This window comes from Hypanus sabinus, chromosome 2 (assembly GCF_030144855.1).
Source record: "Hypanus sabinus isolate sHypSab1 chromosome 2, sHypSab1.hap1, whole genome shotgun sequence".
In the NCBI taxonomy this organism is placed as follows: Eukaryota; Metazoa; Chordata; class Chondrichthyes; order Myliobatiformes; family Dasyatidae; genus Hypanus; species Hypanus sabinus.
In genome coordinates this window covers 46,841,558-46,913,394 of record NC_082707.1, presented here as the reverse complement: position 1 = coordinate 46,913,394, position 71,837 = coordinate 46,841,558, and the positions used below count along the sequence as shown (strand labels likewise).

Sequence of the window (71,837 nt, the reverse complement as noted above, 5' to 3'; positions counted from 1 at the left end):
AGAGAATATCACATATTCACTATTCTCTGGAAAAAAGTAGCTTCTCCTCATCTCCATCTGAAATTTACTCTCCCCAGATCTCAAGGCGGTGTCCCCTAATTCCAGTCTTGCTTACAACTTTCTATTTCTGTCTTATCTATCCCTTTCATAATTTTATGTTTTATAGGATCCCCTCTCATTCTTCTGAATTCCAGTGAATATAGTCCCAGGTGACTCAATTTCTTCTCACAACTTAACCCCCTCATTTCCAGCATCAACGTCGTGAATCTCCTTTGCACAATGTGATAGATTATGAAACTACAGAATCAATATTAAGGTTTACAATGCCTGGGCTAGTCTTGTGTACATATAAATTGATGTTATTTCAAATTGACAAAATTACCCAGATACTCAGTTACCATCACTAAACTTGCTTAAATTTACATCTCTTTGTTTCATTGACTACTTATTGTACATAGATTGGCATTTCCAAATATTATCAAGTTTACACGGGTCTTTTTTAACATGGTCTCCGTGCTACAGAAGGCTTGCTGGGTTTCAGAGGAGGATGCCCAGCCCAACCTCAGCCAGCCAGCTGTGTGCCAAAGCTCTGAGGCATGAATGTGTACATTACAGCAACAACACCAATGAATGTGCTGTACCAGGCAGACGAGCAAGTCCACTGGTGGAATGACATGGCTAGCTACCTGAGATTGTACTCAACGGAGTAGCTTCAATTACTGCTGAACAGTGTATTCAGGAGTTCAAATAATCCACAGAAAATTAGATTTATGGAATACTGTTTCAGGAAGTATTCTGGAGTTATGTGAATACAGCAGATATTAACTCAAACAAGAATCAGGCTTCAGTTCTTGTTGTAAATGTAAGTAAGTTTTTGAGGACATTACCAGGAAAATTGATGAAGGCAAGGCAGTGGATGTTGTCTACGTGGACTTTAGCAAGGCCTTTTCAAGGTCCGGCATGGGAAGCTGGTTGCTTGACATTCAAGATGAGCTAGTGAATTGGATTAGACATTGGTTTTGCAGAAGAAGCCAGGGAGTGGTTGTGGATGGTTACCTCTCTGACTGGAGGCCTGTCAGTGGTGTGCTGCAGGGGTCACGCTGGGTCTGTTTTTATTTGTCCTCTACATCTCAATCTGGGTGATAATGTGGTAAACTAGATCAGCAAATTTGCGAATGATACCAAGGTGTAGTGGACAGTTAGGAAGACAATCAAAGGTTGCAGTGGGATCTGAACCAGTTGGTGAAATGGACTGAAAAATGGCAGATGGAATTTAATGGATGCAAGTGCACTTTGGGATTAGCAATCAGGGTAGGTCTTACACATTGAGCAGTAGGGCACTGGTGATTGTTGTAGAACAGAGGGATCTGGCAAAACAGATCCGTAATTCCTTGGAAGTGGTGTCAGAGATAGATAGGGTCATAAAGAAAGTTTTTGACACATTGACCTTCATAAGTCAAAGAATTGAGTACAGAGTTGGAATAATATGCTGAAATTGTATAAGACACTGGTGAGACTTAATTTGAAGTGTTGTGTCCAGTTTTGGTTACCTGCCTACAGGAAAGATGTAAATAAGATTGAAAGGGTGTAGAGAAAAGTTACAAGTTTCTTGCAGAGACATGACAACCTGATTTATAGGGAAATGTTAAATAGGTTAGGGCTTTATTCCCTAGAACATAGAAAATTGAAGGGAGCTTGATAGAGATGTACAAAATTATGAGGGGTATAGATTGGGTAGATGCATGCAGGCTTTTTCCACTGAGGTTCGGTGAGACTAGAACTAAAGGTTAAGGGTTAAGGATGAAAGGTGAAAGGTTTAAAGGAAACATGAGGGAAACTTCTTCACTCAGAAGGGGGGTGGGAGTGGGGAATGAACTGCCTGTGCAAGAGGAGGATGCAGGGAGAAATTTGGGTGGGTACATGGATGGGAAGGGTATGGAAGGTGCAGGTCAGTAGGACTAGGTAGATTAATGGTTCAGCATGGTCTAGATGGGCTGAATGGCCTGTTTGTGAGCTGTAGTTTTCCGTGACTCTGTGACTTAAAGTTCAGGAATCCTCATTGTTTGGGGACACCCAAAAATCCAGAGGAAACGGCACTCGTTCAACCTTCTCTCAAGAAGCTTCTCTCTGCTCTTATTGTCTCACCTCCTGTACTGGTAATGTAAACTACCACCTCAGTGATGGGAAGGGTAGATCAGTTATTGACACTGAAGACCCCTTGTGCACTAGGGGTCGCATTGCCAGTCCCTATAAAACTTCTTGTATGCATCGATGGATGATGACTGCTGATAATGAACAATGTCAGACCTGGATGCTGTCTTCACCAACTCTATGATCTGGTCAGCAGTCAAGTCAGACAGAGAGGGAGTTGCTATCATTTCTGCCTGTTTTGGAAAGTGACTGTCACACCATCCTCCCTTTGTAGGACTTTGCCTCCAAACATGGCCTGAGAGGCGACAGCTGTAACAAATCATCTCCTTTCTATGTCTATTTGGACAATTACTTGCTAGATGCCCTGGTTACCGGCACACAAAGCAGGTCCTCTGTGTCTTCACTGCAGCAACATCAAGTTCAAGTTCAACTTTGTTGTCATCTGATTGTATATATACAACCAAACAACTACAGACACTTTCCCCTCCTCTGGTCTATTTCTCCAGCCCATGACAATATCACAGGGTCGGTCAATGCCACTGCTATCCCCAAAGCTAAAACATCCTGCTGGGCTGAGCTCAGGCTTTTCTTTAGCATTCTCAGGAAGACTGGATCTTCCCTCCATGGATTGTCCAATCCTGAACCCTCAATATTTATATCCTGCATAATCCATGGCAGGCTCATCAGCTCTCTGAACTACTGACAACCATTCTCCAGTTACTGTCACCACAGTTGCCACCTCACGTCTCCCTTAAAGCAGCAAAATTTCTCTTCATTACTGGCGATCCCAGTAGTTTGCCTGTGTTCCATCCCACACTTCCTGGGCCAAATTATCCTCAGGCATTTCACTTTTACCAACATGTTTATATCTTTCAGGCGCATTTGATGAATTCCAATAAGCTCTTCAAGCTTGCAGCAGAATTCTGAATTCCTATGACTTTAAGTGAGGGCAGCTCAGCCAAAATGCTCTGCTTTTCCCCAAGGGTGAAAGGTAGTAATCAGGTTCAAGGGTTGGCTCGGGATGTTGGGATTCTTGACCTGGCATTGTCTGAGCTTGATACATGCCATTCCAACAGATATATCTGGGAATAATCTATCCCTCAAATATTTCCATACTAATTCCCACACTAAGAAAAATATAAAGGTTGGATAAAAATTAAACAGTACATAAAACCACAGAGTATTTACTCAGCGGTTTTTCACTCCTGTGCCCCTGAACTCATGATGTCAGTTGCATTCCTTTGCATTTAGAACTCTTTTTTTTAACCAAGGTTTCAAACTTATTTTAAAGCACACAAACACACTTGCAAACAAGTACTGTATGCAAGTATACAATTCTCCCAAAGGAGTGTACATGCAACGAGGGTACTGTCCTGCAGACAGAGACTCTAAGTAGATAGGCCCTATCATAGATTCAGGAAATGAAGAAATAATATGGACAAGACTGGGAGAGCAAACAGAGCAGACGACATGACCTACAGGGAGACAGCAGTCCCAAGCAGCGACAGGAGTGATGCACCATCAATAACTCACACTGAGACGTAAGGCGAGATATCGGCTTTTATTGACTGGAAGAAGGAACCAGGAGTGAGTGTCTATCATACAATGTCCTGGAGACTGAGGCCGAGCGTCAGGCCTCAGATCGCCTTTATACAGGGGCCTGTGGGAGGAGCCACAGGAGCAGTCAGCAGGGGCGTGTCCTGACAGGCACATAGTTCACCACAAGGAGACAGGGCAACGTGTAGGAATCATGAAAGGAGTTTGTATGGATTGATGCACCATCAATAACTCACACTGAGAAGTAAGGCGAGATATCAGCTTTTATTGACTGGAAGAAGGAACCAGGAGTGAGTGTCCATCATACTATGACCTGGAGACTGAGGCCGAGCGTCAGGCCTCAATCGCCTTTATACAGGGGCCTGTGGGAGGAGCCACAGGAGCAGTCAGCAGGGGGCGTGTCCAGACAGGCACATAGTTCACCACATGGATAAAGACCCAACATAGACAAATCCTGCTAGAAGCTGAGGTTGCAGCAATTAAGGCATGGCTCGCCAGAAGGGGGAGAGTAAGGAGCAGAAAGGAAATAAGTGTGTAGATCATGCGGCAAAGAGAGCACCAGGAAAACGTAAGGGAACGGACATTGCAAGTGTGGAGTTAGAGACTACTGGAGCCCATTTGGTCAGGTTATATGGGAGTGTGGACCATTGTAACCAGGTGGAGGCACTGAGAGACAGAGCAAAACAACTGCAACACATTGCCAATCAGAGACACCCTGAGGGAGAGAAGATAGTCCTCCCACAGTCAGGTCATGGTAAGGGAACTGCCTGAAAAGGCAGGATTCACTCCCAGGTGGCTAGGAGTCTAACAAGACCCGGCAAGGCAGCCAGTGGAAACACTGGACTCAGGTTAACCAGATGACTCACCTTCTTGTTGCCCTCACAGACAAAACTAGGGATGAAGTCCACCCATTAACAGCGTCACTACAGAGAACCTAAGTGATGAACACCAGCCTGCTGTGCCACATCTGACCACTCTTGATGGAAGTAGACCCCTGGGGTAATGGTTTTAGCTATCAGAAATTGAAGGGGTGAAGAGGATGTGATCAAATTTCTAGAACTCTTATTGCCATTTCTGCTCAGCCTTGTAGATAGCCAATTAGGAACGTTAGATAGTGTAGATACAGGTATACATAGGGACATAATGGATTAGTAGTTGGGGAAGGGATCCGAAGTGAAGGGCATTTCTACTGCCATGCTTAATCAGGTCCTCCTTAATGTTTGACCTTCCTGGGACAGAGTTCTATCCAGGGGCCAGGAGGAGGGTATCTTAGGGAGTATTCTGGTGTTACATCAACATAGCAGATATTAATTCAAGCAAAAACCAGGCATCAGTTCTTATTGTAAATGTGAGTAAGTTCAGGAAGCTTGCAATTAGTCTTCAGGTTGTTTTGTAATTGCAAGCAGTAAATGGAAGTTAAAAGCACAGGCTGCTCCCCAGATAAAGAGATTGCATATTCAAGAGCCGAACATTAAAAATGGGATTGGTGTTAATTGGCTTGCGTCAAACTAGGCAAAACGACAGCATTATTTGCACTGTTGTGATTTGGGTGCAAACTGGCAGACCAGATGGAAGCTGTCACTTAGCATATCAAGCATGGGCACAGGTATAGGCAATTACTGTAATATCATAGAAATCCTTTGAACACCGATAGTCACAGCCAGCACAAAATAAAGGCAGACTTGCACATAAATGCAATTTGACCTTCTGTTGCAGTACTGAGAAGACGTGACTTCTGATTGTCCACAACAGAAGCTCAGCCATCATCCAAGGAAAACCGCATGCTGAATAGATCCAAATAATATGCTCATAGTTTGTGAGAGGTCATTGAACTTCTTGCAGGAAGGTGCTCAGGACCTAGGGAACTGAGTCTAGTGCAATAATCAGAGTAGCCTCCTTTCACTGTCTTCTGGGTGTGTTGATGTCTCTTCTTCACCATTCGCACAAAAGCATTCAGTTCAATGCCAACTGCCATAGAGCAGCTGGTTTTAGGGTGCCAGTAAATTGCCCTTGCCCCTTCTCCTGTCAGTAGAAACCATTCTGCCAGGCTTAGTAGGTAAGCCTCATGTGAAGGCCAGAAGCTAGGCTTGGTGGTCAGAGGCTATTTGTGGATTTGTTAATAATGCTCAGTTTGACCAGTTAATTTTACTAACTCCAAAATGAGTCACTAAAAAGGTAAAATCCTGATTTAGTTAGCTGCCCAGCAGCACCAAAAGCTGATCTGACAGGACTTGCTTCAAATTCCACAGCAAAATCCACAGGCCTGATAATGTCACCGGGCCCCCAAGCTATTTTTTCTCAGAGGTCTGTGGTCCTGTTAGGCCCACCTAAGTGACAGAGTAATTGAAAGAAACAGCATGGAAACAGATTCTTCACTAAGCCTGCGTTCACTGTCAACCTCCCATTTATAGAAATCCTACAGTCCCATTTTTTTTATTCTTCCCCATTTTCTCATTAATTCCCCTCAGATTCTACCATTCTTCCGCACAGCAGAGGCAAATTACAGTGGTCAATTAAGCTACTAGCCCACATAGTTTTGAAATATAGAGGAAATCTATGCAGGCCCGGAGAACATGTACCACATTTCAGACTGCCCCCAGCATATCCTTGGGTGTGTTGGTTGTGAATGCAAATGAGACATTTCACTGTACGTTTTGATGTACACATGCTAAATAAATCTGAATCTCCATGTGAATTGGAATCAGAGCAACTACGGCACTCATACAGCTCCTCACCATTGGTCGGGATCAACTATGGATATCATATCCCAGCTGTCCACATGATACACAAACTAGGGCTGGACAATATGGAGAGCAAGCTGTTAACCATGTGGCAAGCTCCCCACCTCCATACAGCTGATGAATCTAAAGGACAGCAGAGACCATTTTGGTACCAGTGGGGTCGCAGGAGTTGCCAGTCACTGATAAACACAACAAAGGACGACCTTAGGGACTCCATCTTTCCCTGGGGTTTACTCCCAAAGCTTTTTCCCATGAGTGGGTATAGCTCCAAAGCAGCAGAGGTTTGACATTCCTTCTCCTAGATGAGCTGCCAATCATGGCTGACAAACCTCATCTGCCCAAAGTGACTGGTTTTAAGGTCCAGTAACCCACCTTTGCCCCTTCTCGTCATTAGAAACAGTTCTGTCAGGTTTGGTAAGTAAGCCACACATGAAAGCTATTTGAAACTCACGCTATTGGGAGCATTTAATAGGTAGCGGGAGCTTGTCCCTAAAACAGTAACCTTAAAAAACATTATGGAACTTTACACGAATCCACCTGTTGCTTTTGCCAGTTACTGCTCCACCCTTTCCTCTCACATTATACTGGCCACCTCCCTTCTACCCTTCAGTCTAAATCAGGGGTTTCCAATCTTTTGTATGACATGGACCCCCATCATTAACTGAGGGCTCCAGGCTGGGAAACCCCTGATCTAGATGAAGGGTCTCAACCTGAAACATTGACTGCCCATTTCCCTCCACAGATGCTGCCTGACTCACTGAGTTTCTTCAGCGGTTTGCTTGTTTTTTTTTTGGTTCCATGTTTCTGTGATTGTAGGAGGGATTACAGTGACTGACTGTAGCCGCTCCCCCCCCCCCCCCCCCACCAAGGTTCAACAGACTTACGCTGCTACCACAAATGCATATGGAAACCTAACTGGCCATTATTTAGTGTGGTTTGTCAGAAGTGTCCAACAGAAGGAATATTGAGAGCAGTAGCTTGAAGATCACATTGGAGAGATTAATGGTCAGTATTGACTGATTGATGATACCCACCTGCTCTGTGAAGTTTTCTTCACTTTTGCCTGAAAAACAAATCTGCTTCATCTTGGTCTGTGCACATACATTGAATATCAATTCCTTTGAACAATTGCCTGCTCTTCTCTCCACTGTACTAATACCAGGATATTGTTCCTTCACGTGGTCAGCAACAGATCCACTCCACTGGTTACCCACTGTCCAGAGGCTAAAGATCATTACTTGTTTTATTCTGGTACAAAAAGAAACAGCAAAACTCGGGGTTAATGAACACATTTTCATACCCCAAAATCTTTAGTTAATGGTTCACCAATAGCAATTTCTGGGCATTAGTGTTCAGCATTTTCTCACGGTTCAGCCAAGCATCCAACATTGCTAGTGATTAATAGATCACTCAGTAATGCAGCTGGCATGCAAAGAAAGACAGCTCTGTACAACAAATAATCAGACTATCTCAGTCACATTTTTGCTTCATATCCTTGTAAACATCATAAAAGTACATCCAATAAATTTGGTAATATTAGAATTTTACAGTTCTTAAGGCTAAGAAGCAAAAGTACATGCTTGGGTTTGATTTAATGTTATGACTTTGTTTGATGTTACATGTCAGTTTTATTTGAAGCTGTTAAAATGTAATAAAAAATACCACCAACAATGTATTCTGCCTGTAACTATTGTATTTGTGCCTTCCCTTATCCAGATTAAAGGCAGGCAAATTCCATTGTAAGATTGAGTTTCAGAGTTGAAGCTCTTAATGGAAATATCAAAGGTCCACAGAAGGAAGAGAGAAATACTTAGAAGATATTTAACAGCCGTCACATCATGAATTACATGTTTAAAGCCCTAGTGGACACTGCTGTCTGGGATTTATTTTTCAGATGATCAGATAGAAATACCATTAAAAAAGCATCAAGGTTTGCCCCTTTCTTCAACATAAACTGAATTGCAATCCACTTACATTAGGAGATTACATTCAGATCAAACCACATGGGACATTTAATTACACCCCTGCACATTTTGCATTCTATATATAAATTCAATATAAAATTCTAAGAACTGCATTGTGTTCACTGCTTCAGTATGGATAATTATAAATGAGAAATGCTCTGCTCTAATGAAAACCAAACAGCAAGCTTTTGGAGTTCATGGAAATAAACTGAAATACTATTTTTAAGACATGATTTATGTCAAATACTTTTATTCTTTTTTCCACAGAAGTAATGCAACTACATAAAAGTAGTTCCATAAAATATTGAATTTTTGCCCCAAGCTCTCTTGCTCTTAGTTATATTTGAATATTAAACCTCAGTGAGAAATGAAAAGAATTCAGAAGTATGGAGGTTATTCATTTGAAAAATGGCATTATGTACAAATGTGTGCTTGAACTATGACCTCCAATACAGGCAGCATAAAGAGATACAGGCACCCACTGAAACTCTGAAGGAATAAGACACCCATTTATTTACAGAGTAATGAACTGGGGAACTCTGAACTTAGGAACACTCAAATAATATTAGTGAACACTGAAGACATCATTTAGAAGAATGGACATGCTTAAAGTAGTTTAGAAGGTTCTACTTAAAGATACATCATTGAGGGTTCAGTACAACGACAGACTATAGTCAGCAAGAAATATCAAAAGCTTTCTTTGAAGAAGAAAGAGTGACTGGCAGAATGAATCATATTACTTGTGGGGCTTAAAGAAGATGAGGAACAGCAATTCTCTTCAAAAAATTATGGAAAATAGTCTTTAAATTTATAATGCAAATTGTTGTCCTTCTGTCACAAATATGAAGTCCAGGATGTAAGTATAGAATACGTGAGGATTTCATACATTTTAATTTAATTCATGCTAAGATAAATATTTGAAAAGAGGAAAGTAGTTCTTTGTCAAGAAGGCTATTTTTGGATCTGAGAAAATAAAGAGTGAAGAAAAGAACTGTAAGTTATAAGATTACTTATAATTTTCTTTAAAATTATGGTTAAAATAACTCTTCTAATTTTACATCCTGCTATTCATTTCCAGCATTTTTGATTCAATTACTCAATGTGACATGATTTTCTTTAAGATTCTAAGTTGTTGATTTCTTTTGAAAAATTTCGGATGTCTTCTATTTTTAATAAATTTCCAAAATGGCATTCCTCAATAATTTTCAATCACATTGAAAATGAACAAGACAGTGATGATTATTCACGTGACAGAGCAGTAAATACCAATGAATGGCTCTGTAATAAAGGGACGCAGTGAAACTTGGCAGCCAAAGGGGAGCCTTATGTCTTATGAGGATAGGGTGAGTGAACTCAGCCTTTTCTCCTTGGAGTGGCGGAGGATGAGAGGTGACCTGATAGAGGTGTATAAGATGATGAGAGGCGTTGATCGTGTAGATAGTCAGAGGTTTTTTCCCAGGGCTGAAATGGTAGCCACAAGAGGGCACAGGTTTAAGGTGCTGGGGAGTAGGTACAGAAGAGATGTCAGGGATAAGATTTTTACTCAGAAAGTGGTGAGTGTGTGGAATGGGCTGCTGGCAATGGTGGGGGAGGCAGATACAATAGGGTCTTTTAAGAGACTTTTGGATAGGTACATGGAGCTTAGAAAAATAGAGGGCTATAGGTAAGCCTAGTAATTTCTAGGGTAGGGACATGTTCGGCACAACCTTGTGGACAGAAGGGCCTGTATTGTGTTGTAGGTTTTCTATGTTTCAATGCTTCTAAAATAAAGCAAAAGAGAGGGCATATAATAGAGCCAAATTATTAGGAAGTTAAAGGATTGGGAAACTTTTAAAACCAACAAAAAACAACTCAAAAGCCATTTCAAGGGGAAAGATGAAATGTGAAGATAAGGTAGCCAATAATATCAAAAAGAGTACCTAAAGTTTTTTTTCGGATATATAAAGAGTAAAAGAGAGGAGAAAGTGGATATGGGTCACAAGGAAATAGCAGACAGACCAAATAGGTATCTTGCATCAGTCTTCATGGTGGACGACAATGGTGGTATGACAGAAGTTCGAGTGTTTCAAAGGGCAGAAGTGATTGCTGCTTGAGAAGATGCTCGGGAAGCTGAAAGGTCTGAAGATAGATAAGTCACCAAGACCAGATAGACTACAGCACAGGTTTCTCAAAAACATAGTTGAAGAGCTTGTGGAAGCACTAATAATGATCTTTCAAGAATCACTGGATTCTGGCACGGTTCTGGAGGACTGCAAATTGAAAATGTCACTCCACTCTTTAAGAAGGGAGGTAGGCAGAAGAAAGGGAATTATAGGCCAGTTAGCCTGACCTCAACAGTTGGGAAGATGTTGGGGTCAATTGTTAAGGATGAGGTTTCAGAGTACTTGGGGGCACATGATAAAATAGGCCAAAATCAACATAGTTTCATTAAGGCAAAATCTTGCCTGACAAATCTGTTGGAATTTTTTGAGGAAATAACAAGCAGGGTAGACAAAGGAGAATCAGCGGATGTTGTGCACTTGGATTTTCAGAAGATCTTTGAGAAAGTGATGCTTGAAGCTGCTTAACAAGATAAGAGCCCATGGTATGACAGGAAGGATGCTAACATGGATAGAGCATTGGCTGATTGGCAGGAGGCAAAGAGTGGGAATAAAAGGAGCCTTTTCTAATTGGCTATCAATGTCCAATGGTGTTTTGCTGTGGTTGTTGTAGGGAACACTTCTATTTATGTTATATGTCAATGATTTGGATGATGGAATTGATAGCTTTACGGACAAATTTACAGATGATATGAAGATAGGTGGAAAGACAGGTAGTTTTGAGGAAGCAGAGAGGCTGCAAAAGGACATAGACAGATTAGGAGAATGGGCAAAGAAATGGCAGATGGTATACAGAGTTGCAAAGTGTATGGTCATGCACTTTGGTAGCAGGAATAAAAGAAAAGACCATTTTCTAAAATGGGAGAACATTCAAAAATCTGAGGTGCAAAGGGACTTGGGAGTCTTTATGTAAATTTTCTGGTTGAATCAGTGGTGAGGAAGGCAAATGCAGTGTTAGCATTCAGTTCAAGGAAACTAGAATATAAAGGCAAGGATGTAATTCTGAGGCTTTATAAGGCACTGATGAGGCCTCACCTGGAGTATCGTGAGCAATTTTGGGCTCTGTAACTAGGAAATCATGTTCTGACGTTGGAGGGAGTTCAGAGGAGGCTCATGAGAATGATTCCTGGAATGAAAGGGCTATCATATTAGGAGCATTTGATGGCTCTGGGCTTGTATTTAAAAGAATGAGGAGGGATCTCATGGAAACCTATTGAATGTTAAAATGTCCAGATAGAGTGGGTGTGGAGAAGATGTTTCCTATAGTGGGGGAGTCTAGACCAGAGGGTGCAGCTTCAGAACAGAGGGCTATCAATTTAGAACAGAGATTATGATGATTTTCTTTAGCCAGAGATGGTGAAACTGTTGAATTCATTGCCACAGGTGGCTGTGGAGGCTATGTCATTGGGTATATTTAAGGCGGAGTTTGATAGGTTCTTGATTAGTTAGGGCATGAAAGGTTATAGGGAGAAGGCAGGAGAATGGTGCTGAGAGGGAAATGGTAGAGCAGACTCAATGGACAGAATGGCCTAATTCTGGTCTTATGGCCTCAGACAAGGTTATCCTTGAGGAAGCTGATGGAGGTGAGAGGAGCAGTGATTTCGTTTTGGTTTCTGGTAAAATGGTGGTAGAAGTTGGAGAAGCTGAGAAACATGGCAGCTGCTTGAAGGAGCATGGTTGGGGTCATTCAATGACAGCACAAACTTTCTCCCGGTTTATGGTTATGTCTTCGGGTGAAAAGTCATAATCCGGAAAGGAATTGACTGGTGCATGGAACTGGCTTTTCTCTTGCTTGAGATACAGCTGGAATTCAAGGAGATGCTAAAGGAAGGATTAGTCATGACAATGTGGTCTTGGCAGCCCTTGAAGAAGATTCAGATTCAGTTTATTATTTAGAAACCACAAATGCAATGCAGTTAAAAAATGAGACAACGTTCCCCCAGAATGATATCACAAAAGCATATGACAAAACAGACTACACCAGAAAATCCACGTAACGTTTGGCAATCCCCAATCCAGAGTCCGGAGAGGCTGCTGCGTATTAACATTGCGCTACCGTCTAGTGCGTTCCCTGGAAGGAGCTCCAAATCCACCAGACAAAAACAAGACCAAAAACTAAAGCTACAGGACCTGCACAAAACCAGATAATTACGACATATAGTTACAACAGTGCAAACAATAGCATAATTGATAAAAAAAAACAGACTATGAGCACAGTAAAAATAGTCCAAGATGTTAAAGGACTGTAAGTTCAAAAGAAATCACCACAGTTTCCACAAGTCCCCAGGATCCCGACAGACTCGCCATCCCACGCAGGCGGCAGAAGGGAATAACCCCGCTATGGACTTCCTAGCCTCAGCCTCGCAGACACAGCACACAATGGAAGCTCCGTTGAAACCAGCCTCGCAGACACAGCACACACCGAGAGCGACCTGAGTCTGTCGAAAGGACTCCGAGTCCGTCGAACCTCCGAGCCAACGACCATCCCCTCCGGCACAGCTTCTCTGAGCACCATCCTCTGCTGAGCGTATTAAGACAGCCTCACCAACGGCCATCGGCAACGCGACCCTGAGGACTGGGGGCCTCTTCTTCCCAGCAGAGTTCTGGACCTCACAGCAGCAGCAGCAACGAAGAAGGTCTTCCAGGAATTTCCCGATGTTTCTCCGTGCTTCCACGTCCGTTTTCAATCGAGTAGGATGCCATTGAGGCAGAGGAACACATTACAATGTATCATGTCTCAGAGGATCTCATTAATCAATGTTTGGAAAATGGCTGGACTGTTGGAACATCATAATGGCCAGAGAGTGGTATGAAGAGCATCTTCCATTCAGCTGCCAGTGGATGTGGTTGAACACACTCTGTAAATCCAGGCTGGTGAAGATCTGGGCCCCACAGAGTGTTTTAACTACACTATCCATCAAGGGGAGTGGGTCATGGTTATTAGTAGTGATATTGTCCAGTTCACAGCAGTCGATGCATGGATGGAGATCCCCATCTTTCTTCCTGACAAAGAAAAATCCAGCATCTGCTGGGAACTGAGGCAGTCGAAAGAAGACATAACTGGCTTGTGGCTCAGGAGGGGAATGGGGAACAGATGACCTCGGGGGAGGGGTGGTACTTGGGTGGAGGTTGATCGTTCAGTCGTGTGGTCTAAGAGGCAGCAGGGTGCTGGCAACAATTTCACTGTAGGCAACTGTAGAGTTGGTGGAGAGTGATGAGCAGATGGTCAATAGTTTCCTGCTGCTTCTCAATTGTGCACTTGTGTTGACGGATGAATTCTTTCGGCGATCAAACTCTACTGGGTCAATCGCCTGTTCACCCATCTTGTCAGGGAATGGAGAGGAGGCATGACCCAAAGGAAGAGCAACAGAGATGCTTAAGACACACATGGTCTCTGGCACCTTCATTTAGCACCAGAGTAGGAATTGTGTGATGAGATTGTCTATGAGCCCTTGCTAAGATGTGTGCTTGCCTTCCAGACTAGAACTCATGATCACCTGATGCCACACAGCTTCCTGAAAGTGCCTGAAAATGAACTCCTCTGTCCTGTATTTGATGAGAACTTGTATTTGATGGCCTGACAACTCCTTTTCATTGTGGTCACAGTATCCCTGTCATGGTCCTTTCCTCAGTGATCTGGGGTAGTTCACTTACAGCATTTCCCATTCCCAACAGCTCACTCACAAGGTTCGTTCTGCCTTGTGCCTGGCTACATTAATTGTTTCAAACATGTTGCTTGGTCAACATCACACTGTGCTTGCCAGAAGAACTAATTTAATTTTAGTGCTAAACATAAAAATGCTTTAGCACACCAAAACATTCTAAGCAGTAAAATCCAATTTCTAGTAATCATTTGGATTGAAAGAAGCAGACATTCTTAAAATAATTGTGCTTGAGCCCTTGGACTAGGCATAGAATTATTTGCTGACACATCCTATGTTTATTTTCATTCACAGCTTCTCTGATAATGAAGCTGTCTGCAGCAGGTCCTGTGCAGGATCTAGGCATAGGGGTGACAATTGAGAACTAACAGTGCCACATAAGTGGCGGGTAATAACCTCAGGAGGGAAAGAATGGTCAGCTCTTCTTAAGCTTCAGACACATAACCATCATTAATATCAGAGATCAGCATAAACCCGCAGCTTATCCAGACCCATCATAAACAGCACCATGGTTATAAAGGCAAGTTAATGATTGGGCTTTATATAATGAGTGGCTCCTCATTCATAAACTCCACAGTATTTACAAGTCTCAACTTTAAAACCTGACTCAGCTTGATGTTCCCAGGCTTCACTATCAGTACTCAATTGAATGATTCATTCACAGGATACTAATACTAATACTCCAGTTAAACCACATTTGGAATATTGTGTTCGGATCTGGTCACCCTGTTAAAGGAATGTAATGTGGAAGTTTTGGAGAGGGTGCAGAGGAAAATCTCCAGTGTGCTACCTGGATTGAACAGCATGTCTTACGAGGATAGGTTGAGCAAGCTAGGGCTTTCCTCTTTGAAGCAATGGAGGATGAGAGGTGATTCGATAAAAGATGATAAGAGATACTGATTGAATGGACGCAGGAACTTTTATTCTGGGTGGAAATGGTTAATATGAGGAGACATATGATTGGAGAAACGTATAGGGGGGATATCAGAGTTATTTGTTTTACATGAAGAGTGGTTGGTGCATGGAATGCACTGGCAGCACTGGTGATAGAGACCGCCCGTGGCACATTAGGGACATTTAAGATGATTTAGTTAGGCACATGGATGATAGAAAAATGGAGTGCTTTGTGGGAAGGAAGGGGCGGATTGATTTGAAAATAGTTTATAAGGTCGGCACAACGTTGTGTATGGAAGAGGCTGAACTGTGTTGTCAAGCTCTTAACTTATAATTATTCCAACTCCACCATCTCCTGTGGTCTCTAGCACTGAGCAATGCTTACAGGCATTGGATCATCCCAAGTTAGATATGATCCTGACTCGGATTCATACTGGCACTTTGCAAGGATCATCAGCATAATTTTAACTGTGACGGTAGTGTTTCACGGAGAGAGGACCCCAGTGTTTTCCCAGGACAAGCCAGCGAGCAAGAAGTTGGCATTCTGGAAACCCGGAAACATATGAAGGTTTGACTTGTTCCCAAAACAAGAGAGAGTAAGAACTTATCTTGTGTTCATCTGCACAGCCTTTGTCTGGATAACATGTTATAAATTAATTGTTTGGAGATGAGCATCTTTCTCATGCTGGCATCTAAACAGAGAAAAGTTGATGAAGCTAACGTGACTAAAATGATTGATAAAATTGAAGCACTAAAGAAATGGAAAAAATACAGATAGATATCAAGGTGAATTGTGCATACATTCCCATTTGGTTTTGTACACTGTATTTTCAGCACTATTTCAACAGTAAAATCATAGTTGACAGCTGTAAGGAACATTATAAGTAATATTTAATTGTTTGGAATAGCTTATTGACCACAAATTCCTCAATGTCTTTGGCTACAGCATTGAATGTCTAAAATAAAACATCAAATCAAACAGCATATTGAATGTTCTTTTGGATGCAACAGGCAAGGCAATAACAAAGATATTTGCCAAGTGCCCTTCTATTGTATTGATAGATGTACCTGAGTAAACCAATAGAATGAAGAGTCAGGTCAATTGTTACTACAGGAAATAAACCATAAACTGGGCAGAGTAAGCACTCACTCCTTTGTTAAACAAGATTGTTTACTGAGTCTGTAAACACAAAAGGACTTGCCTGGGAATTCCAGCACTGCACAGTTTTATTAGGTTGACGTATGCAGAATGAGAGACCTTGTCTGGCATATTGTCCGAGGCTGGATGGGGTACATAACAACGTGATGACTTCAATTTAATTGCAAACTTTAGAGCACTCTTGTTTGTTCTTCTTTTCACTTGAGTTGTCAGCTGTCTCTGGATTGCTGGTCAGTGTTTGCTTTCTGTACTGAGACAGAAAATTGCCGTTATTAGCTTTGATTGTTCTTTGCTTTACCTTAAGGCCACCTATTTTGATGAGATTACAGCTGCTCTAGGTAACAGATTCAGTTGTGGCAATTGCTACTCATTCTACGTTACTAAGGTTTCATCAGTTTTAGTACTTTTAGGGACATTCCTAACAGTATACAGGCGAGACAAAAAAATACAAAGAATGAATTTGGATTCACTCCTCTTATTCGTCTGCCTTAATGATTAAAACAATGTACATTACTGTAATAACAAAATAATACTTAAACATGTTGTAACCTTTGAAAATGTCTCCTGAGTGCCTTTAGCAATATCAACAATAGGTCTCAGGATTATAAAAAAATTATTTGAAATAGCCATTATGCCACAGCTCACACAGATACAATCCCAAAAAGGCATGCCAGTATCTTTACTTTCTTAGGAGCTAAGGAGGTCTGGCATGTCACTGAAGACTCAAACAAACTTCTACAAATGTACTGCTGAAGGTATCCTGACTGGTTGCATCCTGCTGAAAGGTCTCAGCCCAAAATGTCGACTGTACTCTTTTCCATAGTTGTTGCCTGGCCTGCAGAGTTCCTCCAGTATTTTGTGTGTGTTGCTTGGTTGTATCATGGTCTGGCATGACAATATGAATGCTCAGGAAAGTAAGAAGCTGCAGAGGGTAATGCCCAAAACTTCATGTATCCCCACGATCAGTAGTATCTACAGGAGAGACTCTGGAAAGAAACAGCCATCATCAAAGACCCCCACCGTTCAGGTACGCCACCTTTTCATAACTATAATCAAGCAGGAGGTACAGAAGTCTGAGATTCCACTCCACCAGGATCAAGAACAGCTACTTCCCTTCAACCATTCTGTTTTTGAACCATCCGGCACAACCTGAATCACTACCTCAGCACAGCGACACTATGACCACTTTGACAACCTTTACACTAAAATGGACATTGTATTTATTCTAATACTGTTCTTTGTAAAAAAAATTTATGCTTAATTTATATTTTCCTTAAGAATACTGCCTATATGATTTTATGTCCCTGTGATACTGACACAAGTAAGTTTTTCATTGCACCAATGCATACACATATTTGTGCAGATGGTGATAAACTCAACTTTGACGTTGACTATTCCTCAAACCTGAAGATGCTCAGGGAATGGACCGTAACTCAAATCGGAACAGAGAATTTCCAGAGAGAAAGGAAAAGTGAAGTTCTGCCATGCTTCCTGCATTACAGCAATGACTCTACTTACAAAGAACTTCTATTGGTAGTTTAGGAGTCTTGATGTAATGGGATTGATGTAATGACAAAGGTTATTATTTTTTTAAATTTGGGATTCATATAAAGGCAACTACACTGCAGTTTCGAAGGAATACTACACTGCTGATGGTTAAGATAAATTCCTTTTAGTGGAGCTTTGTAAGTATTTGGAATTGTTGACGCTGTGACTGCTTATTTGTTGTGCATATTCAATCTTATTATGAAATACTAATGGATTCAGAAGATATAGTGATTTGATGGGAAGGTTAACTAGAGACCCAAAATCACACCAATCTTATTGAATGACAGAGCCAGTTTACTAGGAGAATCTGGTCTACTCCCACTGAAATGTGTCCTCTTTCACATTAACCTGTCTGCTCTTTCAGGTGGATGCAAGAAGTCCCAGGCATCATTTTGAAGGAGAGTAGCAGACCTCTCCACATGCTTGCCAGTGTCGCCAAAAATAAAATGATCACCAGCTTATTGTTTGGAGTGCCCTGGATCTAGCCCACCACCTGAATTTGCCACATATGCTACCCACAAAAACAGTCTGTCTAGAGTCAGTGGGCTTGCTGAACTTTAGAAAGCTTTTGACAAGAACAGATCATTCGGCCCAACAAAGCTTGCCAAATTCCTATTTGCATAGCGTGTTGAAATAACTATCGAGTTTAGATTTGAAAGTCTGTAAGGTACTACTCTCAGCTACACAACTAGGTAGTTTGTTCCACGTCTCCACAGCTCGCTGTGTAAAGAAATGCTTCCTGATGTTAGTCTGAAATCTCCCCTTAACCAGTCTCCACCTGTGGCCCTGTGTCCTCATTGGTAGATTAATTTTGAAGTAGCAGCTGGCATTCACTTTATGTATACCCTCAATGATTTTGAACAATTCTATCATGTCACCTCTCATTTTTCGTCTTCTTAGGCTAAAAAGATTCAATTCTTTCAGTCTTTCTTCATAGCTCATAATCTGCAGACCTGGAATTAGTGTCGTCGCCCTTTGCTGAACTCTCTCTAATGCCTTCACATCCCCCCCAAGATAAGGAAACCAAAATTGTACACAGAAGAAGTGGCCTCACAAGCACATTATACCGGTTAAGGAGAATGTCTCCAGACTTGAACTCCACTGAGTGTATTATATGGTCTAACGTTCTATTAGCCTTCCTAATCACTTCTGCGCATTGTCTAGGTGTTGATAATGATGAATCTACCAACATGCCCACATCATTCTCACACAGTGCACTTTCTAACTCAAAACCCCCCCAATATACATTTATATCTAATATTTCTTGTTCCTATATATAATATTTTACATTTATTTACATTAAGTTTCAGCTGCCTACATCTGGATTTTGTTTAGATCTAATTGTATTGATTCTACTGCCTGAATGTTATCAGCCTGTCCCCCTAATTTTGTGGCATCTGCAAACTTTACAAGTTTATTTGTTATGAACTTATCCAGATCATTAATGCAAATTAAAGATAGCAGTAGGTCTAAAACTGATCTGTGTGGAACCCCACTTTTATAATCTTCTGATTTGAAAATGATCCTGTCACCATAACTCAGTGTTTTCTGTTTTTGAGGCAATTCTGCACCCATTCGCACACCTTACCCTGTACTGCTACCTCCTGCAATTTGATTATTAACCTCCTGTGGGAACCTTGTCAAAAGCCTTCTGTAAGTCTGAGGAAATGATATCAATCACTCTATTGTGATTAGTGGTGTTCTGCAGAGGTTGGTGTTGGGACCATTTCTTTTTATGCTGTATATCAATGATTTAGATGATGGAATAGATGGCTTTGTTGCCAAGTTTTCAGATGATATGAAGATTGGTGGAAGGACAAGTAGTGTTGAGGAAACAGGTAGGCTGCAGAAGGACCTAGACAGAATAGGAAAATGAGCAAGGAAGTGGCAAATTAAATACAATGTTGGAAAATGTATGGTCATGCATTTTGGTAGTAAAAATAAATGTTCAGACTTTTTTCTAAATAGGGAGAAAAACCAAAAATCTGAGACATAAAGGGACTTGGGAGTTCTTGCACAGAACACCCTAAAGGTTAACTTGCAGGTTGAGTCAGTGGTGAGGAAGGCAAATGCAATGTTAACATTCATTTCAAGAGGTCTAGAATACAAGAGCAGGGCTGTGATGCTGAGGCTTTATAAGGCTCTGGTGTATTTGACCTCACTTTGAGTATTGTGAACAGTTTTGGGCTCCTTATCTTAGAAAAGATGTGCCGACATTGGAGAGGGTTCAGAGGAGGTTCACAGGATGATTCCAGGAATGAAGGGGTTATCATATGTGGACTGTTTGGTGGCTCTGGGCCTGTGGTCTCTGGAATTTAGAAGGATGAGGGGGGATCTCATTGAAACCTTTCGAATGTTGTAAGGTCTAGACAGAGTAGATGTGGAAAGGATATTTCTCATGTTGGGGAAGTCTAGGACAAGAGCATAGTCTCCATTTAAGACAGAGATGCCGAGAAAATTTCTTTAGCCAAATGTTGGTGAATTTGTGGAATTTGTTACCACAGGCAGCTGTGGAGGCCAGATCATTGGGTATATCTAAGGTGGAGATTAATAGGTTCTTGTTTGGACACGTGATCAAAGGTTACAGGAAGAAGACCAGGGAGTAGGGCTGAGGAGCGGTAAAAATAACTAGCTAAGATTGAATGGAGGAGCAGACTCAATGGGTCAAATGGCCTTATTTTGTTCCTAATGTCATATGGACTTCCTTTTTAGTACAATTCTTCAATGCAAGCACCATGACATTAAACTGGCAAGTGAGGTTGCAGTGGTACTAAAATTAAGCAATAAGCCTTGTAAATGAATGTGCCCAAGACTGAGGAATGCACACTTGTACAATAAGTTAAGATATCTAATGTTTGAACGGTGGGAACAGCTCTAGTTGTGTAACTAATAGTAAAACCTGGAAATGAGGTCTTGACCCAGATAAATCATTGTGACATAATACGTTTGGCAATGCTAAGCAGAAAATGCCAACAGATTTGGTGTGTAAAGTTACATACGGTTGGTTGTAGGTATGGCAGTGCCTGGGAGGTCTGCTATCCTTCAAAGTGGCATTGATCATTCATACGCTTCAAGAGGCAGGCCAATGAGAAAGTTTAATGACATTTAAAAGCTCAAGTTCAGAAACAATATAGAATCAACCACTTTAAGAAAATCTCTAAACTAATGATGGGCATGGAGACAACCCCTGTAATTAAAAATGCAACTCAGAAGTTAAAGGAACTCTAAAGTAGAAACTGAATGCCGCAATGATTTGGTCTTCAGCACAGAGAAGAGATTCAGAAGTTAGACTGGGTATCATCATCACCTCTGCATCAGATCCTTATGCATTTGATTCTTTGTGCAATATATCACATAAATCAAAATACTAAAGAAATTGTCAATGTAAATGATAATTAACCTGCTGTCTCAAACCTGTCCCTACCATGCTTTTTAAGGAAATCTTTTAATAGTATTTTTAATTCTGTAGAAAAACTATTAACACATCCCTCAAAACTAAGTTTTCTAGATGCCTTCAAAATTGCAGCTGTCAATCCCTTACTTAAAAGCCAAACCTTGAGAGTGAAATAGTGGCCAACTACAGGTCTAAATCAAGTCCTCCCTTCCTGGGCAAGATTCTTTTTTTTTAAACTTTTTTTTATTGTATTTCAAGTAGTTACAAAATAAAAATATGGAAAAAAAATGTATATTACCCATCCCCCCCTCCCCTTAACCCCTCCCCCCTAGCATCCCTAAAAAAAAGAGAAAGAAAGAAAGAAAAAGAAAGGAAGAGTGCCTGGATATTGGAAGATCCCCACATGCTCCATGGAGTTTGTAATAACTTTAGTATATATATATTTATTTCTTTCCCCAAATAACCAATTATCTCATCTTTGGAGCACCTATATATTTAATCCTGTCTTTTGTATTCTTGAGCAAGTTATTTTTAAACAACTCAACAACCCTCTGAATGAGAACAATATTCTAGAAAAGTTTCAGTCAGGTTTTAGAGCAAACCACAGCACAGAGACAGCCCTTATCAAATTGTCAGTGGCCTTAGTCTTGGCACTGTTACCACATTGTCTCAGTTCTAATTCTTCTGGATCTAAGTACGATACCGCTTTTGGCACAATTGACCACACCATTCTCCTAAACCATCTTGAGAACTGGGTTGGTGCCTCTGGTAATGTCCTTAATTGGAATTCTTTTTTGTCTGTCTTGGAGACCAGTTTTCTAAGAGATACAATATACCATTTGGTGTTGCTCAGGGAAGCTGTCTTGGTTCCCTACTCTTCTCTTTATACATGCTCCCCTGAAGAGACATTACTAGAGAGTATAAACTTGATTGCTATAGTTATGCAGATGACACAATTGCATGTCTCAGTTGAGCCTGATGAAGATAACGCCCCATCTTCTCTGACTCCTGGTATGACTGCAATAAACAAATGGATGAACTATCATTTCCAACAACTAAATGAAGATAAAACTGATATACTTTTAGTTGGTCCCAAAGCCAAAATAGATAAACTTCTTGATAAACTTGGGAACTTGGTTCTTCTTGCAAAATCAGAAGTAACAAGCTTGATTCAGATTTGAATTTTAAATCTCACATAAAGAAAGTGACCAGAGCAGCATTACACACAAAGTGCTGGTGGAACACAGCAGGCCAGGCAGCATCTATAGGGAGAAGCGCTGTCGACGTTACGGGCCAGGACCCTTCGTCAGAGCAGCATTACTACTCTTTAGGAATATTGCAAAATAATGTCTGTTCCTGTTACATAATGATGCTGAAAAATGAATTCATGTCTTTCTATCAAAGAGACTAGATTACTGCAATGCACTTTTGACTAACCTTCCTAAGCTGATGTTAGACTTTTAATTAAAACCAGGATGAGGGAGCATATCACTCCCATTCTAACTACTCTGCATTAGCTGCCTGTATCTTCTAGTTTAAAGTTCTGTTTCTTGTTTTAAAAGCACTCTGGGACCAGAGTACATCACAGAAAAGCTTTCATTTTATAATCCTGCTTGAGCTCTCAGAAAATCTTCTGTCAGTCTATTTAATTTAAATAATCGCCCCCAAAAGAAAATTGGCAGGTTAGCTTTTTTGTATTATGTTCCTAAACTGTAGAATTCAGTAATTACAACTATAAGGGACACAGGATCAAAATCTATTTATTTAACCTTACTTTTAATTAACATAGTTTTATCTCTTATTTTCACATTTGCACTTTATCAAACTATAAAGCACTTCGAACTACATCATTTGTATGAACAGTGTTCAATACATAAGTTATTATTATTGTTATTATCATTACAATAGTAAAGGAAGCTCTGGTTTTCTGCCTTTTATGCAATGGCATGGATTACCTAGAATAGAACTATGTATATACAGCATTTCAACCACATTACAATTTAATAAGTTCCAATTAAAAGAAAATAACTGAGTTTAGTTTGCTTGTTAATTGAATATGTTGTGTGCTGGAAAATGTGATATTATAACTTATAAAATTGTAAACAGTAACTTTAGTGAAGTAAAGATCAGTTGAGATGACAAAACAGATTCATGAAGATGTTCAAAATTAAAGTCAATAAGATTATATATATTTTACATTATTGGGCCAGATTTCCATTTAGCAGCAAAGGATTGATGCCTGTTATGTACTGTGAGAGAAGATCTCCACAATGGTCTAGCCATCTTCCCCCTTCCCCTTGCCTGTTTCTCCATGATGTTATCAGGTTGACTAAACAGCCAAAATGAAAAAACAAGCTAGGATGCACTTTTCAATCAGGATCTTAAATCCTTTGCAGATAGGAATGTATGTGTGAAATTGAAGTAGAAGATAAAATAACTTTATGGGTAAATCTGTTTGCACTCATGGGCATTGCCTATAAAATAGACATCAACTTCTGCATCTCCCCACATACACTGAGAATGCGGAAGGTTTGATGTTACAGTCATTAGCGTCTAACCTACAACTCTCTACTCCTCATGGAGTTCAATGATCACGGAATTTCCTTTTTTATGCATTTCTGAATCTACTGAAAAATCTGAAGGACACAGACAACAGGGATGATGCCACAGATATCAAATCTTTATCTTCAAAGGGCCACCAATAGTAGACTGAATGTCTCTTCTCCAGATATATATGAGATGCTTGCGATGACTGTTTATTGCATATATGCATTTCTGGTTCCAGAGCTTTAAATGCTAAGTACTCATTCATATAGAATAAATTGTACCTATCAATGCCTGGTACTTATGAACCCTTTTCTGCATCTACTGTAAGTAAAGGTCAGCACATTCACAGACTCACTGAAACTAGCTACTTATACTATTTCTCCTGGCTTCTTCTGATTTCTGTTGAAATTACATCAGCATTCATGGAATTTCTTCCATAACCTCAGCCGATTACCTACTTGTACATACAACTGTTCACAAGCATGTTCTGATTTTCTTCTCTGTCAAGACATCAGCTGAATTATGAAAACATTGTATAATTTAGCAGAAAATTATATACTTATGCTTCATTCTGCTCTCACGTTATCACATTGTTTAGTGCTCATTCATTCATTGACATTTTTTAAATGCGTGCAATATTTTTCTCTGTGAAAACAGCAGACTGATAATATTAATGGAGTAAATTTCTACAAAATGAATGATCTTTCAAGAAGTACTTTCTATATCAATGACCTTTGGAGGGGTCTCCATCAATCTTTGCATTCTGTTTCTCTTGTTAAGCCTGCTGGTTTTGATTCTGCTGCTCCTGGGATAATGAGATTCTTTTAATGACAACTGCAGACGCAGCTGGTAAAAGTTTTATCCCTCTGCCCCATCCCCCTCTCAACACCCACTGTTGTCTGCTTTCTTGTCCATACCAGTTGCATGGGCTTTCCAAGCACTATGTAGCAAATTAAGAACTTTCCTTAGTACATTAAACACATGTATATTAAAAGAAACTCATATTTTCTTTGTCATTACTATATATAATAAGGAATGTGTGCTATTTCCATTAGATGAAATACACCTTGTATTTCCAACCTGATGGCATGAATATTGAGTTCTTCTGATAAAAAAATCCCTCCCCTTCCCTCTCTCCTATTTCCCATTCTGACCTCTTACCTTTTCTCTCTTGTCTATCACCTCCCCCTGGATCCCCACCTCCTTCCCTTACTCCTAACGTCCACTCTACTCTCCTATCAGATTCCTTCCTCTCCAGACCTTTATCTTTCCTACTCACCTGGCTTCACCTATCACTTTCTACCCATCCTCCTTCCCCACCGTTCAACTTTTATTGTGGTGTCTTCCCCTTTCCTTTTCAGTCCTGAAGAAGGGCCTCAGCCCAAAACATCAACTGTTTATTTATATCCATGGATGCTGCATTCCTCCAGCATTTTGTGTGAGTTGTTTTTAGTTTGTCTGTTCTGCTCTTCACATGACTAACACGAATAACATGATTACTGTCACACAGGTAGGAGTTCCTTATGGATGTTTGCCTCATGGACTAGTCATATGCACTGCATCTGGGAAGAAGTAGCCACCCACAACCAGCTCATCGCAGCCCGAGTAGACACAAATACTGAAGTTCTTTCGGTAGGTCGGGGAGAAGAATCACTATCACAGTTTTGAGGATGTACTCTGCCCAATTCCTCCACTGCAAAACCCTAAGACCTTGGACTTTCAATAAATCAGCAGGCAGATGGAAGAGACTATAAAATTTAGCAGAATCTGCCTGCTCCTAGCCAGGGTGTGGGGATTAGGGATGAAGTGTTCAGTTTGAAGCAACAGGTAGAAACGGTTCTCTCCAGATTTTGTTGAACACCCAAATATGTTAATTGATATAGAAAACCCTGAGGCAATGACAACTGAATCACAAATTGTTCTAGAACAGAAGGAGGATGGAAGGCTGTACTATATGACTGTGAGCCCAAGCACAGCTCCAATACCATATCTAAGCTTGCCTACAGCACTCACTGTCATTGGCTGAATCAACGGTGGTGACGATTCAACATCTGGCAGGGAAATTGAAAATCTGACTGAGTGGTGCTACCACAACCACCCCTCACTCAATGTCAGCAAGACCAAGGAGCTGGTCATTGACTTCAGGAGGAGGAAACCGAGGGGCCATGAGCCAGTCCTCATTGGGGATCAGAGGAGCAGAGGGTCAGCAACTTTAAATTTCTTGAAGTTATAATTTCGGAGGATCTGTTCTGGGTCCAGCACATCTGGTAAGTGTATTTATGAGGAAAGCACAGCAGCACCTCTACTTTCTTAGAAGCTTGCGATGATTTGTTGTGTCCTTTAATACCTTGACAAACTTCTATAGATGTGTGGTGGAGAGTGTGTTGACTATGACCTGGCATGGAAATACCAATGCCCTTGAATGGAAAAAGTAGTGGATATAGCCCATTCCATCCTGGGAAAAGCCATCCCCACCATTGAGAACATCTACATAGAGTGATCTCACAGGAAAGCAGCATCCATCATCAAGGACCCCCACAATCCAGGCCATGCTGCCAGCAGGGAGAAGGTACAGGAGCCTTAGGACCCACATCACCATGTTCATGAACTGAGATTACCCCTCAGCTATTAGGCTTTTGAACCAGAGGTGAAAACTTCACTTAGCTTCACACCCTAACACTGAACTATTCCCATAACCTAAGGACTCACTTTCAAGCACCTTTAATCTCATGTACATAATATTTACTGTTTATTTATTTATGATTATTATTATTTCTTCTTTTCTTTTTTGTGGTTGCAGTTTATTACCTTTTGCAGACCTGTTGTTTGTCCTGTTGGGTGCGGTCTTTCATTGATTCTATTGCATCTCTTGTATTTAATGTGAATAAGTGAATCTAAGGGTTGTATCTGGTGACATATATTTACATTGATAATAAATTTCTTTTGAACTTTGGATTTTAAACTTGATAGAGATATATAAGACTATGAAAGGCATAGATATAGCAGGGAACAGCCAGCACCTTTTCCCCAGGGCAACAATAGCTAATATCAGAAGACATTCTTGTAAGGTGAGTGGAGGAAAGTTAAGGTAACATTTCAGAGGTAATTTTTTTATACAGAGAGTGGTAGGTACCTGGAATGCACTGCCGGTTGTGGTGGTGGAAGCAGAGACATTTTGGACATTTTAGAGACTGTTAGATAAGCACATGGATGTAAGAAAAATGGAGGGTTATAGCTAGTGTTGGAGAGGAATGGCTAGATTGACCATACTTACTTACTGCCCGTTACACTACTGGCATTGATGGCAGCAATGATGGTCCTCCATCTCTGATGTTGTTCAGGGCTTCCTCTTGGCTTTCACTACTGTCAGTCACACAAGTCCCAGGTAGAGGCTCAGGAGTACCGTCTCTCTCAGATATAGAAGGATCCTTCATTGCTGTTTCCGTAACAACTTAGTTTTACCAGTCAGGGTTGTTAGCCCTGACTAGAATCCCTGAACCTGGAGCACCGTTGGACCACTGTTAGTCTGGCCTCTACCCTTTGACCTGTTTCGCACAGGTTACCCTACCGGGAGCCAAAGCATACAGCTCTTACTCCAGCCAACATAGCTCTCCGGGTCATTGAGGCATGCAAGTCTCCAAACCCAATGACAAGATTGTGGTCCTCTTGGAGGTATGTTGATCATTGGAGTAAGTTTATACAGGTTGGCATAACATCATGGACAAAGGGCCTGTACTGTGTTGCACTGTTCTATGTTCTATATTTGAACTATACTCTACTTCAACAGCAAGGAGACCATTCATGAAACTGTTCATCTAAAAATGTTGCTACCTTAGATTTGGCCATGACTTTGAGAATGTTAATTTTGAGAGTTAATATCCAGTTCCATTACTTTAGAAGGAGGAGATGACAGCTCTTAGCTTGGGTGCCAATATTAAACCAAATAAGTGAACCTTTGCAAATTGGATATCCTAATCAGATATTTTTAACATATCTTAAAGCAGCCTTTTATTAGTGAATTGAACTTATACTTAAGACAATCTTTCCCAAAAGCAGGCCCTGATGAATAATTGAAGCAGCTACACCAGATTTCTGCCCTCTTTAAAAGTAATTGTAGCTATTCATGATGTCAAAATGAAATAGAAACACTGAACTTCAGTGCAGCAGTCTGCATCATTTTCAGTATATTGATGATGTTAACTCGGAAATCCAAAGCAACTTCACAAATTAAAATGTACTTACCAATCTATGGTTGTTGTAAAGTTAGTACCATGGAGTAATATTGAATTTCCACACCATTCCTTGCTATGTATAACTAAGAAATGGCACTAAGTAAAATAGATAGAGATCTGAATATAGAAGCTTAAGATAGAAGTTTACTGTAAAGTAAGCAAAAGGGAGATGTTAGCCTTGTTAATGCACTGAATGCCTTCCCATCATTTGATGCGGACTACTCCAAAGTATGCATTACTAGTGGGAGGGCAATTTTTCACTAAACTTGATCCAGAGGGAGGAGATCAGTATTGTAAAACTGGGGTAGCTCTTCTATGTGGAATGGTTCAAACCAGAGGCCCCATAAAATATGGAGCATCTTCCTTTAAAGGAGTTTTGTACGATGCACACACACACATTCTCTTGATAATGCCTCATTCTCATTAATGAATTCCCTGCATGTGAAACACTCCCACCATGCGTTCCCTCTCCTGACATACCTGAGGAGGATAGGGGAACCATTTTAACTGCAAAAACTGCTGCACAAACCCAGGTTGGCTCCTGATGGAACCACCTCTATTTCTTCCAACTCTGAGACAAAGATGTCACAGAATTTTGACCCATTTGTTTAATCAAGTTTGTAATGCAAGAGGACTTGATAACGTTGGCCCACACGTTGCTATTATACTCACCTTTAGTAACCAAGAGAAGGAATGTGTTTAAGCTAAGGAGCTTGTGCAAAAAGATCCACAAAACTGGTCTCATATAGTGATGAAGACTGAGCACGAAGGAGGCAGGATGCAGAGGCTTAAGTTAAGCATTATCTGTGCAGATCATGTTATTGCAAAATCCCATTTCAAGACATGCTTATATACTAATTCAGCTGCATTGAGTATGATAGCCAAGAAGAAAGGGCTTCTTATTTAGTACAATTTTCCAAAAAAGTTGGTAGAAATGAAAACTTGGGATGCATTCAATAATGAATTTGATGATCTAACTAGTTCTTGTTTGATCATGTGTTGGGGCTGTTACGGGTTGATTCCAATTCCATTCCCTATCTGAACCTTCCTTCTGATAAATACACTGACGCAGGCTGACGTTGTGGAGCTGCCATGAAATAGCTTGGGAAAGCTGGAAGCAAAATGTTTTGATCAGTATGGCTACCATATAATGGAGTTTGCTTTCCTGTCAGACGTTAGTATATGGATTGCTCCCTGATAAAGGCAGCTGTCCCAGCTGTTGTACTTTTCTCGGTATGTACAGTAGAGGTGTTTGTATGAGGGAATTCTGCCATACCTCAGATGCTCCACCTCAAGCTCTTCCTTTTCCAAAAATCACAAATAAAAATGAAGCAATAGGCAAGCACAGGCAGTTATCTCAGGCAAGCTGAAAGCAATTGACTTTTTCAACAAGAAAATTGGGCAAATGACAGGGAATCACATTTTACTAAAGAGTATGGAAATAAAAGTGGCCTTTAATCATGTGGTGAATTGAATCAGACTAAACTCACTAAAAGAGACTGGTAAAACATAAACCGGAGAATTTGCTGGTCTGATCCCAGTTTTGGGTGTGGAACACTTAACATATTTCACCTCTCAGCACAAGAGTGAATGGCTTATCACTTTCTTGTTGATTGTCAATTGATGCAGGTAATGAAAATAGTGGACATTAGCTTACAGCTGGGATATTATTAGTTTTATAGCAAAAGATACTGTATAAGAACAATGGCTTAATGTTCAGACAAAAGCCTCACCTCAATGAAGAATATCTCTATAAGGTTAACAGATAGATCAAATGCTATGGGACTCAGACAGCTGTTAGGTAATGTGCAACACTTTGTGATTATCAGCCTGTGTTTGACCATTTCATGGCAATGTTAATGATCCTATATGAGAACATTTCAACGAACAATAAATTTAGTATGGAAGTATTAAATTATTTCCATGTGTAGAGAAGCCAGTCACTTGCCCTACATAAAACAACTAGTTGTTTTATTTGATATTCAATTTGCCATTAAATATTACCTCAATAATGCAATCTGTAAAGTAAGATTCACCAATAGAAAACATTAGTAAATTAAATCATCAAAATGTAACCATTGTTAATTTATAATACACTGAAGTATCACTATCATTTAGGGAAAGATATTTCAGTGGTTGAGCATTGTTTTGCTAATAGAAAGGCTTGAGTACTTTATAATTGCATGCTGGTATTAGCTATGGTTAATAGGGACTCAGTCTTTATGGAGTGCACATAATCAGTTAGTGATGCTTAGAGGGCATTACTAACTAGCTACACAAAAGAAGAAAAAAATAAGTCAAAGCAATTCCAAAATGTTTAGGAAATAATAGCTTCTGGAGCATAAATCTTATTGATGGCAGATAAAATAGCCACCACGAGCTCTGAGCGCATTAGCTGCCTTGTTATTATCTCAGGGTTTTTCATCATTCTGAGGGCAGACCCCATGTTTGATTTCTTTGAAGAGAGCAGCAGGTAGCTTTGGCAGCCAGGGTCAGTGCACTGACCAGTCTTGAGCTCCATTGTGCGGGCTGTACGCAGCATGTTGCCTGCAGATGTGAAAGGTCACTCTCCAACAGAGGCTCCATACCTGAGCTTTTGTTGCAAGTGCCAGGGAAGTCTGAAATCTGATTTTTTTTAAATCGGAAGGCTGCTTACTACTGCTTCATCCAAAAATATTTAACCGTTGACATTCCATTTAAAAAATATAACAGGTTGTTTCTGATCTTAAGAGAACACTTCAAACCAGCTAACATTTTTAATGTCTTGTAAACTACAAAGATATACAACTTAAATCCTACAGTTTGCAACAAATACCCAGATTATTTTCATAGCTTTAAAGTTTGAATATTTGTTACAAAATGTTATGGATTCACTTACTTAATAAATGTTTTGCTAATCTTTATTACTTTTGTCCACAATTGATTAAGACTGGTTTTGCTTCATTATGTTGTGTTTCACAGCACTTTGAGGGAGAAGGTCTTCCCAACACATATGGAAATTTGAAGCATAAACTTGTACATTCATTTCCAATATTGGCTGCCAGATATGCTCACCCGACACATTCATTTCCATTGAGTCCAACAGAACCACACAGATTTGAAAACTGTGGCCATTGCTTGCATTTAATACTAGCAACCCAAGAAATCTCTTCTCCAATTTCTTCATTCAACTTGGACTAACTTGTTAAGTCTTTGCAACAGACTATTTTAGTTTCATTTGAAAACAGCATTGTTTAATTTCTTTAGCTTAATTATGTATATAGAGTGCTACAATGCTGTGAGCAATTTGCAACCTGACATTTATTTTGAGATTTATATTATATTTCGGAACTAAACCCTTAAGCTCAAGGGTCTATTGAAATAAAGAGCAAATTCTATTTTGAAATTAATAGCAGCTCCTTCTTACTGGCCTAATCAGAGGCTGCTGACTGATTGCAATGAACAGCATGAGACTGCCATAAAGTGAACTCTCAGCGTGAGGGAGAGGAGAGGTTGTGCGGAGGTTACAGGTACTTTTCACACTGCCAGGCGGGAAAGCTCCAACACCCTGCTGCTGGAAATTTGTCTGCGCTGCTGCCATCAAATTTCCCTCAAAGGCCAGACACTAAAGTCTGCGACTGGGGGAGATTTGTTGATATGATAACTTGATTAGTCCTGGACAGTTGACACAGTGGCAGAGAGCCAGCTCAAAAGAATCTATGCTCTTAGCCTTTAACCTCTCCTCAGGAGATGACAAATTATATCTGTTAAATATATCAGACCCCTGGTATCAAACAAATAAGTTTTCTGTTAAATTATATGCCAATCATAGGATACTAAGCACAACAGCATAAAAGTCTTTTACTGTTAAAAGTAAATAGATCTTCTAAACCATTTTATTAAATTAATTAACACAATATCTTAAAGAACACTTAGTTTTTAAAAATACACATACTTAGTAGTAAAGTAAGTATGTTTCTGAAAAAAGGGTGTTTTTCTTGTTTGTTTTGACCTTGAATAAAGCGGATTTGTCCATCATTATATAGATAAATTATTTGAATTTATAATTTTATTAATGACTATAACCTAACATGAAATTCCATAGCTTAAATTAAATTTTATGAATAAATGTTATACATTTATCATTGAACAATAAAAAATTACAGTGTAAAGATGGACATCTTTTCACACATGGATCAGCTTTACAACAGAATATAAAGAGATTTGAATCCAGTGTAGAAGTTTTAGGCATATTCTTCTTGCCTTGGTTCATTTTATTTAACCTCTTATGGGATCCCAATCACCTCAACACAATCTCTTGTATTCAGCTGTTGTTTAAAAGCTCCCCTTGTATCTCATCTGAACACCGATACATTGCATGTGTATCCAAGTAATAAAGATTAATTTGTATTTCTTGTAGTGCAAAACACTCAAAGACCCTTCAAAGGAGTTATCAGATAAAATATGACAAGGAGCCACATAAAAAATGTATTAGAATGAGTACCAAAAAGATTGTCAAAGAGGAGTACTATAACTTGTGTTTAATAAAAGAGAAAAAAGGTGTAGAAATAAATTTAAGGATTTGATATATGTGGTGGCTATTTGAAACTGAGGTTTAAGTGAACTTCTCCTCATAGAAGGTGGACTTCTGGAATTCTCTACCTTGAAAGATTATGGAAGATAAGTAATTGGAAGATCTTAAAGAGGAAGTAGTTTTTTTCTGAAAGATTAGGAAATTGATTGTTATAGGGTAAAGGGGTACTGACACAGATTAGGAGATGAGACCTGGGCTAGATTGGAATCAGAATAAATTGGTTAACTTTGTGGCACCTGTACAATGTAATACATGCAATAGGGAGTAAAAGAAAACTTGAAATTACAGTAACAACTAAATAAATAGCGGATGGTAAGAAAGGTCTGAGAGGCTACTGTCTTCTTATGTACTCTTTAATGAAGAGGTACTCATCTTGATTAATAAAAAGAGCAGGGAAAATAATTTTGTTCATTGCTACAACAATCGTATTGCCCTCTGTGTGATGTTAAAGCTTTTCAATAATTTGTGACAGAGGCTGTAATTTATAATTTTCAGTCCTGAAGACAGACGGTGGATATTGAATTATCAGAGCAAAGTAAAAAAATAGTTACAAATAAATCCTTAAATGGGTAAGTAATATGTTTAGATAATATAATTGCTGGTAAAACTTGAGACTGGCATTGACTGCGATCATATAACTTTGATATATACATGACATTTGGTGAGCATTCCATGCTAGTGAAATTACTATTCTGTCACCTTAGATGAAAATATTATTGAAACTTAATTCACAATTCACATGTAATCTCTTATGTGACTACAAAAAGACTGAATGCCATTTATGATATAGCTAATTTATTTCTCCAAAGGACAGAATATTTGCTCAGTTCTTATTATTTCAACTAGAAAAAGTGTTTAACTGGACAGCAAATGTTACAGGCAATTCAAGATTGCGTATTCCATCAGGAAGCAACCCAAGCAGGTGTGGGCAGCGGAAATTACACGTGCTTAGTTTACATTTGTATGTCTTCCTGAAACGATGATGATTTCTGCAAGAACTACTACCCCTCCAGTCTTAAATTGCTCCTCAGCACATTCACAATGGGCTATTGATTCAGCTCAGTCTATCTTGATTATGCCAAACAAAATTCTTCAGAAATGTCAAAATTTAGATTGTTAAATTAAAATCTCTCATAATTATAGTAGTCAATCATAGATCATCAATCACTTAGGATGTTTGTCCTCACAAACACATCTGCCACTTATAGTCAACTTCAAAGATGTCAACGGTTCACTCAAAACAAGTTTCAAATAGATCCAAACTGAACCAAATGACATCTAAGCATTAAACCCCTTGGGAATGATACAGCTCAATTCTCTCATGTGTAATCCTGATTGCTGCATATGCATTGTGGGAAAATTGAGTACCATTAGTATTGGTCTTATATTTGTCTGGATCAACAACACAAACTCCAATGCAAAATGTACTTTGATCGCAATGCCATCGTTTCAATAGGTACATTTAACATCAGAAAAATGTATACAACATACACCCTTAAGTTCTTTTTTTTTTGCAAACATCCATGAAAACAGAGGAGTGGCCCCCTAAGAATGAATGACAGTTAAATGTTAAAACCCCAAAGCCCCCCCCCCCCCAGCTGCCCTCTCCCACGTACAAGCTGCAGCAAGGTAATGATCCCCCTTCCCCACCAAGCAAAAACAGCATCGGCACCCCCCTACTGAGCACTCAAGCATGCAGCAAAGCATCAATAAAGACACAGATATGCAGTACCCCAAAGACTACTCGTTCACCCGATAATTCAACATACCACAGTGTCAGTGTGTGTCTCTCTCTCCCCCTCTCTCCCTCCCTCCCTCCCCCCAATAAGGGAAAAAGAGGTGTCCCCATTTGACAGCAAGAGGGGAGACCTAACAAAACAACTCACTGATTAATGGTGTTTTAAAATTCTCTTGTGTCACTTTTTCCAAGCACTGTGTCCAAAGAACTTGCTTCTCTGGGCACACAGCCAGCAGCCAGCTCGCTGCTTACGATCCTCCATGTACTCCCACGACACACCAGGCACGGCACCGACCTCGAGCTTGCCTGCCCCCAGAGCCACAAAAATCCGGCACCCTGAAGGCGTACTCATCTTCCAGGCCGCGTCCTCGGCATATTGAAAAGCGGCCAATTGTGAGACCCTGAGAGCGGGTTCAATTTCTCCAAAGAAATGAAGTCAGCATGTAATTCCAGGTCAGGGTCTTCAAAAGAACCCTGGAAAGGAAAATAAAGAGGTATTAAAGATAGATATAAAAGTAGTCAATGTTATCATCAATAATAATTCATGACTTCATCATCTAGATTATTTTTTATAGCATAATTACTTCCTATAAACTTTAGTGATAATATGAAAGATACTACACGTGGAAATCTGCAGATGCTGGAAATTCAAACAACAACACACACAAAATGCTGGTAGAACACAGCAGGCTAGGCAGCATCAATAGGGAGAAGCGCTGTCGACGTTTCGGGCCCAGACCTTTATCTATGAAAGATACTGTATGCTTTGCTTAGCACATTAATAACAGCATCTTTTTACCTCTCTCAAACAATAAGTCTGTATCACCTGATATAACATTTTTCTTTGGATGCTCTTGTAGCTCAAGATAGTTTCAGAAAGTGAATGATCATTTTCTGGATTTCCTTGTCGGCGGCCGAAAGAGAGGAAAGGGAGGACTCCAAGCCAGACTAAAACAGTAGGCTGTAAGAGTTACTCTACCCAGTATCTTCAATAGTTCCATTTCATATTAGGGAAATGTGCACAATATAGATCCTAAAATTATTTTTTCTTTGCAGACATCCACAAAAGCAGAAGAGCACCCCAAAGAATGAGTGACAGTTAAAACATTAGAACCCCAAAGCCCCCCCCACTCCATCCTCCTACACACAAGCAGCAGCAAAACAACGATCCTCTGCCACTCCCACCCACTTCCGCAAAAAAGCATCAGCAGCCTCCACCCACTGAGCATGCAATAGCAAGGCCCCCAGTAAAGACCATGATCTGCAGTGCAACAAAGATAATTGTTCACCCGACAATTTGATGTGCCACAGGCACATAAAGGGAAAAAGAGGTGTCCCCTTTCACAGCGAGAGGGGAGACGTAACAAAACAACTTGTGGATTTACGGTGTTAAAAGTCTGTCGGGCTGCTTTTTTTTCCCTGAGTTCTGTGACCCGAGAATTGGCAACAATCTCTCACCCACCAACCCAGCAACTTTAAATTCCTCAGTGTTATCATGTCAAGTGGTTTATTTCAGATCTGGCACACAAGCGCCATTACAAAGAAAACACGACAGTGCCTCTACTTTCGTAGAGGTTTGCACAGACTCGGCATGTCATCTAAAACTCTGACTAACTTCTATACATGTGCATTGGCGAGTACATTAACTGGTTCAATCGTGACCTGATATGCAAGTGCCATTGCCCTTGATAGATAAGCCCATAAACAGCAGCGAATACAGCCCAGTCCAGCGCAGGAAAACCCTCATCTCTGTTGAGCACCTCTACATGGAGCACTGTTGCAGGAAAGCAGCGTCCATCATCGAGAACCCACCACCCAGGCCGTGCTCCCTTCTCACTGCTGCCATCAGGAAGGAAGTACAGGAGCTTCAGGACCTAAACCACCAGGTTCAGGAACAGTGTATTCCTCTTCAGCCCTTGAAGCAGATTTCCCTGTAACAGCCTGGATTTCCTCCAGGGCTCTGGTTTCCTCCTACATTCCAAAGACATATGGTTTTGACTTAGGAAGTTGTGGACGTGCTACGTTGGCACTGGAACCATGGCGACACTTGTGGGCTGCTACAGCACGTCCTCAGACCGTTGCTGTTGGCCATTGGCACAGACAGCATAGATCATTGTATCGAGCGACATTTTGATGTACATGTCACAAATAAAGCTAATCCTTAATCTTTATGCAACACACACAAAATGCTGGTGGAACGCAGCAGGTCAGGCAGCATCGATAGGGAGAAGCGCTGTCGACGTTTCGGGCCGAGACCCTTTAATCTTTATGTCAGTGCTGATGGTTGAGAAGATTTTATGAAGTTAGCACATTATTAGAATCTCAGTAAACTGATACTCTATCTTCAATAAGTTACAAGGGGGAACATTTACCTTTAAGAAATTTACAGAACTGCTTGCAACTTTGATCAGGAATGTTGCGATGCCTTGATTTCTGGTTGACTTTAAATTTCAGAGGCAAATTGTGTGATTTACTTCAGCATTGTTACAACTTTATTCTGTTTGATACTTTAAGTTTGGATGCACTTCAGGAGGCTTTTAGTTCCTGATTCTTCATTTTGATCACAGGTTAAATTTTCCATCACAATGACCTCTTACAAAAATTCTAGTGCTTTGTATGAAGAGATTTATAATCCATTCTGAGCAAAACAGGGACAGTAAAATTTTTAAAACGTAATCATTTAACACCTAATTCCTAAAAATGAGGAACAAATGGCCTATCCTTAACTGGGGGGGGGAGGGTTGTGGAATGACATGGTTGGGGGCTGAAGAAAGAGAAGAGGACAGGGTTATCTGCTTGAACAGGCCAGTTAGACATGTTAGATAAGCAAATTGAAACATAGTATTCTGAGTAACATGCAAAATGCTGGAGGAACTCAACAAGTCAGGCAGCTTCTGTGGAAATGATTAAAACAGACTACATTTCAGGTTGAGGTCTTTCTTCAAGACTGAAAAAGAAGGGAGAAGAGATAAAAAGGTAGTGGGGAGAGGGAAGGAGGACTAGTTTGAAGGACTAGGTGAAGCCAGGTGGGAAAGGTAAAGGGATGGAGAAGAAGAAATCTGATAGGAGAGGAAAGTAGGCCATGGGAGAAAGGGAAGGAGGGGCACTAGGGAGTGGTGATAGGCAGGTGAGGAGAAGAGGTTAGGGACCAGACTGGGGAATTAAAGGAAGAAGAGGGTGAAGATAGAAGGGAAAAAAAATCACCAGAAGGAAAAATCTGTGTCCATGCCATCTGGTTGGAGGCTACCTAGATGGAATATGAGGTGTTGCTCCTGCATGCTGAGAGTGGCCTCATCAAGGCAATAAAGGTGACATTGTCCGATAAGTCAGAAAAGGAATGGGGATAGGAATTTAAATGGTTGGTCACTGGAAATTCTGCTTTTGACAGATGGAGCAGAGGTGCTCGACATTGAGGTCCTCCCACAATTTATGTCAGGTCTCGTCAATGCTACAGCGGGAGCACCAGATAAAATAGACAACACCAACAGATTTGCAAGCGAATTGCAAGGACTATTTGGAATGGAGATTAGGGAGGATGTAAATGGGTAAGTGTAGCTTATATTTTGCTTACAGGGATATGTGCTAGGAGAGAGATTAGTGGGAAGGGATGAATGGACTGAGGAATCACAGAGGGGGTGATTCCTGTGGTAAGCAGAGAGTGGGGGAGGTGAAGATGTGTCTTTTGGTAGGGCCTTGTTGAAGGTGGCAGAAGTTGTAGTGAGAAGATGGGGTTAGCACTCATGTCCAGGAAATGGAAGAAATCTGGGAGAAGGCATTATCAAAAGTAGAGGAAGGGAAACCCAATTCTAAGGTGGACATCTCTAATATTCTAGAACATGTGGCAAAGACAAAGGAAGTGAGAAAAGGGAACAGCATTTTTACAGGAGACAGGGTGGGAAGAGGTATGGTCAAAATAGCCATGAGGACTGGTAGGTTTATAAAAGGATGTCAGTACATAGTTTTTCTCCAGAGATGGAGACAGAGAGATTAAGAAAGGGGAGGGAGGTGTCAGAAATAGACCAAGAAAAATTAAGGGCAGAGTGGGAGTTGGAGGCAAAGTTGTTGAAATGGATGAGTTTAGCATGGGTACATGAAGCAGCACCAATATAGCACATGAAGATTTGGGGAGCATTACCAGTGAAGGCATGGAACAGAGATTATTCTACATAGCCACCAAAAAGTCGAGTATAGCTAGTGCCCATTGCTACCTTGAGTCTGGAGAAAGAGGAGCCGAAGAAGAAATTGTTGAGAGTGAGGACTAGATGGAGGAGGGTGGTGGTGGAGGGGAACTGGCTGGGGCTTTAGTTGAGAAGGAAGCAGAGAGCTACTTATTGGAGGATAGAAGTGTATAGGGTCAAAATGAGGTGGTCAGGGAATTGAAAGTTGTTGAGTAGATGGAGATCATGTGAAGTAACATGGATGTAAGTAGGAAGAGACTGATTGAAGGGGGTTAGGATGGTGTTAAGTTATTTTGACAGGAGTTCAGTGAGGCACTAGCAGGCAGAGACAATGGGCCTACCCAGACAGTCAGGTTTGTGGATTTTGTGAAGGAGGTAGAAAGGAGCATTGTGGGTTAAGGGAACTATGAGTTTGGTGGCAGTGGATGGGAGCCCAGCAGTGACAATTGGCCTACCAAACTAAAATGGTATCCTGATTACTATTTTAATTTTGAACTGGGTGCAGACTCCACTTACTGGTCCAATGGACAAGGCATGTTTTGGTTTAGTTACATGGTGCTGAGAGTAGTGCTGGATTCTGTAGAACTAACTGAGGCACTAATGTATCAGGTATGATCTGTGTCTTTCTCCACCTCACGCCTCCCACCAAGACTCTTGGCTTTCCATTTTCTGAACTCAGAGGATTGCCATTATACCTGGACCACTCACTGTGTACCCTGAACACTTCCTTCCCACTTGCTGCCTGTGAGCACAATGCTCACAGATTTGATTTCACTATGGCAAAGCCATGGCCAACAAGATGCACTACAAGTCAACTGTTTGGAAACCACAGTTGCAATATCCATCCTCAGCTATCAGAGCAATTCCAAATTATACTCATGATGATCACAGAATTCATACGATGTTGCAAAGGGATTCCACTGATTCCGGTCTAAATCTCCCAAAACACATTATTTACATTCAGAAGCAGGACCAGTTTTCCTTTTTTCTAACTCAAGCCGAACATTTGACGGTATGATTGTGTTTGTGAACTTTGTTATATGTTATAGTACAGGTATAGGATATCTGTTTCATTGCTACCACCATTAAAGAGGTCCAGTCAATCGCAACATCAACCAGTGTGAAAAATTTCTGATCTTAAATCCTATCACGGAGCTGCTTGGCAAACTGTTTTACAGATGAAAGTAGATTTCAGCATGCCGCAGAAAAATGGAATGGAATGAATTAGAAAGTGCAGAGTGCTCATTAATATGTTCAGATCTCTGCAGACCTTCTGGACATCCATCACTGCATCTTGTTGTGAGACTTCCAGTCCCATATCACCATTAATAAGTGGCCATGCTGAAATACATGCAGAATATACATAATATCATTAAAACCCCATTGATATTCTTGCTGTTTCCAAGCTTCCAACATTGTCCTTGTTCTCTCAATGTCATCCTTGGCCTAAAATTTGTATCCATAAATGATGAAGGGTCAGAAGCTTGGATTTCTTCAGTATATCAATCCCATAGTGTTTGTTTATAAACATATCATAATACAGGTCTTTTGCAATTTAAAATTGATTTTCGGAGAGCTGATCTATTTTCAGGATTCAGCCTCATTAAAATTAAAGTAGCAGGCCCCCAGTGCTTATTGATTGATAGCAGAGAGGTCATCCTTTCAGGGGATATTTCTGCAGGAATATTAAAGGAAAAAAGAGCAATCCTGCATTAGCATGTGGGTTGGGAAATGGACCAACGAGAAGCTGTTAGCAGGTGGGAAGATTTTTGTAGAATTAATAGGAAAACTATTGCTTTATCAACCTCTACAAAAGCAGTCATCCCCTCTCTAGTAGAATACTGACCATCCACAAAAATAGTATAGCAGCTCATCAGTACCACTTTGTGTTGGATCTCTGTTTAATTTCTGATCCTTCGGGATCTTCCAGGAGTCAGGAATGATGAGCCGCCTTAATTCCAAGATTTCAGTTTATTTTAGAGTACAAACGCACATACAAATACTGAGTAAACTAAATGAAGAGCTGAGAAATGATGCCAAGAGGGAAATTAATGCTAAGGGGTGTAAGACAAAAAACAACTATTGCCCTTCTGAAAAATCTATCACTTTTATAGAACATGCAGGAATAGGCCATTCAGCCCACAATGTTGCTTTGAACCAGCTAAAAAGCAGATCAAAAACACCCAATCACTTATCTCTCCTACCTGCACAATGCCCATATCCCTCCATCTTCCTATGCAAACACCTCTAATGTACTTGCCTCAACTACCATGCCAGACAGCACATTCCAAGCAGCCACAATTCTCTGAGTAAAAAACTTACCTCTCACATCCCCCTTGAACATACCTCCTCTCACTTTCAGTGCATGCCCTCTGTAGTAGACATTTCATCCCTGGGAAACAGATACTCCTTGTCTACTCTGTCTATGCCTTTCATAATCTTATCATCTTCTATCAGATCTCCCCTCAGCTTTCAGCGCTCCAGAGATATCAGCCCAAGTTTATCCAGCCTCTCATGATAGCTTTTTTTTTTCTCTCTCTCTCTCTCGTCCATTACCACCTCCTTCTGTTCCGGAGTGTGTGATGGACTCACATTCTAAATCCCTTCACCCAATCGCACATACACATACCCTAACCTACACTTTATCCTTCCCATCCTAGTACCCTATTCCTGTTTATCCATCATATCCTATAAAAAAAAACCCTGAACCCCTTAAGAAAGCTAAAAATACCCTGACCTGTGTTCTCTCGCCCATGCCCAGCAACCCTTTTAATGTGAATTCCTGCACCCCCAATTCCCTTAGATTAATTCTCATCATCTCTCTCTGTATCTCATATTTCCTGCAACTCAGAACTACATGCTCTACTGACTCCTCTTCCAGACATTCCTCACACAGTCCTGTCTGGTGTTTCCCTATCAATTTCAATGTTTGGTTTAGTGCACAGTGCCCCAGCCTTAACCTAGTCCACACAATTTCCTCCCTTCTGTATCTACTTCCTACCCTAGTACCCACAACACTTTTTTGTATTTGATATAAATGGCTCCCTTTCCCCTCTCTGTCCCATCTTTCTTGCCACATTTAGTTAATTTTTTCCCAGATCACACACTTAACCTCTGCTTTACTGATACTAATGTGCATTTCTATATTTTCTTTCTTTATTGCCCTCTTTGCCAACTCATCCACCCTTTCATTGCCCTTCACCCCTACATGAGCTGGAACCCATTGAAATTTTGCCTGACCTCTCTGATTTGCAACTCTTGTGACTGACTGAAGGACTTCATCTTGCCGGCTGTTTGAGTGAGAAGACCTTAAACTTGCTCGAACTGAAGATGAATCTGAGCATATCAACGCTTTGACTAGTTTAGTTTTCTCCACCCATCACAACGCAACCAACACTGCCATCATCTCCACTGTATACACCACTAACTTATCAGATGTTCTTCTGCTGATTGCAATTGCTTTTGCTGGTATAGCCACCCCAAACCCTGTCACTCCTGTTTCAGGTTCCTTAGCACCTTCTGTATAGACCTGAGTATAATCACTATACTTTTCCATCTCATGACAGTTATATGCACTTACCAAATCAGTTTTATACTTTCCTTTCATTTTACCTCTAACAAATGCCAGTCTACGTCAGGCCATACCAGCTTCCATGGAGCTACAACCGGATAAACTACTGAAGGACTTATCCTTAGATCAAACACTCCACATGATCTAGCAATATTATTCCCAACCCAACTAAAGTTTTCCCTCTGAATCCTCCCATTTTCCCAGGACTCCTGCAACACTCCTTTAGCAGCGTGAGAATCATTGTGTCCCTGCAAATTAACCCAGTAGTTTGCCATCAATTGCATCCTTCTTAATTCCAAAGGCATTATTCCCATTTCTACCTGTAGGATTGATACTGGTGATGTTTTAAAAGCCCCACTGCACACTCTCAAAACCTGAGCCTGAATCACATCCAGTTTCCTTATAAGAGACCTAGCTGCTGATCCATATGCTACACTTCCATAATCCAACACAAATCTTACTAAAGCCACATACATTCTCTTCAACGCTGAACAACTTGCTCCCCATTCTCTACCAGTCAAACATCTCATCACATTTATTACTTTTTTACATTTCTCCTCAACTTTCCTGATAGGGTCTGCCCATGTTAATCGTGAATCAAATATAACACCAGAAATTTAAATAATCTAACCCTTTCTAATTCAATCCCATACATCCTTAACTTCTTCCCTACTTCAATTCATTTCCTAGTGAAAAATACAGTTTGAGTTTTTTCCACTGAAAATCTACATCCCCAATCATAACCCCACTCTACCACTTCATCAATTGCTCCTTGTTGTTTCCTGATTATATGCTCCGTGTTCCTGCCTCTTTTCCACAAGTCCCCATCATCCGCAAACAGTGATCTACCTATATCCACTGGTACCTTTGTGAAGACATCATTGACCATAATGTTGAAAAGTAACGGGCTAATCACACTACCCTGAGGTGTGTCATTTCCCACTATGTACTGTTTTGATAATTCTGATCCAATCTGAACTTGAATTTTTCTACCAAACAAAAAATCTTTAATCCAATTAAAAACTCTCCCCCCCAACCCCCATCTTGTGCAGTTTAATTAATAATCCTTCCTTCCACATGATATCATAGGCTTTTTCAATGTCAAAAAACACTGCAGCTACTGATTCTTTATTTGCCTGGGCCTTTCTTATTTCAGTCTCTAACCTTATCACTGAGTCCATGGAATTCCTTCCCTTCCTAAAACCACTCTGATAACTTGCCAGCATTCCTCTCTTCTCAAGATCATACAATAACCTTTCTGTTATCATCCTTTCCATTACCTTACATATATTTAATGTTAGTGCTATTGGCCTGTAGCTAGTGGGTTTCGATGGATCCTTGCCAGGTTTCCTTATTGGAATTACTACTTCTTCTTTCCATGCACTTGGTAATCTTCCCTCCTCCCACACTCTGTTATAAAAATGGAGTAACTTCAAGAGCGCTCCTTCTCCTAGATTTTTTAGCATAACATAGCATATTAGATCTTTCTCTGGGGAGGTTGGTCTTGATTTCTTTATTGCTCTCACCATTTCTGCCAAAGTAAATGGATCATCAATTATATCATCTGTTTCTTTCCTCCTGTTTGACACACCTGGGTATTGACTCATTGTTCTTTCCTTTCTCTGTTCTTCAGCCAAAGTTTCTGAACTATGTATCTTTACAAATGACTTGGCCATGATCTCAGCCTAATCCCTGCTGGAGACGCTGTTTCCTCCTCAGATATCATTACTGGATACTCCCAATCCCTTCTATCTGCCCCCATCCTCTTAATCACTCCCCATACCTCTCCCACAGGTGTTGTTCTTCCTATTTTGTTGCAAAAACTCCTCCAACTTGCCCTTTTAGCTTGACATATAGTTCTTCTCACCACTGCCTGTGCCTTCTTATATTGAATCAAATGCTGCATATTATGGGTTCTTTTAACTAGCCTGAATGCTCTATTTCTGTTTTTTTACAGTCTGACAACATTCCTCTGTCCACCATGGCACTAGTTTTCTATTCATCCTATTTTTACTCCTGGGTATAGATCCTTCTGCTGCCATAATAATTGCTGAAGCCACCTGACTGTTTAATTCATCTATATCTCCAGAAATGTCAATCTTTGTCAATGCTTCTTCACTTAACTTCTGGAACTTACCTCAATCTGCTTTTCCAAGCACCCACTTTGGGACTCCCCCACCTGGTCTTATTTGAACTCTTTCACCCACTGAACATAAAACTGGGTAGTGATCACTGCCTACTGTTGAAGTAGTCCAAACTCCCCAGTTACTAATGCCGGCCAAGACATTAGACAATAACTTAACATCTAATACCGACTCAGTTCCTGTTGTTATGTTTATCCTTGTTCCTCTACCATCATTCATACATACTAAATCCCTTTCTTCCATCAAATCTTCAATTACCGTTCCATTTGAATCTGTAATCAGATCCCCCCCATATTGTGCTGTGAGCATTGAAATCTGCACACCACACTACTTTATGTCTATTTTGTCCTTGTATCCTTAGTAGGCTGTCCAAATCCAACCTTTTACATGGATTGTAGTAGTTAATTATAACCACTCCCTCCCCTCTCTCCCATATTTCCACCACTATGTATTCCCGATCATCTCCTTTTTCCAGTACCCTATACGGTATACCTTGCTTGACTAACATAGCACAACCTCCTCCTCCCCCTAGATTTCTATCTTTCCTTATCATTGTATACCCATGTACCACAAAGTCTAAAGCTGGTTTCAACCAAGTTTCCTGAATACACACTACATCCAGTTTTACAACCATTTCCTTAATAAATTCCTTAAATTCCTGGCCATTGGCCAATAAACTCCTTGCATTCCATTGCAAAAGAATCACCATAATGAGTACTAACCAACCTATGACACTTCCTGGTTTGACTGATTAGTGAGGTTCTCCCTCACTTCTTCCCATGTCAGTCCTACTAACCCTAAATGGTTCATTGCTGCTTTGACCACCAGCTGAATTTTGTCACTTTTTGACTTTACCTCTGCCATACTATTAATGACTCCTGCAATGAATGTTACTAGAGCTTTTTTTTCCACATAAATCCTATCATTTACTCTTCACTGCATCTCTCACATCCCTATTGCTCTCTGGTCATTAGGAACATTGTTCTGTTCTCTTGACATTCTTACAGTTTCTGCATAAGTGATCTTTCTTTTCACTCTTATTTCTTCAACTTTATTCTCCCGTCTCATAGCCTCATACCCACTATACGCCACATTATGAGCTCCTCCACAATTACAGCATTTTGGTTGCACTCCTGTTCCGCACTTTCCATATTCATGGTCATCCCCACATCTAGCACATCTCCTCTGCCTTTTACAGTTTTTAGCTTTGTGACCAAACCTTTGACAACTATAGCACCTCAATGGCTTTGACACATATACCCTTACTGGGTAACTCATGAAACCCAGGAACACTTTCTTCAAATTCAATCAATACTGTTTCACTTTCCTTTCTCATTCCCTCCTTTGTTGTTTTCAGTCTTAGAACATTAATTACTTTTTCCCCTTTGATATTCCTCTTTAACTCCTCCAGGTTGATACTTATTGGTACACCTGTGATCACTCCTTTACAACCATCGTTTCGTGCTCCCACCCTCCCTGTATATTCCACCTTGCGTTTTCCTATCTCTTTTAGCTTGACTACTTTCTCAAGTTGTTCCTCATTTGCACATCTTACCAATAGATTGCCATCATTAAGGACTTTTGCAAATACTATTTCCCCTATCTTATTTGCCAGAGTTGTTGTTAGCACAAACAGGTTAATTTTTTTCATGTGTCCTTGCGCCTTCTCATTAAACCTAATTATGACAACACCTCCTCTCAGAACTTGTTCATCTTCCTCACTTTCAGAACTCTCTCCATTGTCATTTCTTATTCTTTTATTCCCTTTGTCTCGGTTTTCATTCATCCATCCCCTCACTATCTCCTTATTCCCTTTATTTCTCCCTTCACAATAATCCATTTCTTTCCAGCTGCCTACCTCTGATCCCAAATCCCTATCCCGCTCCTTCCCCACTCTCTTTCCCTCAGCCCCTCCTCTCACCTTGTCTGCCATTACCAGACCCAGGCAACCCCCTCCCAGCAATTTCCACTCCTTCCCCACTCTCTTTCCCTCAACAAGTTCCAAACCATTTTCACACATGCACCAACTGAGTTCTCGTCCCACCCCAGGCCAGCCAGCATATGCCCTCTAAACCAGGCAGCATCCTGGTAAACTGCTTCTGCAAATAAGATAAACTAGTTAATAGGCTACATAATTAAAACAATTACATCACGTGGGTAATGTGCTGATACTTAGCCAATGAAAAATGAGAAAGGAGATAAATCATTAGTTTAGTTGCTATACTGCTTTCTGTTGGTGTGTGTGTGAAAAATACATGAGTTTGTTAAAAAGTACAAGTCTTACAAAAAATATTATTTAAAAAAAGCCAGTGGTTTCCAACATTTGACAGCACCTCCCAAACCTGTCTTCTATGCTTAAAGACATAAGGGCATGAGAAGGACACCACCAGAAAATTCCATCCCTTGCACATCAGTCATAGCCTGGCTTAGAATGATGTCACCTGTTGTTCATCATGCTGGCACCTGATACTGAAGAAGCTCAGAGACCTTGGCCATGACCCTGCCTTGTGCATCTGGATCCTGGACCTCCTGTCAGATCGCCAGCAGGTGGCAAGAGTGGGCTCCCCCACCTCCACTCCTCTGACTCTCAACACAGAAGCCCCTCAGGGCTGTGTACTATGTCTCCTCCTCTACTCCCTGTATACCCATGACTGTGTTGCCACCAACAGCTCTAATCTGCTAATTAAATTTGCCGATGACACTACATTAATCGGCCTAATCTCAAACAAAAACAAAGTGGCCTACAGGGAAGAAGTCATCACTCTGACACAGTGGTATCAAGAAAACAACCTCTCCCTCAATGTTGCAAAAACAAAGGAGCTGCTTGTGGATTACAGGAGAAATGGAGACAGGCTAACCTCTATTGACATCAATGGATCTGGGGTTGAGAGGGTGAACAGTTTTAAGTTCCTTGACATCCACATCACCGAGGACCTCACGTGGTCTGGACATACCAGCTGGGTGGTGAAAAAGGCAAACTGTGCCTCTTTCACCTCAGACAGTTGAGGAAGTTTGGTATGAGCCCCCAAATCCTAAGAACTTTCTACAAGGGCACAGTTGATTGCATCCTGACTGGCTACATCACTGCCTGGTATGGGAACTGTACTTCCCTTAATTGAAGGATTCTGCAGAGAGTGATGCCAACAACCCAGTGCATCTGTAGTTGTGAATTTCTCATGATTCAGGACATTTACAAAGACAGTTGTGAAAAGAGGGCCTGAAGAATCACTGGGGACCTGAAATATCCCAACCACAATCTATTCCAGGACCAACAGGCTCTGGGACAGCTTCTTCCACCAGGCCATCAGACTGATTAATTCACACTGATTTGAGTGTATTTCTATGTTACATTGACTGTTCTATTTATTATAAATTATTATAAATTACTATGATTGCACATATAGATGGAGACGTAACATAAAAACGTTTACTCCTCATATATGCGAAGAATGTAAGAAATAAAGTCAGTCAATTCAATTAATTACCAAAGAATACCATTTGAACAGCACCAGCTGAAGAAGGCAAAGGTAATTAGGAATGAGCAATAATCATGTATCTAGTCAGCAACATGTTATACCATAAGTTAACTTTATAAAGGATGTGAACCACTTACATTAAACAATTTGCAGATTCTGGCAGGTCATGTTTTGCCCAGTACCACTGGCAGAATGTGACAAGTATAGCATCCATAAGTCCATAAAATCCAGGATGGCCTATGTCTCCTCTAACCAAATAGGACCCATTGGGGCTGAGCGTACCTCAGGCATGAAATCAGCTTGCTTTAGAAGTCTTCTTTCTGTCACACAAAAAACTGGCTTAGCACTGAGACAAACTTCCCTATCATGTAAAATTCATTAGAGCTTTAAGTAGTTTATCTGTAGTATGCGGTCACTGAATTCTTTGCTTCCATCTTTCTTGCCTTTGGGCAATGGACAGCTGTCCATGAAAGCCATATTCCAAAAAATATTCCTAGGAAACCACCTCTTTTGGCACTTTCTGTCTCCTGCATTATATAAGAACTCATTTAGGATCTTCTGCTTATTCTATGATCACAGCCAGTATCTTAATTTCCTATCATGCATGTGTCAAGAAATGTTGATAAAATTAATTTTCTGTTTATTTACTCACTTTTGTTTCCACGTAAATCTGCAGAAATTAATTTAAATCTGTATTTCAATAGTTTTAGCGGAGATCTGTGAATTCTGCAAGGATGAATTTTCATTACCCAAATGGCCATAATGTGAGGGTCGCCTGTACTATTAAATTTTTCTCTGCCTTTTATTAATGATTCACTTAATGTACATGCACCAATGTAAACTTTTTTCATTGACCAACATTATTCCTCACCATTGATCTGTTTCCCGATAACTAATTTAATCAGGATTAGAATTTATTTCTAATATCTTTGTTCTCAATCTCTTTGAGATCAGCAATGTGTGATACTTTAAATATGTTTTGTGTCATAGATTTCTAATTAAGCCAACATGATATTATTCCATTATACCAAGCAGACATCCTGAAAATGTTTAAGGTTGATTTGAACTCATAATGGGCTTCCAAAAATCAAATTAACTTCCTATCATTGTCTGTCCACCTTGCTGAAAAGTAAGGCAACCTTGTTACTGTGTAGATTGCCAATTTCCCATTCCAACAACAGGAATTCATCCAGGAAATGGCTGGCAGTTGGTGGAAAATCAAGCAGTTGTTGGCTGGTTGCTGATGGAGCTCCAATGATGTGCAAGGACACAGGAAGCCAGGAACAATGTTGCTGTTAGCTCCACAAGGAAAGCTACCTGGAATAGTGAATATTACCTCTGTACCTTTTCTGAGAACTGTTGACTGGGTTATTTTAGCATGATTTTGTCTAGAATTAAAAGAAACCAAGTTAAATGTTTTTTTTTGCTAATAGGGAAGAAAAACACAGTTGATTGAGAGCTAGTGGATTAATTTTGCTGTTTTTACATTTTCTTTGGCTTTGTTTGGACTTGAAGCTGAAAGGGATGATAAACAAAAAGGAAATGGATGTCACATGCATGGGTGCTTTACAAAAAATTCTACAAAGTTCTGCTAAAGTCATAATTGATCTAATTTCTCACTAAGTATTAACTCTGTTTGTTCTAGATATTGCTGATAATTAGTGGTACAGAATTCAGCTGTAGCTTCTATAACTCTGAGTTTAAAAAGTTAGGGGTGAAGTCTCATTTTCATAACTATAGGGCAAAAGTCTAAGATGATGCTTTGTAGTTCTACCAGGTACAGGTTTGCAGGATGAGCAGCTTTCTTGAACAAATTAATAAACCAGTCCTTTGTCTGTTCTCCCAGAGTTCCCATGCCATTATTTTGAAGAATTATTATTCATAAACTTCTGGCTAATGTTTATATTCTAATTAACATCAATAGGAAACAAATCCGATGATTATCACATTGTCTTTGTTGGAGTTGACTGTACATAAATGGGCTGCTTTATTTCTGATGACAGACTACACTTCAAAAGCTTTTCATCGGCTTTAAAATGCTCCAGCATGTTGAAAGCTGCTACATAAACCATGTTCCAATGGCCATTGTGGAGTTTTATCTACTTGTGTTGCCCTCATTGTTGTCAATTGCAACATGCAAATTATTAAGTGAAATCAAGAATAATAGTCATCATAAGTTGTAGACATTACATATTTATACGAGTATTCACACTGCCCTTACATTACTTGATGATCCATTTTGAAATGTGTTGTGGGGTGGTTTTGGTAACATTTTGCATGATAATTATAGGATTTATTAAAAAGCATATTTGATCCAATTTTCTCAAGGAAATATTTAACAGGAAAATCTGGGTACCTTTACTGTTATTTTAATCATTAGTGCCTATGAAATAAATGAATAAGCATCATCCAGCTTTGCTACTCTATCCACCTGCAACCATAAAATAATATCTTATTGCAGGTTGGTGAAATAAATCAATAAGTGAAGCAGTTAATTAATTTGCCTTTGTTTTCTTTTTCAATTCATGGTTGTAAAGTCTATGCAGTGCCACTTCAAAATGCACATGTTGTGGTTTAGTTGAAACACTGATCAGTGATGTTTATTGGCTGAGTAACATGTAGAACACATCTTATTTATCTGGATTAAGCTTGGACCTAACAGAGAAACATATACCTACATACACAGACCATATGGAGCGTGATAACTCAGACAATTGGGTTCACATTCTGTGTGTTACTAAACAACAGGGAGTTTTGAGTTCAGTAATGCTGAGAAACAGAACGAAAACACCCTTCAAAATGGGGTTTTGAAAAGGTTCAAAAGGCAGAAAACAAAGGCGTTCCTCAGTGTGTTTGAAGATACTCTCACTTTATTGTTGCTTTAAACTTTCCAAGGCCTCTGTGTAAAGAGAGGGGCTGCTAACGTTGCAAGTGGGAGTTTTAATGGTCTCTCCAGAACAATGCAAGCACATTCTGTGCAACCTCATTACCGAATCATCTGAAATGGATGAGGAACATTCCCACTGATTATCATAAATAGCATAAAAAAGTCTTTCATTGCAAAAGCAGGTTCCATCTGCCCTTCATGTGTCCTCACCTTAACTTTAAATAGTGAGTCACTCCCCCATGACAAAGAAGGATTTTTTTGTATCTGAACTCTATGCATGTACTCTTGAAAGTTATTCACTCCAATATAAACACCGTTACTGGTAAACTGAATGTTTATTCATTGGCCAGCCCACTTCTTTCATGGGACTCTTCATCAATTGTACATGCTTTGCCGTTTTTCTTCCCCATTTTCTATGCTCCCAAACATAGCCTAACTGGATTTTACCAGCAGCCTGAACTTTGCAAGTAGACATTTTACATCAATTGGCTTCTCAAATCATTTTCACACATTTGTATATTTATAAAATATTTCACACTTGAACACAAGAATTCATTGATTGAGATGCATCTGAAAAGTTCAATTTTGCAATATTTTAGCCTTCTTGTAAAAGTTTATGACTTAGAGATTTGACCAAAATAAGTATGTGCATGTTAAATATAACAAGCAATGGAGCAACATAGACCGATATAAGAAACACGAGCAAGTCTGCAGATGCTAGAAAACACACAAAATACTGGAGGAACTCAGCTGGTTAGGCAGCATCAATGGAAAAGAGTAAACATCTGCAGGGGTTGTCAATTGTGTCTGGTGCTCCCGAGGCAGCCTTCTCTGCATTGGTGAGACCCGTCATAAATTGGTTGTCCGCATCATCAAGCACCTCCGCTAAATCTGCTAAAAGCAGAACTTGCCAGTTGCCGAACATTTTAATTCTGATTGCCATTCCCGTTCTGACATGTTGGTCCGTGGCAGCCCCTTGTGCCACGATGAGGTCTCCTTCAAGGTGGAGGAGCAGCACCTCATTCAGTCTGAGTAGCCTCCAACCTGATGGCATGAATATCTATTTCTCCTGGGGGAAAAATCCCTCCCCCTCCCCTCTTCTATTCCCCATTCTAATCTCTTGCCTCTTTCCACCTGCCTCTCACCTTCTCCTAGATCCCTTCCTCCTTCCCTTTCTTCCATGGTCCATTCTCCAAACAGATTCCTTCCTCTCCAGTCCTTTACATTTCCTACAGACCCGCTTTTACCTATCACCTTCTGGCTATCCTCCTTCCCTTATCCCCACCTTTTCATTCTGTTCTCTTCCCCTTTCCTTTCCAGTCCTGAAGAAAGGACTCAGCCTGAAACATCGACTATTTATTCATTTCTCTAGATGTTACCTGACCTGCTGAGTTCCTCCAGCATTTTGTGTCTGTTGCTTAAGAAATAAAAGACATTTTGCCCTCACACTTGCTAAGTCATTCAACAAGACCATGCCTAATCTTTTACCTCAGCACCAGTATTTTTTAAACATCACTCTTGATTCTTAAAATCCCTAGAAATCTGTGCTCTGTACTGAATGCAATCTCTGACTCATCACTCTGAGCGAATGAGTTCCAGAGATCTATTACCCTCTGGCAAAAGATATTTTTACTCATCTAAATACTAGGTGGCTAACCCCTTATTTTCTGACTGTGACCCATCCTTTTAAACTGCTTTTCTAGTAAAAGCATCTTCCTATACCTGTTAATCCTTCTTTTAAAAAAAAAGTTTGAATATTTCAATGAGATCAACTCTCTTTCATTAAAGTTCCTCCCTATACCTCACTTGGCACATCAGGCAGTAATCTTGCTGTTTCTTTAGCATATGTCTGTTTTACAAGGCTGAGTTGCTAGCTGGATGCTCAACCCAGCACAGGTGGAACCCAGCCGAATTCGAACCCAGGACCTCTCACTCAGAAGTCTGGTGTGGATGCCATTACATCACTGGCACAGACATTCTCAATCATTGAGGATATTTAACGTGGAGATTTATAGGTTCTTGATTAGTAAGATTATGGTGAGAAGGCATGAGAATGGGGTTGAGGGGGATAATAAATCAGCCATGATGGAATGGTGCAGCTCACTGGATGGACCGAATGGCCTAATTCTGCTCCTATGTCTAATGGTCTTATTCCCTTGGCTGTCTGAACAAAGTGTGATCCAGACCCACAGCAATGTGGTTTATTCTTAAATACCTCTGAAATGGGCAACAAATCACTTCAGTTGTATTGAAACAGCAAAACGGGCAAATCTGACAGCACTTAGGCATTGAACCATTCTGGAAGTGTCTTCATCACAAACGTCCAGAACAATTCAGTATCTAGGTTGCTTCTGTCAGATTTATCTGTTTTCTTAGCTTCTTGTTAAGAAGCAAATCTCAGGAGATTGTCACTCACAGTATACAAGCCACAGTCTCATGTTGACATACTTACTTGAGGTTCTTAATAGTGACCTGAGACCCTCTAGGCATCAATTTGCGCAGTCAAAGAAGCCTCCTCCTCTTTACCATCTATTGGCCTCCCTCTGCAAACAAGTCATGCACCCTTGTGTTGAACAAAACTAGGAAGAAAGCAACAAGTTAGAATGGGTTATGTGAAAAGAGTAGAAAATATAGTATTTTCTCTAATGAAGGGAATCAGAGTCAAGTTTAATATCACTGGCACATATCATGAAATTTGTTGTTTTGAGGCAGCAGTATAATGCAGTACATAATAAATTACACTACTATAAATGTTACTATATATAAATTAGAAGTGCAAAAAGAGAGCAAATAAAAGAAAAACAAACAATAATGAGACCATGTACACAGGTTCATTGTCCTTTCAGAAGTTGGATTGCAGAGGGGAAGAAGCTGTTCCTAAAACATTGAGCATGTCTCTTCAGGCTCCTGTACCATCACCTTGATGGTTGCAATGAGAAGAGGGTGTGTCCCAGGTGAGGGGGATCCTTAACAACAGATGCTGCCTTATTGAGAATTTAGTTATTGAATGTTTTAAGTAATCAAAGCCACATGTTTGCTTGTAACAGGTAGAGAAAAACCTTGAGAGAGATGAGCTTAACATGATCTTCCCAGCAGCAAAAATCTTACATAAGGCTTACTTTTGACAATTGTGTTACTTAGAATTTTAATTTTGTTTAAATATTCAATGTGGCAATCAAAGAAAGGGAGCCTACTCTCTTTCATGGAACAATCATGGGTAATGATCATTAAAATTTATTAAATTATCTGAAACATTGACTGTAAATTTGTCAAATTTTAGCATTGGTTGACATCAGAAAAACACACAAAAATTAGCTTCACTTGAACTCTGAATTTATGTAACATCCTCTGTCATGGCCATCTATTGCAATATAGGATAATGTATGAATTTGGTTTAGGTCTCCTTGTTACTACTTCAGTCGGATTCTGCACAGTAACCACTTTCCCATGTCATACAGTAATTGACAGCTCTGCTGAATGGAAAACCATCCAAAAATACCCATGATTAGATGGTTCAAGACAAACTGTGGAAGTTAATCATGTTTCAAGGTGACCTGAACAAAGGTTAGCGTTATTAGAAATAATATAAATGCATCACATGTACACCTGTGCTGGCAGTCTATATTCAAGGTGGCATGAGAAGTAACTTCCCCCCTTTAGGAATAAGTAGACAATGAGCTGAGACAGTGACATATTTGTCTAGCTATATATTATGGGGTAAAAGCAGTTTACAATACTGTGTACTGGGTGCTATTAAAGGGAAAATATGGTCACTATGTCTGCTATGTCTGCTGGTTCGGGGGAATAAGGAAAACTCAACAAAGACACAAGTTTTAAACAAAATAGTAAATTCTGTGGATATGCAGCAAGTCAGACGATATGAGCTGTGAGAGCATATCAGGTCACAGATTTTCATCAGTTCTGATTTTTTTATTAAGGAGTGTTGTTATATTTTGAAGGATGAAGAAAGAGGAATCCTCCATCACTAAACAGTAAATGCATATGATAGTGAAGCAAATGAAACTGGATTTTGAAAGCTGACTACCGTACATTATGCAGTTACTAATATACCTCATGGATATCTTCAAGGAGCAATGCCTCAAAAAGGCAGCGTCCATTATTGAGGACCCCCAGCACCCAGGTCATACCTTGTTCTCATTTCTACCATCAGGAAGGAGGTACAGAAGCCTGAAGGCTCACACTCAATGATTCAGGAACATCTTCCCTTTAGCCATCCGCTTTCTGAAAGGATATTGAACCCATGAACATTAATTCATGATTTCTTTCATTTCTATTTTTGCACTACTTATTTAATTTAACTATTAAACTATACTTACTGTTGTTCAGTTTTTCTCATTATGATTATGTATTGCAATGTACTGCTGCAAAGTCAACAAATTTCATGACATATGCCAGTGATACTATATTGATTCTGAGGTAGGGACAATCCACCTCTAATAAGCTGGATTTTGTCTGGCAACTTGTCTGTGCTTGCCGGTTGTGCAGGATCAGTAAGTTTCTTTCAATGCATGAAGGGTCCACTCAAGTGCAGAGTCACTTTTTCTGGACACGCGCAGCTGCATTCACTGTTTTTCTCTCACTGACTCCAACAATACTGTTCCTTCTCTCCCCAGTTTCTGACAGCTACAATTCAATACCAGCCCCAGTAAAGTTCAAAGCTTGTCTACATTCTTTGCTCATGGCAGCAATTGCTCCTCCCCTTAAATTGATTCATCCCTTCCTATGAAGAGTTTAAGCAGTCCTGAATTTTGAACCCTCCCAGCATGTCTAGCCCACTGTCTAGACGTACACTTGTGTTATCTACCAATATGCAGAATAGCTGACTTTGATAAATTGGCATTCTTGGATTGAGTGATGAAAAAACAAACACAGAACAGTAGAATTTAAGTTCTGAAATAATTTGTCAATGCCCGAAGCAATGCAATGAAATGGATCACCTTGAAAATGGGAGTGTGGTGCTAAGATGTATCATGACAGAGCTCTGTATCAAGTCTGGAAGATATTGTAGCAAATAATTTAGTAAATGAATTAGCGTGGAGCTTCTGAGTAGGAACTGACTCAGAAAGCTAGAAATGACACAGAGGTCTGATATTGTGATTTTGATTCACAGAGATTTCAGGTCTATTCTGGCTTTTCAAGGGCAGTACAAATAAATAAAACCTCAAGGTATCAGATAAATCCCTGATTACAAGTAGAGGATTTTATGCAAAGGTAGTTCAACTAAAATTCAGTCAAGTAAAAAGATGAACATTAGCAAAACAGATTATCTGGCATGTTACAGTGTTAATTTATAAGATCTTGTTCTACACAACTTTCCTACACTACAAAAATATTGTCAATCTAATTGGTTTACAGCATTGCTTGAGATTGAGAAAGGCACATTGAAAGTGTAAATTCTTTATCTAGTCAAATTAGAACATGAACAAATTCTTGTTGACTTCATATTCTTCTGAGGAGACTAAAAACTATGGTTTAACCCCAGATTCAGAGTTGTACTTGAGAGGCTGAAAAATGTTGCGAGTTTCAAGCAGAAATTGTACTTCCTTGAGGTGAAAGTAATTGTGGCTGATTTTTCATACATAGCTTTGTCATTGTGGTTAATGCTTTGAAGTCTGTTTGCAGATGGGCAGCACGTGTTTCGCCCACGTCTCTGTAATTTGAGAAGCAGATAAGCGTCGAGGTCATTTTGCAGCACAAAAGGAAACTGGAAGGATAATACAACCTGAGCATTTGTCAACGAAAAAATATGCGGGAGAGACCAGAATTTCGATTGCTTTAGGCCTACAGTGTTAAAATTGCTTTTTGGTTTAGATGTATAGCTGAATATTGAAATGTTGAATTATAACATAACCATTGTATAATTTGTTGTTAAACTTTAAAGGATATGTCTGATTGTCACGTTTGAACTTGAAGGTAGTATTATGCTTAGAAATAATTATTTAACTTAAAAATAATTGTATAAAATACTATGACATATTAATGACTAAAATGGCATCCTACGACTTCTTGTGATTATCATGAAGATTTTCTTGTTTTGGACAATCTTGATTTTTTTCATGTTTATTTAGTGATACCACGCATTGTAGGCCCTTCTCACCCTTTGAGCTGTGCTGCCCCAGCATCCCCGACAACCCCAATTTAACCCTAACCCAACCACAGGACAATTTGCAATGACCAATTAACGTAGCCGGTATGTCTTTGGATTGTGGGAAGAAATCAGAGCATCAGGGAAAACCCATGGGGAGGACGTACAGAGACTCCATACAGAGGATGCTGGAATTGAACTGTGAACCCCAAAACTGAGCTGTAACAGTGTCACGGTAACTGCTACGGTACCACGTCACAGGATCAAGAGCGTTGCTTCTTTAGCAGATGAGTAACTTGTTCTTCGGTGTGCTGTACTTGTTTTCACACAGAAATGTTTAATGTGAATATTTGCCAATTTCAGTGCAGGTCTGGACTAATAAATTCAATGAGCACATACCATTAGGAAGGGAAAAAAGACAGTTGATGCTACTTAGCAGATCTGCTGATTTTCCTTGTGAATTCATTGTTCATGTACATTTATTATCAAAGAATGTTGAGTTATACAACTTTGAGATTTGCTTACTCACAGGTTGTATAATTTATACATTCTTTGATAATGTACTTGAACAAGATGCATTGCAATGCAACAGATCTTGAACTTTGTCTCACTGCACAAAGTTAGCTATTTTCAAACATTACAGTTGGCCCTCCTTATTCGTGGATTCCGCATGTGGATTCAACCAACCGTGGATTAGGAAAACCCGGAAGTGCTCTTCCAGCACTCGGTATTTGAGCATGTATAGACTATTTTTTTCTTGTCATTATTCCCCAAACAAAACAGTATAACAACAATTTACATATCATTTACATTGTATTAGGCATTATAAGTAATCTAGAAATGACTTAAAAGTACAGGCAGTCCCCGGGTTATGAATGAGTTCCGTTCCTGAGTCCATCTTTAAGTCGGAACAGGTACCTTCAGTATTATTTAGCGTCAGTTAGTCAAACGTTTTTCTTAGTATATAGTACATATTTTACCTTTCTATGCATATAAAACACTTAAGAAACATACATATTTCAATAATTACCCCCACTGCATTGCTTAGTAATAATTGTAGCTTTCGTCAGGGCAGGGCCTTTCACATGCTCCATTCAAATTGTTCCGATCATTGACCAACTGTAGCCTAATGCTTTTCCAATGACTGATGGCATTTCACTTTCCGATCACTTTATTACCTCCACCTTATTTTCAATCGTGATTATTTTCATGAACAGAAATACTGCAGGTTCAGAGCTGCACTGCCCAGTCCTAATGTCCACAGCACTGAGAAATGTTAAATGATATCTGGGGTTCTGCTGGGTCCTAAAGACCACTGCACTGAGACAGGTTAAATAAGGTACTTGAGCATCTGCATTTTTTGGTATCTGCAGGGGTTCTCGGAACCAATCCCCTACGGATAAGGAGGGCCAACTGTACTTTTTCTTTCAGGTATGAAAAGTCAACAGCCTCAAGTCCCAACAGTTTCTCTCTCCACATATGCTGACTGACTTGCTTAACATTTCCCATGTTCCTTTTGCACAGAACTAATATGTCTGGAGGTTCCTGAGCCCTTCTGCTCGATCTTTGGAGAAGTTTGAAATGTCAGGTTAGTTTGAAAAGTTCCTCAGATGATCCCTGGACTAAATATTCTCTCATGTTAGTGAAGTTTTTGAAAAATGTCCATTATGGTTTAGCACATTACTTCTCTGATTACTAGGGAGAGGGTGCTTGGGAAGTTGAAAGGTTTGAAGGTGGGTAAGTCACCCAGACCAGATGCATGGTTCTGAATGAGGTTGCTGGGGAGATTGTGGAGGCATCAGTGATGATCTTTCAAGAATCACTGGGTTCTGGCATGGATGCAGAGGACTGGAAAATAGCAAATTTCACTCCACTCTTCAAGAAGGGAGAGAGGCAGAAGAAGTGAAATTATAGACCAGTAAGCCTAGCTTCAGTGGTTGGGATGGTGTTGGAGTTGATTGTTAAGGGCAAGGTCTAAGGGTAATTGGAGTCACTTGATAAAGTAGACCAAAGCCAGCATTGTTTCCTCAAGGGAAAATTTTGCCTGAAAAAAAAATCTGTTGGAATTTTTTTGAGGAAATAACAAGCAAGAAGGACAAAGGAGAACCAGTGGATATTGTGTACTTGGATTTTCAGAAGGTGGCACATGAAGCTGCTAAGCAAGATAAGAGCCCATGGTATTACAGGAAAGATGCTAGCATGGGTAGAGGATTGGCTGATTCGAAGAAGGCAAAGAGTGGGAATAAAAGGAGCCTTTTCTGGTTAGCTGTTGATGACTACTGGTGCTTTGCAGGGGTAGTCCTGAGACCACCTTTTATGTTATATGTCAATAGTTTGAATGACAGAATTGATGGCTTTGTGGCCAAGTTCATACATGATACAAAGATGCTGAGACTTTGCAAGGCACTAGTGAGGCCTCACTTGGAGTACTGTAAGCAGTTTTGGGCCCCATATCTAAGAATGTCGTGTTGCCATTGGAGAGGGTTCAGAGGTCACAAGAATGATTACGGGAATGAAAGGGTTAACGTATGAGGAGCGTTTGATGGGTCTGGGCCTATATTCACTGGAATTTAGAAGAAAGAAGGGGGTTCTCATTGAAACCTCTTTGAATGTTGAAATGTCTTGATCTGGGTTTCCCAACCTTTTCATGCCATAGACCAATACCCATTAAGCAAGGGGCTCCATGGGTCCCTGAGTGGGAATCCCTGGTTTAGATATAGTGGATATGGAGAGGATGTTTCCTCTACTTGGGAGTTGAGGATCAGAGGGTACAGCCTCAGAGTACAGGGATGTCCATTTAGAACAGAGATGAGGAGGAATTTCTTTAGCCAGAGGGTGGTGAATCTGTGGAATTCATTGCCACAGGAAATTATGGAGGCCAGGTCATTGGATGTACTTAAGGCTGAGGTTGATACATTCCTGATTAACTAGGGCATGAAGTGTTATGGGGAGAAGGCAGAAGTATAGTGTTGAGAGGGAAAATGGATTAGCCATGATGAAATGGCAGAGCAGACTCAAGGGGCTGAATGGCCTAATTCTGCTCCTATCTCCAAGTCCAATGGAAAATTTTTCTTTATCCTCCTGAGGAACTAGCTTTCTTGGCCTTGGTGTCAAAATGTTTGGTCTAGGACAGGCTGTTGATGATGTTCACTCTCAGGAACTTGAAGCTCTCAACCTCAATACATTGATGTAAAAAGGAGCATGTGTACTATCCCGTTTCCTGGAGCCAGTTACTAGTTCCTCTGTTTTGATGACATTTAGGGGAAGATTGTTGTCATGACACCATCTTACTAGGTTCACTACTTCCTTCCTGCACGCCAAATCATCATTAGTGATGTAGGCCTGCTATGGTGGAATCAATTGCAAACTTGTGGATGGAATCAGAGCAGAATCTATCCACACAGCCGTGGGTGTACAGTAGGGGGCTGAGATCACAACCTTGTGGGGCACCAGTTTGTGAGTAATCATGGTAGAGGTGTTGCTGCCTCTCCTGATTGCAATCTGTCTAGGACCCAGTTTCAAAAGAAGACACTGAGTCCCAGATCTGGGAGTTAGCTATAAGATTGCTTGGAATTATCGTATTATAAACAGCTGTAATAAATTATAGTCTAACTTAGGACATGCTTTAACTATCAAGTGCTGCAGAGATGAGTGTAGGGCCAGCAGGATGGCATTCACTATAGACTTGGTTCAGTGGTACATGAATTGAAGTGGGTGTCTAGGAGGCTGGAGTTAACCATTACCAGCCTCTTGAAGCACTTCATGATGGTAGATGTCAGAGCCAATGGGCAATTAAAGGACTTGCTCATCTTCCACTTTCAATTCATTGAGTCCTGACCTTGAAGAATTAACGTGGAATTTCTTTTTTCAGTTACTTATTCAGTGTTTGCCACTTCTGTTTTAGATTCCCAACATAAGGGGTTTCTTCCCATCTGCTGTGACCATGACATCTCATACACAGTTGCTATACTTGACAATCTTTTCAGTTTTATAATCCCTCCCCAAAACAATGAGGCATGTGCATTTAGTAATACACACAAAATGCTGGAGGAACTCAGCAGGCCAGCCAGCATCTATGGAAAAGAGTAAATAGTTGACATTTCAGGCCCTGATGAAGGGTCTCAGCCTGAAATGTTGACTGCTTACTCTTTTCCATAGATGCTTCCTGGCCTGCTGAGTTCCTCCAGCACTTTGTATGTGTTACTTTGGGATCTGAAGATCTGGAGACCTTCTGTTGTGTATGGGGCAAGTGCATTTAACAGGTTGTCATTTACAGTTATGGAGAGATATTTATAGCTATTTGGATTTTTCAAGAATAGTAGTTACAGTATGTTCTGATTCATTATTTTACACCTTTATTGGAGTATTTGAAGTGTTAAAATATTTTAAAGTTAAGTACCTTTAGATTTGATTTTTCTATTATTCTGTTTTCTAAATTGTTTAAACAAACATTATTCGGAGATAGCATCAAAAACATTTATTTGCTTATTCAGTTTCTATTTTCACGTTTTGCACCAATGATGTTTTCTTTGTGCAAGTGTTTTGTGTCTTTACCATTTTATGACTGTACTAAACATTCTATATATTTCAGTCATAGTCTTACATCATCTGGGCATCAAATAGTTTCCCAAGTAACATCCTCGACACAAGCTTAAGAAGCCGCCTTTAAGTTTTTAAAAATAAAATCATACTGACAGTAATCGAAAGCGAAGTTTTTGAGTAGTAATGGAATATTTTCTACCCAGGTACATTCATGAAATGGCAGTATACTTTTCTACTTTACATTCATAGCCTGTCTCACTCATCTTAAAATACAGAGATAGCTCAAGTTTGAGCTTTACATCAACTGCTTACTGCCTGGAATTGCAGCTGGGATTTTACTCTCTATAAATGACATTAGCATTATGCCAACCACACACAGCAGGAAATGTTCCTCCACTTGGAGCCAAAAATAGAACTAACACAGAGGCGAAGAGGCTCAGTTGCAGAGAGAACTGTTCCATTTTTCATAAGATGGGAATGGGAGAAATCAAACTTGGTTGTAAGGATGATGCCAAAGATAAATGAATATAAAGAAAAGATCAGGTTCTGATGGCAACATAGATTAAAGAGCCAAATAACTCCTACTAAATTAAATCTAGTTATTCCAAGGAGTTATATTGGATAGTGAAAAATGGTAGTTATAAATACAAAACAATCTAAATTTATGGCACAAAGCTACAATGATAAAAACAATTGAAAATTTAATAAATTTCAATTCTGTTTCCAATACTTCTACAAATTTTAGACTTTTTCATAATGTTGTAGTACTGGAAGTATGCTCTCAGAGAAATTGGCACAGTTCATACCACTTAATCTCATCCATATTACCATCAAATCGTAGATTGGACTTCTCAAGGAAAATTCAACAATTCATTAATAAACTCCTGGCACTTTGTCCATGAAGTTATTTGAATAGTGTTGTAATGTGAGTATTATTAAAAGTAAGTTAATATTAATCGGGAAGCTGTGGTAGCAAGAGGTGGGATCCGGGGTTGGCAGGGTCTTTACTTCCGCTATCTTTACTCCCAGTATGCATTGTATGTAGTTCCTCCACCCAGGCAGCACGAGGTACCTGGAAGCCTCTGTATTGTAAATATCATTTGCCGTCCCAGATAAAGATGCTCTTTTGGCCATCAAGTTGTCGAGTGGTCTTTTTGTAAAGTAGAAGTTACCACAAACAGCATATTGCATTTCAATCATTCCTGTACTTAGGAAACTTGAAAGACTTGTTTTGATCTTTTTCATTAAAAGAAAATGCCTTTTCTTCTTCCTCCCCCATACTATTAATGGTACAAACACAGATAACAGTTGACTGCAGACAAAGAGGCAAACTGCTGGGTGCCCTTAGCAGTTGAGCATCACCTGTGGAGGCAAAGCAATAAGCAATGTTTTGGCCCAAGATCCTGCAACAGTGCTGGGAATGTAGCGGGGAGATAGACAGTATATCAAGGGGAGAAGGAGCAGTGAGTAAGAGTCTTGCAAGTGTTAGGTGGAACCAGATGAGGAGGAGGAGGGTATAATGATAGGCAGAGGGAGCCTGGTTGGATTGGGGGAGGGGTGGTGTTGTGAGATCGGAGGTGCTGGATGATTGTTTGAGAGGAATAAGGGGAGAAAGAAAAGAAGCAGATGGATCCAGATGTGAGGGTGGTGGGGGGGGGGGATGGTAGTTGGTGGTGATAAGGGGAGATGCTGGAACCTGATTGGTGGAACTAGCCAAGGAAAGAAGAATGGGCAGATGGAACCAGGTGTGGGAGGAGAGAACCTGGGTGCATCAGAAGAAAGAAAAAGTGGGAGTTACCTGAAAATGGAAAATTCACAGTAGAGAAGGCTAACAACATATAGTTCTGAGTGGCAATGAGAAGAGTTGAAATGGCATGCAACCAGGAACGCAGAATGGTGATTGTAGGTAGAGTGCAGGTGATCTGCAAAATGGTTATTTAGTCAAACGCTTTGTCTTGTTGATGCAGGGGAAGCCACACTGAGAGCGCAGAATGCAGTAAATTGGCTTGGAGGAGGTGCACATTGATTGCTCTTGACTAACTGGATTTAACTAAGGGTATAGTGCTGCTATGCACATTAATTACAGAGAGAGCAAAATAGTAGGTTTGCAATCAGAGACAAAAATCGGAAGTGCTAATCTACCAATCTCTGGATATTTAGCCAGAAAATTCAGTTTTGTGTTGTCTGCTGCAGCCTCACTAGTGACCAAGTAGTCTGAACTCACAGCTGAGCCGAGTTCAGATAAGTGGCTTGTCATATTAGCAAAGGTGTCAGCCCCCCCACACAGCAAACACCTACTGGATGTATGTGGCAAGAGGAAATCAATTTATCAGTCAACTTCTAGCACTGATTTAACATTCAAAGCAGTATATCTGGAGTTAAATGCTCCAACAAACACTCTTTCCAGAGCATGCATAGTTAAAGGCATGTTCTGCAGCAGAAAAGGCACTCTCGTGCTGCTTAAAGGAATCATTTGGCCACCCGCAGATTTGCCGCTGATTGATTTCTACAGGCTGCCGTAGCAATTTTACGAGGGCTTGGCGTTTTTCAGAGAACTTCCGTCTTGCTACAGCCTAAAGGGAGGAACTCACCAGGTGCTGGAGGTTGTTTCAATTTCAAGGCTTCTGTTCAGTCATTGTGCAGTAGCAGGCTTTCTCTTTGGACTGTAGTAGGGCAGGGACAACGAGCAGTAGGTGCACAGAGCAGGACAAGCTGCAAAAGAGGAAAAAAAGGAAGAAGCCTCAAATCTGACAAGATACAAGACATTTCCTTCAGGAAGAATGTTCTACTAATACATGTCCATAAACAGCAAAGCAAGACAGTGAAAATTTTAAAACCCACAGAAGATCTCCATCTTATGAAAAGGTTTCCAAATGACAAGCGATTTCTAAAACAAAGAACTTCCAAAACACAGGTACAATTTCTATACAACATAGCAATGAGTTGCAGATGAATGAATCACCCATCACAAAAATTGAAGGCAGAGGAATGGATTCTATTTCACCCCATGATTCTGTCATTCTTCTTGATGTTCCTAAATCATTTCTTAAAAAGCCTGGCTCTTATATTTATACTGTTTTACTGCCACTTGGGTGAGTTCACACACGTGATATTTTCCCTAACACCTTTCCACACATGTGGTCTAAAAGCTACTGGAGGCAGAGTTCCCAGGTATCTAGAATTAATGGTGTGAAACTGACTCCCTGAGTGCACAAACCTTTCAACTATTAATAGATCAGCTATTTGATGTGTAAATGATGTCATTAATCTGGTCTGCAAACTTCCTTGAACTAAATAACTTGGCCACCATTGTCTGGTTTGAAACAAATCCAGTTAATATAACCCCATTATTTTACGCTGGATCTCACGAGAAGTCGGCCCAGGTGCTATGGGCTATCTGTTTGCACTGTATAGACAGTACTCTTTCTTTGCAAATTTGTCCTTTTAACTTCAGACCGAGTATTGTTTGCTATTTACATTAAGAACTGAAGACTGGCTCCTGTTTACAACATATAGCTAAACAAAAAATATTGATTGTACATTTAACTCACTCAAAATCAGCACTTTGATCTCTAGGTCAGTTTGATCACTTTGATCAGTTACTGTATATAGAAAGCTGAGTTTGTAAAAAAGGAGAGCCCCCCCCCCCCACCCCGGCCCTCGACAGTGAACATAAAACAGTGGAATATGGAAATAGCTGCCAGAGGAAAAGGTACGGGCAGGTGTAATTACAACATTTAAATCTTGTACTCTTAAAATACTCTTGGATAGAAAAGGGTTAGAGGGTTATGGGCCAAATGCAGACAAACTGGGAATAGCTTAGGAAGACACCTTGGTCGCATGGACAAACTGTGCAAAAAAGCCTATCCCATGTGAACAACTCTGAATCCATGATCCTAATAGCCCACTTTCTTTAACAATAATCATAACAAGGTTAAACCTACTCCACAGTTCAAGATGAAGATGATTATGAACTTTTGATCCTTCCAAGACAGGAAAGAAGATAAGTTGCTCTTTGATGACTCCAGTTGCACAAGGAAGGTCATTGCAAACTGAATTCCAAAGGAACTAATTTTTTTTTGCATCCTCACCAGAAAGCAGCAGGCAGAAAGAGCTCGGTTGTGAATCAGGTTACTCCCCCCACCCCACCAATGCAGGATGCCTCTGACTACACACAAGCTACTTTCCATTCAGTGCTACCTCTGTCCTCCTTTGAAAGGCCAGTCTGATTCATGTGCTGAAGTCCTTGGAGAGGAATGTGAACCCTGACATCTGGGTGTTGGACAAGAGATCTAGTGCTACACCAAGGCTGACACTAGTTTCTTATCAATTCAAATGACTAAAGCTACAATTATCCTTGATAATTTCCCTAAAATTTAAAGACATTTAATAATCCTATAGTCTCAAATTTCCCATGAAGGTAAATGCATGACATATTAAGTAAGACTAGGTATGTACATTAACCACACAAAACACAAACAAATAATTTAAAACTGAGACTTGCAATGGCACTGTTACTAAACAGAGGGAATTTTATTTAAATATGCTGAATATTTAGCTTAGACATTGATTTCCTTTGTCTACTATATGAAACACAGAGTCAGAACTCGCATTTAGCAGGGAGCCACTCTGTCCCCCATCAACTTGTGTGCCAAGCAAGACTTTGACTTTTAGATTTGAACCTGTAGCTGCCCAATTCTAAACAGGGAGACTTTGTGCAACCGAATGTCATCATGTGATTAGACCAAAACAAGCTCTGCCCATGAAACAGTTGGAAAAACTCTGCCAATCCCTGGACTAATCCAGTCTTCTAAACTGACAAGTACTAACTCTGATTTTCTTTTCAATGACACTTCTTAACTGTTGTTTCCAGCACCTTCTGCTTTTATTTGAGATTTTCTGGTTCATTCGATTATTGTCTTAAAGCCAAATAACAATTGCATTAAGTTTAGTGCTCTGTTTTCAGAGGTTGACTGAGCTACTGTAACTCAGTGGGAAATGGTGGTTGGGGTTTTGCCAATTACAGTCTGATATTCCTCAGAACCACTGTCATAGTGTGAGCTTCCTAAGCTTGGAGCAGGTTAAACGTGTTATGGGAACAGTGAGCCAGTTGAGAGGACAGTCTGCACTGAAAATGTGGTGAGGAATGTCAAGTTAGATAGAAGTCATGAGTGACTGAGATTGAGATGTGAACTGAATGTATTGGAATGAAGACTTACTAAGGTGTAGAATACAGAATTTATAGATGTACTTACTAACCTTGGCCATGCATGTAGGATTGATGAATATCTTATGCCTGCCACAGGGCCATACCATTTGGTATTGATCAACACAACCTTCTCCCATTGCCTTCATAACGAATGTCTGGGAAGTCTTCTGGCCCGGTGTACATAACTGCAGCACTGGAAAACTCCAGTCTCACGTTTTGTGTCATCCTTTAATATCTCTCAGGTCTGAACAGCTGAAGTCTCCCCACAGCTCCTTTCTATGAGATGGAGTCTGGTTTAGGAGGTGATGGATGAACAACCATTGGCAGAAATCCAGTTCACAGCACATTTACAAATGATGTTAAATCTCAGTAAGAAACAATTGCAGATGAGTTTCATTAACTTCAAATGTACGTTTTAAAAAGTAAATGAGATATAGCAACATTAAAAATGATAGCACAATTCCAGGGCTACCTTATAAAAATATATGTTTTTTTAAAAAAAATATAGACATGATTTTCTTAATCAGATGGATTGATTGTAGTTAATGTCATCCATGTGACAACATGATTCAAGAGCAGGCTTGGATAGGTCATGGCTCGGTCACCATCGTAGTAGGCTGAGTGGTGTTCCCATAATATGATACAATAACACATTTGCTGAACACTATCTTTAATCATTTGATATTGATTAGACAGTAAGCTGGTTTTAAAATGGCTTATAAAATGAAAAAGAATTAATTTTATTATGTTTAAATATCCCTTTGCTTCTGGCTATTAGTAGATAAAACTAAATTGCCTGCAGTATGCAAAATTGAATAGCTTAGAATATTAAAAAGCACAGATCATGAAAAATCTATGTTAGCCATTTCATGAAGCATCTGTAATGCACCATTTGAAGGACTCTGCACAGCCTTCTTGGAAATTAATCTACGAACATTTCCTAACTTCAGGAAGAACATGAATTAAAGTTACGTTAACCTCAGCACTGGAGAAGGTTCTAATCAGGGACAGAATAAGCAGTAAATAAACATTAAAACATTGGCGAGGGGTGGTAGAACAAAGGGTGAGTTCTACGATAGGGTGAGTTCAAATGAGTTAATGTAGCACTTCAAGTAGCAGTTTATTCATCTGTGTAATGCATTACTGAACTAACACTGTGGGGTATGCTCAGCAAGCTGTACTATAAATGAAAAAAGAAAACAATGGATTAAAAATTTAACAGGTAGCAATGGCCATATTACGTCTGGGACACATATAAATGTAATACTCATTATAAAGATACCGTGCCCTGGCATCCCTCAGGTATTGATGGCAGAGAAATACACATGCTCATCGGAATCTATATACATAGAAAACGTAGGCAAACTGGAATCACTGCGTCCTGTACCCTTCATATCACCATAGTGTGATAGGTACACTTGGCTCTGAAAACAAGCTTAAAAGGAAAGCGAAGGTTGGGCATATTTGTGAGTTTTGAGAAAAAGATTAGTATTTCCCCCATGGATCCTGCTGAAACAATCTAAAAGGTGCTGGCTGAAAAAAAAACTGGAAACGCAAGCTTATGTACAGTGGCCAATTGGTGAACAAGAGGCTGCAATTCAGACCCAGAACAGAGATGTTGAGAATGAAAACTATGGGAGCTTCACCCTCTTTGGGGTCTGGTACCAAACAGACCATGTCACCATGTGTGACCATGTCACACCTAGCCACAGTATACTAAAAAAATATTCGCCCCCCCCCCCCTTTAGAAATTTTCATGTTTTATTGTTTTACATCATTGAATCACAGTGGATTTAATTTGGCTTTTTTAGCACTGATCAACAGAAAAAGACTCTTGTGTCAACGTGAAAACAGATCTCTATAAAGTAATCTAAATTAATTACAAAATAATACAATATAAAGCACAAAATAATTGATTGCATAATTACTCACCCTCTTCAAGCCTGTATTTAGTAGAGGCACCTTTGGCAGCAACTACAGCCTTGAGCCTGTGTGGATAGATCTCTATCAGCTTTGCACATCTGGACACTGCAATTTTCCACATTCTTTTTTTACAAAACTGCACAAGCTCTGTCAGATTGCAGGGGGATAGTGAGTGTCCAGCCACAACGCCACAAGTTCTCTGACTTGGCCACTCCAGGACATTGTTGTTTTTATGGCCATTCCACTATAGCTTTGGATCATTTTCTTGCAGGAAACAAATCTTTTTCAAGTCACAGTTCTCTTGAACACTGCACCAGGTTTTCCTTCCTGTGTTTTGTTGCATTCATTTCACTCTCCACCTTTACAAGCCTTCCAGGGCCTGCTGCAGTGAAGCATTCCTGAAGTGTTATGCAGCCACAAGGTAGGGATCACAAACAGGAGAAAATCTCCAGATGCTGGAAATTCAAGCAACACACAAAATGCTGGAAGAACTCAGCAGGCCAGACAGCATCTATGGCAAAGAGTACAGTTGATATTTTAGGGCAAGATCCTTCAGTCCTAAATGTCAACTGTACTCTTCTTTAGATGCTGCCTGGCCTGCAGATTTCCTGCAGCATTTTGTGTGCTTCACAGTAGGGATGGTGTGTTTTTGATACATAGCATTTAGTCTGATGGCCAAAAAGCTCAATTTTGATTTCATCAGACCATAGAACCTTCTTCCAGCTCTAGCCATGATTTCATGCAAGTTTATTTTTCAACAGTGGCTTTCTCTTTGCCACACTCCCGTAAAGCTCCAACTGGTAAAGCATCAGTGGTATGTGCAGTCTCTCCCATCTTAGCCACTGAAGCTTGTTAACTCCACCAGAGTTGTCATAGATCTCTTGGAGGCCTCCCTCACTAGACCCCTTCTTGCACAGTCACTCAGTTTCTGAGGAAAGCCTGCTCTAGGCAGATTTACATTTGTGCCATATTATTTTCATTTCTTGATGATTGACTTAACTGCACTCAAAGGGATATTCAGTAACTTGGAAATTTTCTTGTCTCCATCTCCTGTCTTGTGCTTTTCAATAACCTTTTCACAGAGTTACTTGGAGTGTTAGTTTTGTCTTTATGGTGTAGTTGTTGCCAGGATACTGACTCACCAGCAGTTGGACCTTCCAGATAGATATATTTTCACTACAATCGATTGAAACACCTTGACTGCACACAGGTGATCTCCATTTAACTAATTATGCAACTTCTAAAGCCAGTGATGATTTGATGTGTCATATTAGAGGGGTGAATACTTATGCAATCAATTATTTTGTGTCTCATATTTGTAATTAATTTAGATCACATTTTAGAGATTCTGGTTTTCACTTTGACACTGAAGAGTCTTTTTCAGTTGATCAGTGTCAAAAAATGCCAAATTAAATCCATTATGATTAAATGTTGTAAAACAATAGAACATGAAAACTTCCGGGGGGGGGGGTGTGAATACTTTTTATTGGTATGGTGTAATATATATAGGTATTGGTAAGGGGATTGGAATTAAAATATTCTGCAATGCCCCAGCGTTGTGACTTATTTCACCATCTATTGCATTACAGATATATTTACTGCATACGGCTTATGTTTTTCCCAGCTGTTTTCTGGTCTATAACTTAGTGGGCACACAATTCATTTGCAGCACTAGTGACTTTGATATATATCTATAAACGAACTAGGTGATATGTGTCTAAATCATGCCAGATTACAGTCATTCAAGAATCTGTTATTTGATCCCTTTGGATGAAATGTAAGCTGTTTGATGTGAGATATTATTTAGTTCTGAGCTAACACACAACGCCTGAATAGCCTGCAGCATACTTCCTGCTTCCTTAACTGGAACAGTTTGGTTCACGTGCAGCTTGCAGGGTGGAGGTGGCTCTTTAGCCAGGCACATTTGTTTCAATTTTAAAGTCCCTTGATGAAAAGCATGGGATAATTAGTGTCCTTCTGTAAATGTAAACTCACTTGTGGACTTTTTTGCCTTTTAATATTGATACTAACAAGCTTTCACCATGAATGATTTCCAGTGTTATTCCTCACAATTTCTTTTTTAATAAATCTTTCCCTTTTAGAATTATCTATTCTTGTATATACGGGGGTGGGGGGGGGGGAGTCAGAATAATGAGTGTAATCCCTCCATATATCAATTAGACCAACATCCTCAAAAAGTGTATCAAGTTTCTTATGTCAGGAATTTGTTCCATAGGTTTTTCTATTGGAAGAGTCTAACTTTGGTTGTAATTGTAAATTTAAGTCTCCCCTACATATCAGGAGACCTTCTGTTTCTGTTACCATTTCTTTCCTCTTTTCTATAAGTGTATACCTCAGATAATTATGTGGTGATCTGCGGCATATATGACTATATGATATATATGTATAATATCTGAAATACATATTAAGGAAATGTTTGATGAACTTCAATAAAAAATAAATTACAAAAAAATTGTATTCACCTCAGTTTCCAAGTTTTAAAATAGAAAATTGCTTGCACTTATGAATCCCACTGAATGGATAAACTAATATCTCTATAAGCTCTTCTGAATAAATACTTTTCATCAATGGAACTTGTGATTTGTTAAAATGCATAGCAAAGTTTAATTACATTATTCTGTGCACTTCCTCAATCTCATTCAGCTCAACCAAAACAAATACAACGTTGCTTTGTTATTGGGTATAGTTCATGAAATGAACGGTCACTTCTGTTCTTGAGGTTTTTATATACAAGAGATTGGTTTATTCATGAGCCAGTATAATGTGATTAGGTTTCCAGGATTAATTTTTGGTGTTTCAAACCCAGAAGCAAAAAAAACCCTTGAATCAAATTCTGCATGAAACTGAAAGGCAAGCAATGCACTCAGTTGTAAGACAAAACTGGAAATGTCACTCCACACTTTAAGAAGGGAAGGAGGCAAAAAACAGGAAACTATAGGCCAGTTGGCATGACTTCAGTGGTTGGGAAGATGTTGGAGTCCACTGTTAAGGTTTTGGGGTACTTAGAGGTACATGATAAAATTGGCAAAAGTCAGAATGATTTCCTTAAGGAGAAAGCCTGTCTGGAAAAATTTGAAATTCTTTGAGGAAGTAAAAGGCAGGAGAGGCAACGCATATTATTTACTTGAATATTCATAAAGCCTTTGACGAAATGCTACACTTGAGGCTGTTAAACATGATAACAGTCCATGGTATTAAGGAAAATAATACCAGCATGGATAGAAGACTGGCTGACTGGCAGGAGGTGAGAATAAAGGAGGCTTTTATCTAGTTGTCTGCTGGTGACTAGTGGTGATCTGCAGGGGTCGGTATTGGGACCACTCCTTTTCATATTATATGTCAATGGTTTGAATGGTAGAATTGATAGCTTTCTGGTCAAGCTTGCAGATGATACAAAGATGGATGGAGGGGCAGGTAGTGTTGAGGAAGCAGGGAGTCTGCAGAAGGGCATAGATAGAGGAATGGGCAAAGAAGTGGCAGATAGATTACAGTGTAGGGAATTGTATCATCATACAACTTGG

At 40.0% G+C, this 71,837-nt stretch overlaps 1 long non-coding RNA gene across 5 annotated transcripts; it reads right to left on the bottom strand.

The window, feature by feature from the left end:
• Positions 1-16,271: 16,271 nt before the first annotated feature.
• Positions 16,272-64,241, bottom strand: LOC132378540 (uncharacterized). 5 transcript variants are annotated; one of them, XR_009507093.1, is made up of 6 exons: positions 63,755-64,241; positions 54,664-54,757; positions 52,968-53,094; positions 47,766-47,948; positions 34,408-34,733; positions 16,272-16,477 (listed from the first exon to the last, which is right to left on the bottom strand). It is a non-coding gene; the product is annotated as an uncharacterized LOC132378540 (long non-coding RNA). The 5 variants fall into 5 exon arrangements; XR_009507102.1 differs by lacking the exon at positions 54,664-54,757 and having other exon boundaries at positions 63,755-63,875; positions 64,005-64,239; XR_009507095.1 differs by lacking the exon at positions 54,664-54,757 and having other exon boundaries at positions 63,755-63,875; positions 64,126-64,238.
• Positions 64,242-71,837: the final 7,596 nt, after the last annotated feature.